General features: G+C 53.1%; 1 protein-coding gene across 1 annotated transcript; it reads right to left on the reverse strand.

The window, feature by feature from the left end:
• Positions 1-22,742: 22,742 nt before the first annotated feature.
• On the reverse strand, positions 22,743-24,162 carry LOC100354642 (histone H3.1-like). Its single transcript, XM_089333571.1, has 2 exons — positions 24,148-24,162; positions 22,743-23,186 (listed from the first exon to the last, which is right to left on the reverse strand). Exons 1-2 carry the CDS (start codon positions 24,160-24,162, stop codon positions 22,743-22,745), a joined length of 459 nt encoding a protein of 152 aa, XP_089189697.1.
• Between the last annotated feature and the right edge of the window lie 46,675 nt (positions 24,163-70,837).

A 70,837-nucleotide genomic window follows, 5' to 3' on the forward strand; every position in this document is an offset into this window, starting at 1 on the left:
ATGCCTTTCACAGAGGATACAGCCTCAGACCAGGGGGCTCCTCTGACATCCAACCTTCTGAGTCTTGACTTAAACACCATCATCTACCACCACCATCTCTGTAAACATGATCGGACTCTGACGTTACGGACATGAAACAGAAAACTGAAGTCATTCCTTATTAAACTCCTCGCATTTTTTTGTGATAAAACCCATTTATTTAGAACAAGCTCTCCAGCTACTTACCAGTCATTACGACTCATGAACAAGGTGGGCACTGAGGTTGGCATTGTGGTGCAGTTAAGCCGCTGCTTGTGATGCGGGCATTCTGGGTCACACCCTGGCTGCTCCACTTCAGATCCTGTCCCTGCTAGTGCGCCTTGGAAAGCAGCAGGACACGGCCCCATTGCTCTGTTCTGTGCTACCCCCGTGGGAGACCTGGATGGAGTAGTTCCCAGCTCCTGACTTTGGTCTGGCCCTGCACGGGCTGTTCTGGCTATTTGGGGAGTGAACCAATGGATGGAAGAGTTCTCTCTTTCTCTCTGTCTCACCCTCTAGCTCTCTCAGTAACTTTGCCTTCAAATAAATAAGTGAATCTTTTTAAAAAAGAAGAAAATAGGCCGGCGTCGTAGCTCACTAGGCTAATCCTCTGCCTTGCGGCGCCGGCACACCGGGTTCTAGTCCCGGTCGGGGCGCCAGATTCTGTCCCGGTTGCCCCTCTTCCAGGCCAGCTCTCTGCTGTGGCCAGGGAGTGCAGTGGAGGATGGTCCAAGTACTTGGACCCTGTACCCCATGGGAGACCAGGAGAAGTACCTGGCTCCTGCCATCGAATCAGCGCGGTGAACCGGCCACAGCGCGCCAGCCGTGGCGGCCATTGGAGGGTGAACCAACAGCAAAGGAAGACCTTCCTTTCTCTCTGTCTCTCTCTCTCTCACTGTCCACTCTGCCTGTAAAAAAAAAAAATAAAAAAAAAAGAAGAAGAAAATAAGCACACACACACAAAAACACCCTGTGGAGGAATAAGAAAAAATGTGTCACTTGAGAAAAATCCGATCACCCAAATAATTGCCCTTCACGGCCTAGTAGTTCACTATGCTTGCCAGCCAGGAACCCCAGGAGACAGGGACCAGCTGCCTGCCTCCCCTGCTCTGGTGGGAGTCGTGGGGAGCCTGGGGCTCGCTGTCATTCACCTTCTAATTCCCAGGACTCCCTCCAGGGCTGGTCCCTCCCTGGTTGTTAGTGTTTCTATCCAAATACAGCTTTTGGCTTTTCTTGCTTGTATTTGCTAGCCGTGAGTTTTGGTCCTGGTCATCAACCTGTTAAGACTTTCGGTGTTTTCCTAACAGTCACTGCATCGTCACCTGCGTCGTCACCGAGCTGGCCTGGCACAGGGGAGGGCTGCTGGGCTCGCCTCTGTTTCCAGCGGGTGCTGTGAGGTTTGAGTGGCCCGTGGCCCTCCCGTGTGAGAGCCCGTCCCGGTTGCTCATCTGTTTCTGATTGCTGCGGGTCTCACAAGGCCAGGCAGGGCCCATCTGTGCAAGTGGAGAGCCCTGTGAAAACGCCTCCAGGGCTGGCTTTTAAGGCGTCTCCAGGAGGTCTCAGCTACTGGGGATCCAAGCAAAGCTGCCCAGTCTTATTGGACATCTGTTTGTCCTCACGAGGGCTTATTGGGATTCCCCCAACTTGGGTCCTGGGAAACCCCGCGCTCCTCCTGCAGCCCACAGGAGACCGGAAGAGCACGGACGTGGGAGAGCTGCTTCCCTCTGGGCAGCAGCAACCTCACTGCGCTCACTCGCGGTCCGACGCTCCCCCCCGGGTTGGCCCCTCTGCATCGTGGGCGCCCAGGGTAGGACCCCGCTCTCAGAGTCACCAGTCTTAAGAACAAATCTGCTCTGCTCCTGGTTTAGAGTAAGGCACGCTCGTTGTTATGATATTGAAAAACAGGCGTAGAGAAGAAAATAGTCATGAACCTCACCACCTATCAACCTTCCTGTGTTAGCGTCTTGCTATTACAGCTACAGTGCGAAGCAACTTAGCAAAGAACAGGCTGTTTTTCCTCCTCTTCCTCCTCCTTCTTCTTCCTCTTCTTCTTTTAAAGATTTATTTACTTATTTGAAAGAGAGAGAGAGAGAGAGAGAATCTCCCATCCACTGGTCACTCCCCAAATGGTCGCAACAGCAGGGGCTGGGTCAGTGCAAAGCCAAGAGCCTGGCGCTCCATCCTGGTCTCACATGGGTGCAGGGCCCAAGCACTTGGCCACCTTCCGCTGCCTTCTCAGGCGCATTAGCAGGGAGCTGGATCGGAAGAGGAGCCTCCAGGACTCCCCTAGAGCCCAGCGTGGGAAGGCCGTGTCACAGGCGTCAGCTGAGCTCGCCCCGCCGCACAGCTGTCCCCAGCGTTTTCTTTCCGCTCACAGTCTGGAAGTCACGGTCCGAGTTCGGGCGTCTCCCCAGTCTGGAGCCTTGTGGAGTCTGCAGAGAGGCAGCGTCCCAGGGAGATCTTTACTCAGTCTCCGCATAAAGCCGTCATGATCCAGTCACGGACTCCACCCTAGCAACCTAATCCAATCCAATTATTCTCCAAGGTCTCACCTTTCGACATGGCAACTGGGTTAAATTCCATTCCCAATCCCTTACCCATTAACCCATTAATCATTAGCATAAGACTTTGATGTTCAAGTATCTGCCCGAGTTTGGGGAGCCAGATCCTGCTCAAACCCTAACAGGTACCTTTTTGGGCTTATTCCACATACATGTTTTATGTAGTTTGGTTCATGGTATGTTTTGATTTTTTCACTCCACTTTGCATCTTAATGAACATTTTCTCACACCAAAAGACTTTAACGACTGAATGATATTTTACTGTGTGATTATACTTTGCTTTCCTTAAGTTATCACACCTAAGCAATGTGTCCCATGGGTGGTATATAGGTTATTTGTAGCTAGCATCGAGATAAATGCCTTATTTTAATAACCACCTACGTCTGTTATGTCATGGCTGTGGCTGTCTAGAACAGCACTGAGTGAAAAGGTGGACAATTGGATGAACACAGATTTAAAGGAGCTGTCGGATACCCTATACCTTGTGTGGTTGTGTGAGTGCAGCCTGTTGAAATCCTTGCTTAGTATATACTAAGTTGATCTTCAGTATATGAAGGTAATTGAAAATGAAACTCGATGAAGGGCGGGATGGGAGAGGGAGTGGGAGAGGGGAGGGCCACAGGAGGGAGGGAGGTTGGGGGGGAGCCACAACAACACAAAAGTTGCACTTTGTAAATTCACATTTATTAAATAAAAAAAACTATATAACAAATAAAAAAAGAAAAAGAAAAAAAACTTAATACTTTACCATTTTAGTATTTTTTATGTTCTACTTAAAACTATTGGTTGAACTCTGTAATTAATACACAATTACTCTTAGGTGTTTAATTAATGCTATAACTAGTACTGAAACAGTATTTTACACTTTGTGTTTCTGTGTGGGTGCAAACTGTTGAAATCGTTACTTAATATATGCTAAATTGGTCTTCTGTATATAAAGATAATTGAAAATTAATCTTGATGTGAGTGGAAGGGGAAAGGGAGTGGGAGAGGGGAGTGTTGTGGGTGGGAGGGACGTTATGGGGGGGGGGAAGCTATTGTAATCCATAAGCTGTACTTTGGAAATTTATGTTCATTAAATAAAATAAAATAAGTAAATAAATAAATAAATAAAGGAGCTGTCGGCTGCATGGCAGAACAAGCCGAGTGTGCCTGTGAGCAGCCACGAATGAGCAGGGGCCGGGAAGAAGCATCCTCGTGGCGCTCCTCTTGTGGGACAGTTAGGTGATTTCCAGTGCTGGGACGAACAGCTCCAGGCAGAGCTGTTTGTGTTCATGGCTGATTATTTCCTTAAAACGGATTCCCCTTCATAGGAGTCGAAGGTTGAAAGTCAATGCTACGAATAATAGCCCTGCTTCAGGACCCACAGCTGTGAAATCTCAGAAAAATAATTTACTTCTTGGTTTCCTAATATTTTTAATCAATAAGAACCAAATCTTTAATTAGTAGAATCAATAAGTAATGCAGATCAATTGAATGTATCCCCCAAAGATCTGACTTTAAGATTTATTTATTTATTTGCAAGCAGAGTTACAGATCGAGAAAGGAGAGAGAGAGAGGAAGAGTTCTTCCGTCTGCTGGTTCACTCCCCACATGGCCACAACAACTGGAGCCAGGAGCTTCCTCAGGGTCTCCCATGTGGTACAGGGACCCAGTGACTTGGGCCGTCCTCCACTGCTTTCCCAGGTGCATTAGCAGGGAGCTGGATCAGAAGTGGAGCAGCCAGGACTTGAACCAGTGCCCACATGGGATGCTGGTGCTGCAGGCCACAGCTTAACCCACTGCACCACATCACCAACTCCAGATCTTATTAGTTTAAAATTTTATTTATTTATTTGCGAAACAGAGAGGTAGCGTCCCCATCTATTGGTTTACTCCCCGAACACCCTCAATGCAGAAGGAGGTGCGAGGAAGTCAAAGCCACACTCCCAGGCAAGCAGAGGGCACTTTCCTCACTTAGACAATCAGCTCTGTAACAGAAAGACTGTGCTTCTGTGGCTTCTCTGTTGCTGTTTGATTTCTTCCCTTACAAAGCCAGGGGCTCAGCTACTCAGAGGGCAGGTGGATCCGTGAGTCCGGGGTCAGTGAGTGAGCTGAGGGAGCTACACAGGGCAACAGTGCTGACCACTCCCCCTGCCTCCTTGCTCACAGGCGGTCACTACTCTCTGCCTCCCTGCGTCTCTCCTGCCTTCTCTGCAGGCTTGGACACAGCCTGCCATCTACACAGAGCCACATCCCTGGGGAGGAGTGGCAGCACACTGTCCCCTGCGGAGGTGCCCCAAGGTTTACCACGGAGGAAATAAAGGTTTCCTACTCTCGTTTGTAATTCTTGTTTTCAAAAAAAGATTTGTTTTATTTATTTGAAAGGAAGAGTTACAGAGAGAGAGGGAGAGACAGACAGAGAGAGAGAGATCTTCCATCTGCGGTTCACTCCCTAGATGGCCAGTGGCCAGGACTGGGCCAGACCAAAGCCGGGAGCCAGGAGCCAGGAGCTTCTTCCAAGTCTCCCACGTGGGTGCAGGAGCCCAAGTGCTTGGGCCATCTTCTACTGCTTTCTCAGGTGCATTAGCAGGAAGATAGATTGGAAGTGGAGCAACCAGGACTCAAACCCATGGGGTGCCAGCATCACAGGCTTTATGTGCTATGCCACAATGTTGATAATGTTTATAATTTTAATGACACTAATAATGAATCATTGTGATCATTGTAGTTCATTGTCCTCTATAGTCAGTTTTTCATCTTAGTAACCGTGTGACCAGGCTAAGGTAAATCTAAGCTGTATATACCACCACCTGGACACACATGCTGGGTGGTGTCAATCATTACTGTTGTTCTGGGGTTGGCCTCGCGCTGTCTTGCTGGCTCATGCTTCTACAGAATAGCTATTTTCAAACGTTGGGATAGGGCTATTATAATCAGGAAAAGTTTTGTCTCACTGCTTTTTGCTTTTTTTTTTTTTTTTGCTACAACATTTACCTGGAAAAAGTGCACACGATTTTTGCATTTCTCCAAAGCGGGCCAGGTTTGGAGAAAGGTTGCTCAGCTCTGCGCCAAGATAGAGCTCTGAGCATGGCCTCCTGTCTGTGACGTCACCCTAAAGTGCTTGCGCGACTGCACACTTGGGTGAAAGCTTTCCTGGAGAGAGCATCCCCAGCCTTACATCCTCAAAGGATTCCTGGGCTTCAGAAGATTTTTTTTAAGGATTTATTTTATTTATTTGAAAGACAGAGTTACAGAGAGATGTAGGCCAGAGAGAGAAAGAGAGGTCTTCCATTCGCTGATTCACTCCCCAGATGGCTGCAACGGCCGGAGCTGTGCCGATCCGAAGCCAGGAGCCAGGAGCTTCTTCCTGGTCTCCCATGCAGGTGCAGGGGCTCAAGGACTTGGGCCATCCTCTACTGCTCCCCCAGGCCATAGGAGAGAGCTGGATCAGTAGAGGAGCAGCTGGGACTAGAAGCGGCACCCACATGGGATGTCGGCACTTCAGGCCAGGGCATTAACCAGCTGCGCCACAGTGCTGGCCCTTTCAGAAGATTTTTATTCACTCGATTTTGAGTTTCTGCCAAGCCTTCTAAAGAATGATGAGAATTCACACGCTGGCCGATGCATGGATCTGAGCCCCTTGCTCTAATCTCCCACGCGACGGGAGCTAGTGCTCCACCTACACAACGCAGTCCATGGAGAGAGAGCTGTGTGGACCGTGATTCCTGACAGCCTGGCTCCACGGGCCCCACTGCCCACGGCGGCCACGCTCACAGCACTTCCCCTCTCTTTGGCCCTTTGCCTTCTGCCATCACCTTCACCGTCTCTTATTCTCCCCCTTCTTGCTGCAGATGCTCCCTTGATGCCAGGCACCCTCCTCTCCCAGCCCCTGCCCTGGACTTGGCGCGGGTTGGTCCCAGCACCAGCACAAGCCTGGGTTGTGGTCCAGGCTGACGACTTCACCTGAGAGCATCCGGGTCTGCAAACCAGCATCTTCGGGTGAACAGAGGCAGCCCCTTATCACCGTGCTGCTCCTTCTGGCCCAGCAGGCTCTGGGCAGAGCAGGAATCCCGTCTCTTGTGCCTTGTGAACCCTGGGAACCCGTGCACCCACAAGTAGAAGCTGCCTGCATAGTCACAGGATTCTCCTTTCCTGTGGATTTGGGCAACAATGACCCAAAGCCTGTGTTGGATTTGAAAGGCATGCTTTTTAAAACTTGAGCTGCCTGCCTGACTACACACATGGCATCTTAGAGTTAATATCCATCTGTTGGTTCACTCCTCAAAAGGCTACAATGGCTGGAGCTGGGAGGGGCCAAAGCCAGGAGTCTGGAACTCCACTGGGGTCTCCCATATGGGCGGCAGGGGCCCGAGCACTTGGGCTATCTTGGGCTGCTTTGCCAGGCGCATCAGCCAGAAGCTGGATCTGAAGTGGAGCAGCTGGGACTTGAACTGGCGCTCCTGTGGGATGCCGGCGTCGTGGGCGGCTGCTCATCCTGCTGCTCCACAGTGCAGACCGCTCTTCCTTGCCTCGCAAGCTCCAGTGCCATCATGGCGTCTCATGCTCTTGACCTCGTCAGTCCGAATTACTACCAAAGGCCCCACCTCCAGCCGCCAGCCACCTGTGGATCTGGGGATTCCGTCTCCAGCACACACACTTTGTGGGTACACAAAGCTCAGCCAGAGTGAATGCCAGAGTCGGGGAAAGGACTTCGCACAGCCCCCAGTCTATCTCGGCTCCTCTGGGCTCCGGTCCAAGGAAGAGAATGCGGGGGAAGGAAGGAGAGCAGAGGAAAGTGAGACCGAAGCCCAGCAACACAGCCTGCCAGGGCAAGGACACCTCCTCTCGGCCTGCAGCCTTTCTGAGCGGGGAAGCCTGGCTCTGCCGTCAGGATCCGCCGAATCCCACGGTCGTCCAGGGCGCTCCCTCTCCTATCCTCCTCTGTCCTCTGTAGTCAGTTTCTGCCCGAATCCTTAAGGCCGTTCTCAGCAAGTGATGCCAGGTCCCTCCAGCGATGGTGTGTGGATCTCGGCTCTCACTGACGTCCCTTCTCCGATGTTGTTAACGCACTCCCCGCCCCACCTTCCCCGCCCCACACCCGCGGTCACGTGTCCTTATCCTCTGCCCGAACTTGAAACTTCTTCCCGACCCTCTGGGCCACAGTGTACCAGGGATGTGCCTGTAGCTTTCTTTTCCTACGTGCAGTCTCTGGAACACTGAATGTATTACACATTCTCCAATAGCTGCAACACGTGCTATCCTCAGCTCTAAATCCGCCCAGCATGTGCACTGCGAGATCTCATTGGCGGCTCAGTGTGAACATGCCTGAAACCAAACTCAGGGTCTGCGCCCCCAAACCTGCAAGGCTGACCCATTCCCTGTCTCAGTGAAGGAGTTCCTCACGGTAGAGGCTCTGAGACATCTCCATTTCCTGAAACCCCACCAGCGGTCAGTCTCCACGTTCTGTCGCTTCCACCTTAAACGCAGGTCTTTAGTCCTGTGATTTCTCTGTAAGCCATCACCGTATGTCATTTGGAATTGTCCCTCGGGTCCTGTTCTTTTGTTTTCCAGACTTTAGCCAGCTCGCGCTTTTAGAAAATATAACCATAGCAAGATGCCTGCCCTTGGGATACAGTTGGAAACCCATCCTAGGGCTGGGGCCAGCCCGAGTCTCGCCACTGCCCTGTCTTCACGCTCTGTGCTCAGATCCCGGGCTGGCTCCCATTCATCCCGGGGACAGGAGCACCTGCAGAGGTGAACTCTCCAGACGAGAGGCTGGTGTTACCTACTTTGAAACAGGTTCTGCAAGCGAAGGCTACCAGAATTAGCCGTTGATGTCCAGAAAGATCATGGACTCCCTTCACTGGGAAGGCTTTGCACGTGTAAGGCAGACTCCTACCTCCCTCAGCTTCAACAACATGAAGGGGCGCAGGTGGGGCAGATGGACACTGCCCAGGGGGACCTCTGGGCCTCTGAGGACCATCACTGTGCATTTGCAGAGCGGTTTTCTGATGTAGATCTCCTCTTTGACTCACCGGATCATGCCCACTTCCCAAGTAACATTGGAGACCGAGCCATCACCATTGCGTTCTCAGCGTGTCTCTGAGAAAGACAGCAGCAGCGCCCTGGCAGGGCCATGATAGAAAGGCCGATGCGAAGTATAAAGTCACCAGGGCACAGCCTGAGTGACTTACATAAAGCCACTTGCTAATTGTTACTGGAAGCCGGCATGACTAATGCGGGAGCAGATGTTTTAAAAAATAAAAGGTCGCAAGCATTTCCAGACTCTTAAAGCATTTATTTACGTAGCAAATTTGCATCTGGATTTCTTTGCCCCTGCTTTGATCCCTGTCCTTACACACACGCAGGGAGAGGCTGTTAGAAACATCACCCCTCCAGGCACAATAGTTGTGATAGAAACAGTCGGAGTGGGGTGACGTCTGCGGAGTGTGAGGAGGGCTATTTCAAATCTGAGCAGAATGGATGCTTCCAGTCCCTGCACCATTAAAGGAAGGGGTGAGGTCACAATCTCTTCATTCCAGAAGGGGCCAATGAATCGCCAGGATTCATCATGAGTTGCCTCTTACTTTAGCACGTAAGAGTCTCCAGGTCCTTTCTAAAAGCAAACAGCTTTTTTTTATTTGACAGGTAGAGTTATAGACAGTGAGAGAGAGAGAGAGACAGAGGAAGGTCTTCCTTCCGTTGGTTCACCCCCCAAAATGGCCGCTACAGCCGGTGCTGCGCAGATCCGAAGCCAGGAGCCAGGTGCTTCCTACTGGTCTCCCATGGGGTGCAGGGCCCAAGTACTTGGGCCATCCTCCACTGCACTCCCGGGCCACAGCAGAGAGCTGGCCTGGAAGAGGGGCAACCGGGACTAGAACCCAGTGCCTGTATGGGATGCTGGCACCACAGGCGGAGGATTAACCAAGTGAGCCACAGCGCCGTCCCCGCAAATAGGTTTTGAATAACTTCAGGGGACCCTGCAGTGTTTGTTCTGTGTCTGGCTTTTATTGGTGAGCTAACGTCCTCTGGGCTCATCTGTGTTGTCCAAGTGGCCAGTTGCTTTGTTGTTTTGAGTGGTATTCCCCGGTTATGTCAATACGGCAGTCCTACCTTATCTGTCCTTTTGCTTTCTTCATTTATCTGTGCTCAGATGAGGTCTAAAATGGGAATTGGAATATTCCAGAAATAGACAATTCATGAGTTTTAAATAACTCATGGTAATATGTTGTTATAATTGTTCTATTTTATTGTTAGCTACTGTTTGTATTCTCTTAGTGTACCCAATTCATAAACTAATCTTTGTCATAGGTACATACAGGGGCTTCAAGAAGTTTGTGAAATGCACAATATCTTTTAATATTTGCCACAGATATTCTGAAATATCCTCACATGTGAGTATAAGATAACCTGCAGTATATATACAGCGTTTGGTACCAACCATGGTTTCAGGCATCCACCAGGAGTCCTGGAATGTGTCCCCTATGGAGAAGGAGGAGCTACGATACTGTTTTTTCTTTATCCATTCACCTATCTCTGGGCATTTAGGTTGCTTCCATCAGTTGTGAATAGAGCTGCATTAATGTGAACAATGCGGCCGGCGCCGCGGCTCACTAGGCTAATCCTCCGCCTTGCGGCACCGGCACACCGGGTTCTAGTCCCAATTGGGGCGCCGGATTCTGTCCTGGTTGCCCCTCTTCCAGGCCAGCTCTCTGCTGTGGCCCGGGAGTGCAGTGGAGGATGGCCCAGGTGCTTGTGCCCTGCACCCGCATGGGAGAGCAGGAGAAGCACCTGGCTCCTGGCTTCGGATCAGCGCGGTGCACAGGCCGCAGCATCCATTGGAGGGTGAACCAAAGGAAGGTAAAGGAAGACCTTTCTCTCTGTCTCTCTGTCCACTCTGCCTGTCAAAAAAAAAAAAAAATGTGAACAATGCTATACCGCACACAGAACCGCAGCTATCACTTCGACAGACTGATTTCATATCCTGAGTACACATACCAGACGTGGGGTTGCTAGATCCCACGGCAGTGCTATTCTTAATTTTTTGAGGAACCTCCATACTGTCTTCCACAGAGGCTGCGCCATCTTACCTGCCCACCAAAGGTGCCAGTGGGTACAAGAGTTCCTATTTCTCCATACCTTCTCTGCCTCCTCCTTCATCCCTGCCTCCCTCCTCTTCCTCACACCCTTTTCCTCCCCCTCCCTCTCTCCCTCTCCCCCTCCCTCCATCTCCCCCTCCCCCTCCCCTCCCTCTCCCCCCTCTCCCTCCCCTCCCCCTCCCCCTCTCTCTCCCCCTTCCTCTCTCTCTCCCTCTCCCTCTCCCTCTCCCCCCCTCTTTCCCCCCCTCTCTCCCTCCCTCTCCCCCTCCCCCTCCCCCTCCCTCCCCCTCCCCCTCCCTCTCTCTCATTGGATAACAGCCCTTCTAGGAGGTGTGAGGTAACAGCTCACTGTGACTTTGATTTGCATTTCCCTGACGACTAGTGATATTCAACACTTTTTCATATGCCTGTTGATCATTTGTGTATCTTTAGAGAAATGCATATTTAAGTCTTTCCCCTAATTTTGACTGCATTATTTGTGCTGTTAATTTGTAAGCATTCCTTATATATTTTTTTATTATTTATTTGACAAGTAGAGTTATAGACAGTGAGAGAGAGAGACAGAGAGAAAGGTCTTCCTTCCGTTGGTTCACCCCCAAATGGCTGCTACAGCCGGCGCTACGCTGATCCGAAGCCAGGAGCCAGGTGCTTCCTCTTGGTCTCCCATGGGGTACAGGGCCCAAGCACTTGGGCCATCCTCCACTGCCTTCCTGGGCCACAGCAGAGGGCTGGACTAGAAGAGGAGCAGCCAGGACTAGAACCTGGCGCCCATATGGGTTGCCAGCGCCACAGGTGGAGGATTAACCAAGTGAGCCACGGCGCCGTCCCCTATATATTTTAAATATTAATCCTCTACCAGATGTGCAATTTTCAAATATTTTCTCCCATTATTTGGATTTCTGTTACTATTCAGATTCTGTCCATTGGTGTGCAGACACAATGTCATTTGCTTATTTTTGTTTTGATATCATATCCAAGACACCACGGTCAATGCCAATTCCAGGAGACCTCCCTCTACTTATTCTTGTAGGAGTGTCACAGTTTCAGGTGTACCTGAGAAGCAGAGAACAGGGCCGTGGTCTCAGGGGGGAGCCCGTTTAGATGGGGGCGTACTGGACAGGGTGCACAGAGCTTCAGCACACAGGGTGAAGAGCCTTACTAGTGAAATCTGCCACCAGCAGAACGATGCCTCTAGTGACAGCTGTTGTGCGCCACACTTGACGTTTGCTGAAGGGTAGTATTATGTTCACTGCTTTATCAAACTAGAAAAATGGAGAGGAAGTTGGGGGTGATGGGTATGTGGCATGTATTGTAGTGATGGTCTCACGGGGTATACTTATCTAAGTTGTACACAGACAATATGTACAGCTTTGTACATACCAATGCTATCTCAGCAAAGACTTTAAAAAAAAAAAAACAAGTAGCAAGACTACATACTTTAAATGGTGCGGCCGACTTAGAGATATCTGACAGTGTCTGGAAATGGTCCTCACACATTTACGATACGACCCGCAGCTCTCCTCTTTGATGTCTATCTACATAAGAGAAATGGAAACCCATGAAAGGCTTCCAGGCACATGTTCCCAGCAGCACTATCCATCACAACCCGGGCCCTGGACGCACCTGAGTGTCCATCATCTGACAACCGGAGAAGCAGGCTGTGCTGCCTGTGTACTGTAGGACAGCGTTTGGCCATCGGCAGGACAGAGGGCTGGTGCAGCCTGCGGCAGGGACGCACCACGAGCGCACCGTGGGAAGGCGGGGAGAGCCCAGTTCCCAGAGACCACCTCGCACACACACAATGGCACTTTACAGAGCTTCCAGAAAAGGCAAAGGTACCCCCAGTGGGCCAGAAGTCGCGAGACGTGGGGCAGGCACAAGCTCCTTTGGGGGTGCTGGAAATGCCCCAGAGTTCCCTTGGTGATGGGTGCGACTCCACAGGTTTATCGTAAACCGTTCAGCTGTGCGTTTCAAATGGTGCATCCATCGCACTTCAAAAAAGTTTTCTCTTTTTTTTTCTTAAAGTGGCATGCTTGCCCTGCTGCTCCCTCCTGCCCTTCACAGCCTCGCGGGAAGAGCGCAAGCCCGGGGCTGGGTGGTGCGGACACGTTCAGACATCCTTGGCTCCGAAGGAACCCCCTGGAGCCAGATTGCCCAGATAATATCTCAGGCACCGCATGACCGGTTTGGCTTATTTTTAAATGCATTTCAGAAGCATTAAAACCAAAAGGAAAAAAAAAAACCCGCTGCAAGAGAACCTCTGGCAACAAGTCCCTCCCACTTAGCCCTCAGGAATTCGCCTTTTCATGAAATATTCAGGCGTCGGCAGGTGTGGCAGGGCTGGGACCTGAGGGGCAGAGCCCAACAAGCCATTAAAAATCGATGAACGAGTTCACTGCTTCTTCCGGGCAGAAGAACTTGATATCCTGCCGGACCGGTCAGACGTCACGGTGCACCCGGCACAGGCGCAGGAGCCTGGTGAGAAGGAGACGGTTCCACTCGTCCCATAGGATGGAGAACCCTGTGAAGTCACAAAAGCCAAAACAGGCCCCAGACACACAACACACCCCTGCAGGACGGAGGTGCCAAGCCGCCAGGAGCGATCTGGGTGGGGGGTGGGGGGAGAAGAGAAACAGACAAGGACAAGATGGGTCTTTTGCTTATGCAGCCCGTGCACCTCTGGATTGAGTCATGAAAATATGCATGTATTAATTTTGCAAAGCAAAGAACAAAGAAAAAGTCAGAGAATGTGACTGAATGGTCTCTGCAGCTGCGCCCAGAGGTCAACCGGCCAAGCCGTGGTGCCCCTGGTGGGTGTGCCAGTGGGAGGGGGAGGGCTTAATCAGGATGTGCCTCCGGGCTTAGCCCCTCCTGGGGTGTCTGCTGTGTGCAGCTGCTCACCGGGCATCGGGACGAGGCAGAGCTGACCGACTAATGAAACACTTCATCGAGTGTTGCTGCCCACTGCATTATGAGCATTTTCCAGCGCCGTGCAGGCTGGATTTGCACATCGTGAAACGCAGTGACGGTTTACCCTGGAAAGCCGTGCCACGCAGCATTCCCGAGACGGGCTGAGTTCACCTGATGGCTTTCAAAGCTGGATTCCCTTCTCTGTGCCCACGAGCGCGCGCAGAGCCACATTCCTGCCAGTCCTTCCTCGATAACCTCTCCCTCTTTCAACAAAGCTCCGCAGTCTTAAAAGTTCTTGCCCTAGGGGAGAAAGCTCTCGGAAAACATCTCTGCCTCTTCTCCACAGGGCCCTTGTGGTGTTGCAGCAAGAGAAAGCTGCCGAGAGAGCTTCCTCGGGTCGTCCGAGTTCCAGGCTTCTTCTGAGCTTGGGACTCTCAGGTTCTGCTGCAGAGAAAAAAAATAGAAACTGGTTTCCATTCCCAAAGGTCCAGAAGTCAGTAGGCTGTGATCTCTGAGCCAAGCCAGCTCCCAGACTGTTTCTGTGTGGGCTGTGAGCTAAGAATGGTTCGTGCATTCTTAAATCTTGAAAAATAAATCCAAAAGAAGAATAACATTTCATGATGTGTGCAAATGATATGAAATTCAAATTTCAGTGTCCGTGAATACAGCTCCCTGAGAGCACAGCCACGGCCACTCCTCGTGTATTTGCACCACAAGCATGGAATTGAGTTTTCACAGTGGACATTGTACAGCCTGCAAAGCCCAAACGTTTGCCGTCTAGCCCTTTCCAGAAAAACCTTGTCCGCGTGCCTGGGGTGGGATAGAAACGTTAGCAGCTGAGAGCTGAGCCATGTCCTGCAGGATCCCAGTGACCCCACGACTTGTACGGGAATCGCTCTCTCTCTCTCTCTCTGGGGGACACAATGACTTCGGTCACTGCCAGCTGGGGCGGCCGGTGCAGGGTGCCGAGCGGGCATCATCACCCTGGAGGCATGGTGGGTGCTGTCTTTCCTCACTTCGGGAACACTGTTCTCTGTCACTCGCATCATTGCTTTTGCAATGGCTTTGCTAGGGGAAAACTCACCTGCACAGTTGTTATTAATTTTGGAAATGCTAATGAGAAAATCATCTTTTTAATGAGATTGCCTTGCTGGCTTCCCACTCCCTCCCTCAACTGGGCTCTCTGGGGGTCAGGGGCTGCACCTTGTTCAGTTTTGCAAGCCCAGGCTCTCGTATGAGCACCAAAGTTGACACCATAGAGTAGGGTTCTGTGGTCATTGGTGGGTTGGGACATGAGTTTGGCTGCCATCCTCTGGTGTTTATAAATGAAACAGGACAGCCTGGGACTGGGTGGATGAGAACAGAAAGGCCGGAGCAGACTATTCAAGTGCTTCTGCTGTGCTTGGCTGTGATGGAGGCACCACACGCCCGCGTGCACCGCAGACGCAAGGGCAGTGAGTGCTGCGGGTGGCCTTGGGACAGTCCTAGTGCAGCCCCTCCTCCAGCCCCACTGCAAGCCGGTGCGGTGAGGGTCGCAAAGCCGCAGGAGAAGTGATCCCGGTTCTCCGAGAGCTGACAGCCATCGGGGAGCAGGGGTTCCCCCCTCAAAGCGGTGAGAAGGCAGCAGCTCCTCACTGAGAGGAGGCGGCAACCGTGAGGCTGCAGCAGTCCGCGGGAACCCAAGCGCCTGACCTCCAGCACCCACGGAGCCTTGCGCCAGTGTCCTCGGGCCGAGACTAGGGCACTGTGCCAGTTCCGAACGTGCAGGTCAGAATGGGCCGTGCAGTGCAGCAAAGCCCCTTCCCCAGAGTGGGAGGGCCAAGGTGGGGAACAAGGCTCAGAGCCCCCGGCCCCCACCTGGGAGCTCAGGCTCAGGCCCAGCACTTCCTAGGGGAGGAGTTGGAAAGCAGGAAGAGGCGATGGCGTCTCCCCGAGTGCTCGGGACCCATCTGGGCAGCCAGCTGAGTCTGAGCTGGAAAGAGAGACGCGAGGAGCGGGGAGGAGTGGACTGTGCAGGAGACACTGCGGCATTGCTGCCCCTGCGGGAGGGCCGGGGGTGAGCAGAGAGGGAGCCTTGACTTCCGATCCCTGGCAGAGGCTCGGGGCGCACTGCCTTCCGCAGAGTGAGAGAGCGTCCCCCCCCCCACCGTCCCGAGTAGGACAGGAAGTCCACCAGGGCACTGAAATTCTAACTTTGGGCCGGTGACTGCGTGTCTTAATTTACCCTCTTCCAAAGTTGACAGCGGCTTCCAGGAGCCAAGATTGGGGCTGCCAACAGTGACGACGACAGTGGCACCGCCCACGTAGTGCAGGGTTTTGCAGTCCTAAAGCACTCCTATACAAGTGCCTCCTTTTCAGATGTGGGCTGGACGACCATGACTATCAAGAGAAGAAAAAAACGGAATGTCAAAGAAGTTAGGAGAACAATTCGAGGTCATACAACTCGGCTTGGCTTGTTTTCCTAAAAAAGATTTATGTATTTGAAAGGCAGAGTTAGAGAGAGAGAGGAAGAGAGCCATGAAGAGGGCTCTTGCATCTGCTGGTTTGCTCCCCAAATGGCTGCACCACTGGGGCTGGGCCGGGTCCAAGCCAGGAGCCCGGAACTGCATCTGTGTCTCTCACGTGGGTGGCAGGGGCACAAGCACTTGGGCCATCTTCCGCTGCTTTCCCAGGCCCATTAGCAGGGAGCTGGATTAGACGTGGAGCAGCTGGACACGAACCGGCGCCCATGTGAGATGCTGGCGTCGCAGGCAGTGGCTTGAACCGCTGTGCCACAGTGCTGGCCCCAGGATTGCTTTGTTTTGTTTTCTGTGCAGAGATCGTGTGTCACTCACTGGCTCCACCATCCTTTCCATGCACTGCCTGCGATAGGCAGGCTCTCGTGCTGACGGACACAGGGGTTCCCTCAGAGCAGCTACAGGAGACAGGACTGCTCGGAAGGCTGGGCGTGGCGACGTGCAGGAAAGAATCCTTGCAAGTCAGAGATGCTGCATTGCAAAGTTGACCGTCGCAGAATTTGAACCCCGGGGGTCAGCTGGGTGCCAAGGCAGCCCTGGGGAGGGCTCGGTACCTCACCAAAGGCCACCACCATGGCCGTGCTCAGCCACTGCCTCGCCCTGTGCCACGTGCTCCTGTACCTGTCTGCTCTCAAAGATTCACTCAACATCTGCGTCTTTCCTGGTGATTCAACAGCGCTGTGATTTCAGAGTGTGTGCCCGGAGTCCCTGTGCTGGAATATTGACGCCCGATGCGGTGGTGCTGGTAGGGGGCGTTTGGGGGTGGCGCCCTCCCAATGGATCTGCCCGCCCTTCTCCTTTCTGCTGTGAATGGAAGCAGCTCAAGGCCCTCACCAGAAGCTAGCAGATGCTAGAGCCAGGCTCGTGGCCCTCCGCGGCTCCACCACCATGAGCCGACAGGCACGTCACTCCTTTGTGAGTGACCCAGGCTCAGGTGTTCTGCTGTGGCAGCAGCAAATGGTTTGAGACGCTCAGTGTGCTCAGAATTCATGGGCTCCTCGGTGTGTCGACCTGGTCCATGTCCGCTCCTCCTCCCAGGGTTTGTCACTTAATTATCTTCGTGTTTCCCGATTCAGGTTCTTGAGAACCGAATCTGCCGAGCCCCACTTGGGGAGAATAAGGCTCCTCTTGGTCCAGCGAGCCTGGCTCAGGGTCATGGGCATCCCCTGGGTGGGCGTGTGGGGATGGCCAGTGTCGCGAGGCAGCGGTGGGGCAGAGGGCAGAGAAGACACCCCCACCCGCTGGTGTCGCCCCTTACTGAGAGTCACTTTGCTCCTGACGTGAGGGTGCGCCCTTTCATGGCCCTGACCACGCTGAAACGACCCTTCTGTATGCTCCCCCGTATCCGTCCAGCTCATTTGCTGGCTCGCTCGCTTGCTCATTCATTCGTTCAACAAATACGTCACGAATGCCCACTGCGTCTCGGACGTCGGGCTAGCTCTGGGCATCAGGAGGGACCTGGTTTGCCATCAGGACTTTGCCCTGCCTGCAGCTTCTTCCCTCCATCAAGCGGGTCTGCTTGTGACTTGTGTGGCACGGGCCTTGATTTCTTGGATGTCCTGGTGACGCAGGTCTCCTGCATCCCACATCCCGACCTGAGTACACTCCACCCTTGGAAAGGGAGACAGGGGCCAGCGTCGTGGCGCTGCGGCGTGAGCTGCCCAGTGCGATGTCCACTTCGCACATTGGAGCTCCGGTCCCGGTCCTGGCTGCTCTACTCCAGTCCCGCTCCCGGCTGCTCTGCTCCAGTCCCGCTCCCTGTCAACGCCCCTGGGAAGGCAGCAGATCATGGCCCAAATATCTGTGCCCCTGCCACCCACCTGGGAGGCAGGATGGACTTCCAGGCTGCTGGCTTCAACTTGGCCAAGCCCCAGCTGCTGTGGGCATTTGGTGGGCAGCAGATGGACACACATCTATGGACACACGCCCTGCCTCCCGAGGAGGCTCACCCAGGGTCCCAGTCTTCTCACAAGCACATCCCGGAAACCATCGGCCTGGGTAAAGCCAGATTACATTGGGAGTACGGTGGTCTCAGGCTGAAATCAACCACCAAGGCTGCCTTTGGCGGGGGCAGCTCTCTCTGCTGAAGTTCGTGTTCACTCTCCTGCCCGGCCCTGCGTGGAGGCAGGAAGGCGGAAAGCGATTTCGCCGCGGGCAGGCGCCCTCCGCACCTTGCTCTTCCGGCCCTGAGTCCCAGCGCCTTTGATGCACCGTGGAGCCGGGCTGTGTTCGAAGTTTGTTTTTCAGGTTGCGGATGTTGTAATCACAAGAAGCGGTTTTGTTATGGCTACAGCAGGAGTCTCTGGGCTTGCACAGGTTTGGGGCGGGCCTAGGGGCTGCCAGAGCCATGTGGAGTTTGTTTATATTCAAACACAGGGACTCCCCTTCCCTGGACTCCACCCCTCTCTTCTAGGCTCCAGGGTTTCTCTCTTGGAAGGCGAAGGGAAGCCACGGAAGGGCTTGTTCCCTGCCTTCCTGCCCCTTCTAGAAAATTCGGCTCTGAACTAAGGAAACTCGTGTTGTTTTCAAATATCTAGTTTGTTCTGAAGTCAGCGTTGTTTTCAAGTTGCATTCACACCACAGAAGTTTCCTTTTTGAGCGGTGAATGGATTGTCTGGAGCCCCAGGAAATGAACTTGGCCAGAGTCACAACGGCTGAGGCTGACGGGGTCTCGCCTGGGACAAGCAAGGCTGCTCCCCAACCCCACCCTCTCACCTCCCTTTTCCTCCCTCCTCTGCTCCTTCCCTCCCGCGCCTCTCCCCTTGCTGTTTCTTTTGTTCTCTGCCTCCTTGCTGTCATGGAGAAAATGTAGGTCCCCTCTCTGACCTCACATTCTCACCTGCCAGTTCAGAACCCCCCCCCGGGGGGGCCCCCAAGTAAGTACCTGCAGGGGACATGTGCGCACGCAGACACACACTCTCCGAGATGCACGCACATTCAACTCCTGTGCCAAGGACCCCGGTAAAGCAGGTTAGCCCCCAGATAAGCAGAGTCGGAGCAGTGAGTTCTGCCCCAATTTTATGTCCCAGTGTCTGGAGAGGTAACAGATAACTCTGCAGTTAAAATGCTATTTTTCTCCCTGTGGGCAAAGTTAATATTAACATTGCTTAAAAAGAAGGAGCTCTATTTCTTGTTAAGCAGCCTCTTTCCCGTTCTGACTCCCCGAGCTATTCTCAGAGGGCCTTAGGTGGTATTGTGCACGGTCTTTTGTAGAATAATGCAGTGTTTATATTCCAGGGCTCCATTGTGAGATCAATCAGTCCCTGCAGGGCGGTTTATAAACACTGTTCGCAGGTGGTCTCTGTGTGTCACTCCCCACAAGACAAGCCCTCCTTCTCAGGAAGGGGCCTCCCCAGAGAGGAGCCAGCGCTGCAGCCAGGGCTTCCGGCAGGCTAGCCAGACGGTAACCGGGCCCTGGAGCCCCCGTGTTCCTCTCTAGAGCCCCCTCCCCTCCAGAGGAAAGCGGGGTCTGGAGCTGAGCTCAGAGCCCGGAGGCTGAGCCGCCCCTCTCTTCCCTCTGTTCTGTACTCAGCAGCGTCCTCTCAGAGGGTCACGCGGAGTCTGCCGGGGTCTCCCACGCCACGCCCTTTCTCAGCCCTCTGGCCGCACGGCAATCAAGTTTTCCAGAAAGCGTTTGAGAGCGTCTTGCTTCTCGCTTGGGCGATTTTCCTGTAGTCGACGTAGGTCTTCTAATTCCAGAACCACTTGGCTGAGTTTAAAATGCGCTTCTGGGTATCTACTTAAGGATGACGGCAGAGAAAAGGGTCCAGAGAAGGCGTGAGGTTGGCAGAGGGCGGTCGCGGGACCGCTTCTCCTCCTGCTTCCCCATCAGCTCAGCACCGTCAACGCCTGGCCTCTGCACAGTGCCGTGGATGTGCCTGCCAGACGAGAGCCCCAGAGGCTGGGGGTGGAGAGGGGCGGCTCCCAGCGCTGCCCTGGCCTGTCTCGGAGGGAACCCTGGCCCTCTGGGGGGTCGGGGGCCTCCTTGGCGGACCTGAATGGACTCCCGTGTGTCTTTCAGCGCCACCCCCATCTGTTCCCCTGAACCTCATCATAACCTGTGTGCCTTTGGTACAGGGTTGGCGTACACCCAAGCATGTGCGATTGGCCTAGGGAAAATAAACAATTCTGGGTCTGTGAGATCAGAGGCTTTGCTTAACAAAGTTCAGAGGCGTGGACGCTATCTTAGGTACAGCCCAAGAGATCCCACGGGCAGCACGCTCCTTTCAAAGAGCTGAGTTAAAAGTCCCGGAGTTACTCAGCAAGGGATAATCCGCTGCAGGCGATACGTTGTTTTCATTCTCCCTGTAATTTATCTTTCAGCAGACGGGCTACAGAAAAAGCAACAAACTGTGCGCTCACAAGTGTCTTGGCTCTGATTCTAGACGGGCGATTCGCAGGCCCTTGAGTGGGAGCTGTCGTCAAGCGGGACTGCTCTGGGACCGCGCAGACACTGCTGATCTCTGGACACTGGGCCCAGTTTTTCCCAGATCTGTGAGAAGCTAGAGGATACACGGTCTTCTCTGGGATTCTCTGGAACTACAAGTAGGGAGGAAGGGGTGGCTGAGGTCATGACAAACGAATTAGCTGGAGCAGCAATTAGCCCAATGGTTTGATGTTGGCCCATGCATGTTATACGGCCTTGTCCTCGGGCTGCCTGTTTCTGGGGTGGCTGTACGTGGTCCTGGAGCAAGCATCGTCTTTGGACTGTTTTCTCCATGCCTTGCATTTCCTCTGCACCAAGCATGGCAAGTCCAGAGACCTCTCTGGCCTGTGTGGTGGTGGCTGTTGGTGTCTGGGCGATCCTGTCGATGGTCTGAGACCAAGACTTGCTTCCTCCTGCCGGCAAGCGTGGCTGGGCCTCCTCCAGACTCCTGGATGTATTTCCAGAGTGTCTACAGGAGAGGGTGTGTGGGGGTCGCCATGACACCTGCTGTTCCTGGCTTCTCTCCATCACCCACTTGCTCCGGTTTACAGAGTTTGCCGGCCTGGTGCCCAACATGATCGGATTGAACGGTGGTGAGCCTAGGGTGCAGGAGTGGGAACGTCCAACCCTGGGCCATATAAGGCCCGTGAAATCATTAGGCCTGGCCTTGACAAGGCAACTGCAGGTGGGACTTGAAATCTCATAAATCTATAGGAGGCTAATTTTTAAGTTGACAATAATGTTTGCCCCATGAGTGATACTATCAATATCCAAGCGGCCCTTGACATGAAGACATTCCCTGGTGCCTGGCCCAGAGGAAAGTAACTAGTCACAGTGTCCCTGCGACTGAAGGCATTCATGCCTGTGTCTTGGGAGAGGGTTGGGTCATGAGGGGCGGGGCTAGCTACTCCAAGAGCATGTGTCACAGGGCGAGGCCAGCCCTCTGGCTTGCTCTGCTGGACTTAATCAGCTCCCCAGCCAGGCTGTGCTGCAACCGGGAGCCCCTTGCCAGCCACCAGCGCCACCAGGTTGGGACTTTCCAGCCATCACAATCTTTGCTTTGAAAGACTTTTTATTTATTTAAGAGACAGAGCGAGAGCGAGATCTTCCATCTGCTGGTGCATTCCCTAAATAACTGCAACAGCCAGATCTGGGCCAGACTGAGGCCCAGGGTCTCTCACACAGGGGCTGAAGCACTTGGGTCATCTTCTGTCTTCCTCGGCTCATTAGCAGGGAGCAGGATCAGAAGCAGAGCAGCCGGCACTCCGATAGGGGACGCTGGCATGGCCAGATGTGGCTTAACCTGCTGTGCCCCGGCCATCAGAATCTTGAGTGAAGTAGATTTCTCTTCCTAAAACTTAACCCAGTGTGTGGTGCTGTGTTATTAGCAACAGAAAATGAACTAAGACATTGTCTCGAAAAAAGATTCCTGTTTGTCAGAGAGAGGGAGATGAGATTATGTACCTGGCTGGATGACTCTTCCCCGTAGGAGAGAATTCATGATGTATTTTAGTGGGAACTCCCCTCTCCATTTCCTCCTGTCTCTGCTCCGCTCGGGCTTGACTGGCTCAGTACCCAGGCTGTCGGGGAACCTGGGGAACTCACCTGGTGGTTGCCCCGACCGATCGCTGGCTGACACGCTTGGGGCCCTGCTGGGTGCTTAAGGGACGTCAACCCTCACACGGCGAGGCGTCCACAGAGAAAGAGGGAAGCCAAGGAGAGCAAGGGGCAAGGTCAGGAGGCACACGGGACAGGCTCGGCTGAGACCGGGGAGCCTAGGCAGGAGACAAAGCTCTGCCCACAAGAGGCTGCCTCTGAGGACCTCTGGTTTCTTCACCTTTGAAATGAGAAGCATCGACTGAGTGGTTTCCAAGGCTACTCTTAGCACTCGTATATTATGGCTATTTATTGAGAGAGAGGATTTCGTGTACAGAGGGCAGATTTTTTTCATTCTCTTTTATTATTATAAAGAGAATGGATTGTGTAGTTCATAGATACAGTTCTTTCCTTCCTCCCTCCCTCTCTCCTTCCTTCCTTCCTTCCTTCCTTCCTTCCTTCCTTCCTTCCTTCCTTCCTTCCTTCCTTTCTCTCCTTCTCTCCCTCTCTCCCTCTCTCCCTCTCTCCCTCTCTCCCTCTCTCTTTCTCTTCTCTCTTTCTCTCTTTCTCTCTTTCTTTCTTTCTTCTCTGAAAAGAGCCTTTGGGCCAAGGATGGAAAACGGAGGCGCGCTGCCTAAGCCCGCTCCCCGCGGATGCGGCGCGCCAGCTGGATGTCCTTGGGCATGATGGTGACGCGCTTGGCGTGAATGGCGCACAGGTTGGTGTCCTCGAAGAGCCCCACGAGGTAGGCCTCGCAGGCCTCCTGCAGCGCCATGACGGCCGAGCTCTGGAAGCGCAGGTCCGTCTTGAAGTCCTGCGCGATCTCGCGCACCAGGCGCTGGAACGGCAGCTTGCGGATGAGCAGCTCGGTGGACTTCTGGTAGCGCCGGATCTCGCGCAGCGCCACCGTGCCGGGCCGGTAGCGGTGCGGCTTCTTGATGCCGCCCGTGGCCGGCGCGCTCTTGCGGGCCGCCTTGGTGGCCAGCTGCTTGCGCGGCGCCTTGCTGCCCGTCGACTTGCGCGCCGTCTGCTTCGTGCGGGCCTTGCTCCCCGACCTGCGACCTCGCTCCCCGGCGAGCTAATCTCCCACAGATACAGCTCCAAGAGCATAATGCTACTTCCTTCCCTCTTTCTTCCTTTCTTTTATTTATTTTTTCTTGTTTTCTTTTAATTGTTGGGATTAAGTATTTCTAGTTTACTTCATAATCGCAGGCTTAATCCTCTACCAAATAAAGAGTTCAACGAGTAAAAAGCAAAAAGACCACTGTTCCAAGGAGTATAGACAAGGGCTGAAACAGTAATCAAACCCCAAGACGTCAGTTTCACGCATACACATTAAGGGTTTTTTTGTACTTTATATATTAGCTACCACAAATCAGAGAAGATATGTGGTAATTGTCTTTTTGTGTCTGACTTACTTCACTAAACATAATGGTCTCCATTGGCAACCATTTTGTTGAGAAAGACGGGATTTCGCTCTTTATGACTGAGTAGTATCCATCACATGTATACCTTCTTTTCTTTGGTCATCGGCTGATGGACCTCTGGGATGACTGCATATCTTAGCTATTCAGAACTGCACTGCGAAACACGGGGCACAGGTATCAGAGGGCAGAACTGCAACAGGCAGCTACAGCTTACATCTTTGCACCATCGCCATCTGGAAATCCGTTAGCAAGCAAGACAGACAGCTCTGGAAATAGGATGCCAACTGAAGGGGGCTCTGCCTGACTGAGGTACGGGACATCTCCCGTCATTTCTCCCCTGACTTGCATGTGAGGTTTGTGAGAGCAGGGGCCGCGCCCGGCTCGTTGGCTGCTGGGTTCCAACCACCATTTGTGCACCCAGCATACAGGGTGCTCTCAGAAATAACTATCGGATGGGTGAACGAACCACAGTTCATTGCACCTGCTGTCAAACCCAGGCTCTGTGTCCCGTCCCCGAGGGACCCGTCAGTGTTGCCACCTGTCTGCCCTCCCTATTCATTCTCACTCTCACGGTCTGGCTAGTTCCATGCAGTTCTTCAAGGACACTCTGACTTTCGCCTCCTCCATGATTCCCTCTTTGCTTGCTAGATCCTGTTTCAGTAAGCCCAGGGTAAGTTCTGCTCGGTTCTTGCATCTAATTAAGGTGGACTTTTAACATCCACTCGCACGCCTGGGGAGATGAAGGTTTTCAGCCAAGGTGTGTGTGTAGAGCAGAACTGACACAGCTGGTTCACAGCGCAGCCACCGGAGCTGGACAGATGCGGGCTGCACTCCTTTCTACGATGTCACCTGGGGGAAACCGCGCGATTCTCTGTGCTTTTGCATCCTCACCTGGAGATGGGACTAAAACGAGCTCACCTGGAGCGTTGCTGTGGGGCTTGAATGAGGTCATTCTAAGAGGCATTTATGAAGTTCAGGGGCGCTGATCTTTCCACATGGAGGATTGGTGCTGTGGCATGGTGGGTAAAGCCGCTGCCTATAGTGCCAGCATCCCATATGGGATCCCATATGGCGGCTGCTTCACTTCTGATCCAGCTCCCTGTTAATGCGCCTGGGAAAGCAGCGGAGGATGGCCCAAGTGTTTGGTCCCCTGACCCACTTGGGAGACCTGGAAGGAGTTCCTGGCTCCTCGCTTTGGATCGGCCTGGCTCCAGCCATTGTGGCCATGTGGGGAGTGAACCAGTAGATGGAAAATCTCTCTCTCTCTCTCTCTCTCTCTCTCTCTCTTGCTTGCTCTCCTCCCCCGCCTCAAAATCCTCTCTCTCTCTCTCTCTCTCTCTCTCTGTAACTCTGCCTTTCAAATAAATACATACATATCTTTTTTTTTTTAAAGTAAACATAGCATCGGGTTGCCATCTCAGCAGGCTTCATGAAAATAACATCCTCCTGGGCAAAGAATGCGTCACTTTCTCATGTCAGAGAGCCACATTTGCAAGGTCTGATGATGGACCACAGGGTCTCAGGCTTGTAGATTTCTCAGTGGAGGAGAGGGAGGGGGAAGAAGAGCAAGGGGAGGGTGCGAACTGATTCTGCTTGCCTTAGTGTGATGTTTCCTTTCTGAACCTTCTCAAAAGGGCTTTCTCTGAGGTCCTGTAAAAATGTTGATGAAAGCCCCATACTTCCTGCCAATTGGTGGGAGCATGACACCTTTCTGGGGGCTGCTCTCTTAGCTCGGGACACAGTGCCCATGTGTTAGTGCCTGGAAGCCTTGAGGTGGTCTCAGGGCTACGCCCTAGGCTGCCCATGGGCTGTGCCACTTCCTCTCCAAAGATGTGCAATAGCTCTGGCTCCGTCCCAGGTGTGTGACGGGGCGGCAGAATTTGATTTGTTGAAACAGAAGGGGATGAAGGAGAGGAGAGGCGGGTCAGACACTGGGGCACTAGCACGAGCTACAAAGGTAGGAAGTGGGTCCTGCCGGAGGAGTGCCTGGGCCGATTCTCTTTCCTGTTGAAAACCAGCTCCAGAAGGGGCACAGAAGGCTCCCCTCTTCCCCTCGCTCCTGTCCTGCCTCCCTCTTAGTTGATGGGCTTTCATTTCGTCTTCTGGAGTGTTCTTTCCTAGCCTTCGTAATCCACACAGAAGAAGCAGAAATTAAAACAAAACGAATCTCTGTGTTCGCCTTGCTCACTGTCAGTGCAGAGTGGGGCCTTGGCCTTGGCCTTTTAGAGAGAACACCGCCAGCCCACTCCCGCCTTCCCAGGATTCCCAAGCACACGCCGGCTCCTTCTCCACAAAGAAAACCAAGGAGAAAACGGCTCTGACTTTAGGGTGGCAAAGCAGAGTTAATCATTAAGGGGTTTTCCAGAGCAACATGAAAACTGCCTCAACATAGGCTGCTGCCCGCAGAGAGAGAGAGAGAGAGAGAGAGAGAGAGAGAGAGGGAGGTAAGCCCTGATACCAATGGAGCAAGCAAGCGAGAAGTTTGTCTTCAGCGTCCTCTGCTTTGACCACAGGGAGCTGCTCCGGAGGAGGCAGGGGAAGCTCTGCCCAGCTCTGCAGCTCCCTAAGTAAACCATTTGACAAGCCCTCGGAGAGCGGCGAGCAGCCACACGAGAGCGGCGAGCCGCGACACGTCCGGGACGCGGCAGGTTGGCCCGGCTGGTGCTGTTCTGAGCAGTATTTGCTAAGTTCCAGCCACCAGCATGTTCTCAGAGAATGAGAGGCATGTCATCTTGATTTGACACGATAATCCCGAGTTGATGGAATTTCTTCACAGTGTGTGAAACTGGTTTTTCACCTCGCTGCTTACCTGGCTCCAGAGGCGGAGTCCGCTGAGAACTGAGCAGAGAAGTCCCCGTCCTCGCTCCCACTGCCGCCCTCCTAGCCCAGCCCCTGTGCCGCGCGCTGCACCGTCTCAGTCTCAGTGTGTGTCTGGGGTCTCTCAAACCACCGTCAGCTCTCTCGCTCTTTCTCGCTCCTGAAAAGGACAACTAATACATTGACAAAGTTTTCAGTCACGGCATTGCAGACCATTCTACGGCGCTGGGACAACTGAAATGCATCTTAACGTCCAGTATCTTCTACTTCTTAGCTTGACGGGACTCCGTAGGAAACAGCTGTAGAGCGAGGCCTGGCGGAGGAGGATGTGACTGTATCCGCCTACCTGTTAATATCAGGACACATAAGTGTTTCTCCCGCACTCACAGATAGCTGTGAACAAACTTGCTGTTCATTTGTTAACAATGTGGCACTCAAAAGAGATAATTGACATATGTGCATCATTCAACTTAAATATATATGTTAATTAATTATCATTCTTGAAAGTTGTGATCAACATCAAAGAGACATTCTTAATTGTCCAATTTAAATGACAAAATGTGATTTTTACACAGTTAAGAAGATCACTTAGGGTGTTGGTGGAAGTTTGATCCATGATTACTTAAAGCTTTTTTGTATGAATTAGGAAGTTCACAGACATTGTTCATAAATGAAAGTCTTAAAATGTTTGTTTATTTTCATGCACTTGAAAGGCAGAGCAGCAGAGGGACAGCGACAGAGGCAAACACACACACACACACACACACACAATCGTGCATCTACTGGTCACTCCCCAAAAGCCTGCAAGATCTAGGGCTGGGAGGTCAAAGCCAGGAGCCTGGAGCTCCACCTGGGTCTCTCACCTGGGAGGTGGTGGGGTCCCACTTGAGTCACGACCTTCTGATTCCCAGGGTACACTAGCAGGAGGATGTGCTGGACGCAGAGGTATTTCAAAAGTGGTGTTGCCGTCCCAAGAGGCTGTTTAACCTGCTGTGCTACAGCATCCACCCCTGAAAGATATTTTAAATAAATTTTAGAACAATTTTCATTTTATAATTCTTCATGGTATCTGTTTATTTAAATAAAAAGTAATTAGCAAATATTTATAAGCTACCTGGATGGTGCTACAGAGGAGTGCAAAACTCGTGAGTGATTTCTTTTATTACATAATGTGTGTGGTTTTATTTTAATATTTGTTTATTTATTTGAAAGGTAGAATTGCAGAGAGGCAGAGAGAGAGAGAGAGAGAAAGGTCTTCCATCTGCTGGTTCACTTCCCAGATGGCTGAAATGGCTGGAACTGCGCTGATTCAAAGCCAGGAGCCAGCAGCTTCCTCTGGGTCTCCCATGTGGGTGCAGGGGCCCAAGGACCTGGCCCATCTTCCACTGCTTTCCCAGGCCATAGCAGAGAGCTGGAAGGGAAGTGGAGCAGCCGGGACTCGAACCGGCGCCCATATGGGATGCCAGCCCTGCAGGTGATGGCTTTACTCATTACCCTCTTGAGTGATTTTTAAAGACATTCTAAAGGAACTAGTAGGTGATAATTTTAATTAATAATCAATTTTAAGTTAAGAAAATCAGGAAGGCTTCAACTACACTATAATTAAAATTATCAAGTTATATTCTCTGTGTTGCACAGAAATTAAAAAAAAATTGCAATCAGCTTACCTTGGAGTGTGGGCTGGAAAAGGCTAGGAGACGCCCCGGCTGCATTTAATAGTATCATTTTACCCTCAGAAACATTGGAAGCTGCTCATGCTTGGCCAGGAGAGATGGTGACCCATGGTGGTGCCAGTTGAACATGCACAACCTGAGAACCCACAATCTGAAACGCTCCCACAACTGACATGTTTTGAATCCACCAGGCCACAGTGGAGAGTTCCACATCTGACCTCATGTGATGGATTGCAGTGAGAACACAGGTGCACTAAAGACACTTACAAAATCATCTTCAGCTAACGCATGTGAGACAATCAAACACTGTTTTCAGACTTGAAGGTCTCTCATTATGCATATGCAAATATTCCAAAATCCAAAAACCTGCAAGACACGCTGGTCCCAAGTGTTTGGGGACCTGTGTGTCCTGGCCGTCAGTGACGACTCTACCGGCCTGCACGATGTTTTCCTGGATTCCCATTCCGGCCCCGTGTGGTCTGCGGATGATTAGACCCCTCCCCCACTCTTTGATTTGGTCTCTGCTGGAAGCACGGTGGCCCACATATGGCCAGGCCCTCACTTCCGACTGATGCCACAGTGTGGGCAGCTGGGGGCCCTGGCAGGTGGCAAGGGGCTGCCAGGGTTGGCATCACGTGAGGCCCATCGATGTGGCCACAGAACAGGAAAGGTGGAGAAATCCAGAGCCGAGTCGACAGCCATCCCTGGCTGTCTGCTGCGAGCCACGTCAGCCCCCAAGGCAAGCAGGTCATGGTGCCGGAGGTGGGGACACGGAGTTCCAGTCTCTGCTGTCCTCCCTGACAGCCAGATTGTGGGCACTTCCGCTTCCTCTGTCAAACCTGTTTTGTGGGCCTGGTAGAGCTCAGTCAGGTGTCTTCAAGCCATTCTTGCTAAGTCAAAATCTGCTTCTCCTTTCAACCTGGGAGTGGCTATCAGTCAGAGGGTGATGAACGTACTTCCCCCGCAGCAGCGACCAGGTGGAAAGCTGTCAGGACAATCCTTCGGGCAGTCTGACCGTTGGCCGAGCCCCTCCCAGCTCCGCCATGAAGCTGTTTGCCCTGGGCGGGCCAGGCAGTGCTGCAAGGGGGTCGCTTGATCCTGGGTGTGCGGGTGACAGCGGTGGTCTCCAAGGCAAGCAAGGGGCCGGTTCACTTGCTCTGTGCTTAATGTGGAATCAAAAAGGTGGAACAGCTACAGCGGCCTCAAAAGCTCTCCACGTGCCTGGGTTTGACCAGAGGCTACACACATGGGCAGAAGAGGTCAGGGTGGCCTTGAACTACCCACATGTGTGCCACAGGAGATCCCAAAAGGCATCAGCAGTGCGCTGGTTTTGAGGCACTCGCATCACTGATAAGCCCGGGGTGAGTGTTCCTGGCCACCCAGGGCCGGTTGTGGAACTGGCTTCCTACACAGCAGTGGGGATGATAGATCCCGAAACAAGGAAGGCAAACTGGTGGTGCTCGCTGTCCACAGCAAGGGGGACACAATTCCCAGAACAAGCAGCCTCCAGGGCGTCCTGAACACAAGCGAGATGGGCAGCCAGCAAAGGCAGTGTGCTTCTGTTCTGCAACCTCCAGTCCTGCTCCCTGGCCCCGTCCCTGGAGTGGAGCAAGTCCTCCGTGCTGGGCTCCACCGACTGCAGGACAGCCTCATGTCCTTGAGCAAGGACGTGGCAATCCCACTCCGTGTGCGTGCCGAGGACTCCCCGTGTCTCCGCAAATGCACCTCCGCCACCTGTGTGCATTTACTTGGGCCACGTCCTATGGGGAGAGGCACATACTCAAGTGGTTTAGGAGTGCTGAGTACAGGGCTGAGTGTTCGCAGATACGCAGCTGCTACCGTGTCATCCTGTTCACGGGGTCAGGGTGTGCAGGAAGCCCTGGCCTGGGGTCTCACTCTCAGTGGTCCCCTGTGTGCGGGGAATGTCACAGACATTTCTTCCATTTCCAAATGTAGAAGCATCGTACTTGACTGTTGAAACAACCCGCCATAATCCTTTGATGTGGTCTGAGAGCCAATAGGAGGCTAACTGGAAGTATCCACCCCATTCAAGAAAAGAAATCGCAAATAACAATGCTATCCCAGGGACTGAGATTAGTGCCACCTACCAAGATGTGAAGGGTGGCGGTGGTGGTTTCCACCCTATCTCCACCTAATTCGCACGCCTGGCATCTACAGAAGCCAGCGAGGTCTGGCAGATGTCAAACTGGATTACACAGCAGCTGCAGCTGTAATTGCTAGCCCAGATACGATGCCTTTGCCAGGCGAAATCAGCCTTAGGCCCATTGTGTGTGGCCATTGATCTGAAGACTCAACAGTCTGGTTTGCCCATGTCGACTCCCTCCCAGCCTCTGTCCCGATGCAGATGCCGCTCGCGGGGACTGAGACGGTGGGGTAACCTGCAGAACTCGCGCTGCCCGCCGTTGATAGCAGCATGTTGACCGCCCCATATTATCTGGAAGCCACAAGTCTGTCCAAGGCCCTGGTGAGACGTGTGTGCCCAGGAGACGGGACGTCACCCTTGCAAAGGTTTAGGGAGTATCTGTCAGCCCTGGGTCAGAGCGGCAGGACACCAAGCATGAAACAGCACCAGGATCTACTCTAAAAGTGAGGCCTGGCCCAAGTGCTGGAGCTGGGGTGGCAGTTTAGGCAAGGCTGCGGCTTCTGCATCCTGGGGAGGCCTCAAGCCAGCAGGAAGGAGGACAGGAAGGAGGCAGTGGAGCTGAGATGGCAAGCTGCAACGCTTGGGAGCAACCGGATCCACAGTGACCAACTGGAGCTCAAGTCGGGTCTGTCTGCTTCAGTCTCTGGGGTGATCTGCAAGATATCCTTCCCCAGGGAGCTCCCCACGCAGCAGCCCAGCATTCAGAGATGTCCAGGGAGGCGGCCTGTTGGGGCAGAAGTGGGGCTCGGGGCCTGGTGGCAGCCCCACTCCCGCAAGCTAAACCAGCCGATCAGCGATCATGTGCCCTTCCCCTGCAACAAACAAACAACAGGCTCCTGTTGTACTCCCGCCTTCCAAACCCCATGCTCATCCCTCTCCGGCCAGCTCGACTCTGGGCCATCCAGTGAAAGGGATGCTGGGAAATATAGCTCCAGCTTGGGTCGACAGAGTACCACGTCACACGTGATAGATGCACCACACGAGGGAGGCTTCAAGGACCCTGAGATCTGGGGCGCACTGGACACCCCCTCCAAAGGGAAAGGCACCCCGCATACTTCCCCCAGCAGGAAGGAGGCCCGACGCCGGCATGCCATCTTCGCATTCTGGAAGCAGGGCTTCTTCCCGCTGGGACTGCCCCAGCCCATTTGCCAAGTGACACGATGGCCGTCAGCTCTGCGGAGGACCCAAAGGAGGCACGCGTTTGGCCACAGGACCAGGCTGCTGGGCAACATAGCTCTGCCACTTGGGACTTGTGGCCTGATGGACCCCATGGGACAGGAAGGTAACTGTGGTGGCAGAAGGAGGTGAAGCAGGTGAACTCGGAAGATGCCCCCGAGGCCCGTCTGCAGCAGAGACCTCTGCGTCCCTAGACAAGGAGCTCCTGCCACGCCCTGGCCCTGGGGAAGCCAGAGTGCCTGACCCTGGGACAGCCATGGACTCGCAGTCAAAGCTTTTGATGAAAGCTACACTCTACCAGAACCTTGGGAGGCCTGCAGGCCCAGTAGCTTTTCATTGTAAGACAGAAGTGGTCTATTGTGCTCAGGCACAGACCAGAGAGCAACATCAGGCTACAAGACCAGGAGACACCCTCCCCCGTCATCCCCACCGTTGTGACACCTGATCCTCAGTTCAAACCTGTGTCTATATGGGGGAGTCTTAAACATGGAGTTACAATAATCGTGCACATTTATGGGAGGCAGTGTAACATTTTGATACAACCTGCAGTGATCAAATCATGGTCATTAATGTGCCCCATCTAAAATATCTGTTATTTCCTCGTGTTGAGCAGATTCAAAGTCTTGTATTCTAGCTAATTTGGAATATACAGGGGGCCAGCACTGTGGTGTAGCAGGTAAAGCCGCCGCCTGCAGTGCCAGCTCCCATATGGATGCTGGTTCGAGACCCGGCTGCTCCACTTCCCATCCAGCTCTCTGCTGTGGCCTGGGAAAGCAGTGGAGGATGGCCCAAGTCCTTGGGGCCCTGCACCCACATGGGAGACCCAGAGGAAGCTCCTGGCTCCTGGCTTCAGACTGGTGCAGCTCCGGCAGTTGCGGCCAATTGGGGAGTGAACCAACAGATGGAAGACCTCTCTCTCTCTCTCTGTGTGTGTGTGTGTGCCTCTCCTTGTCTCTCTGTGTAACTCTGACTTTCAAATAAAATAAATAAATCTTTAAAATAAAACACAGCAGGTTATTGCTAACTGTAGCATCCTCCTCCTATCCAGCTGTAACCTCTCTCTGTCCCCTCCTCTTTGTTTAACCCCTTCCCAAGGCCTCACTTTCAGACATTCTAACTGGATTAAGTGCCATCCTTCATCCACTAACGTCACCCCCTCAGGGTCAAGCTTTCAACACATGGGCCTTCTGGGGACACCCAACATCATGCAGACCATGACAGCCCCCGAGCTCATTCTGCTTGGCTGTGCTCATGTGCTCCGTCCTTGAATGCAGAGTTCAAGGTCAGAGTCCGCCAGGAGCTTCAGGATGCTCCAGGGCCTGGCGGGAGGCGCAGCGTTTCCCAGGCCTCCTCTGTCGGTGCAGCTGAACTGGACCTCGAGCCTCACATTCGCAAGATCCCACGTGCTCCAAACAGGGCTGGGGGAGGGGTGGGCAGGCTGCAGAGCGAGCTCCGTGCAGCCCCACTCACAGCACAAGGCTGGACCTGCACGTCCGGAGAGCCGCCCCTGTGCTGAGACGCTGCTGTCCCAGGGGCTCCCACACGCTCTCTTAAATCGCCATGGTCTTAGGAAAAATCACGAAATGGCTTCCGTCTGCTGGTGGTGTAATACGCCGGCTCTGTCCTCAAAAGGAGGAGGTGAGAGACAGTCCTACCGCGAGGCGCGGTAGAGGCAAGTGTGCTGGAATTCCTGGCACGTGGTCAGGAAGGCGCGGCCTCTGGGCTCTCTGGCTTCTGTGCCCCTCTGGCTTCTGTGCCCTCCCCTCTCTCTCCTGCACCCACGGTGATGGTGACACTCGGCCGCTCTGTGACGCCGCGGCTGGGGGCCCTCAGCAGAGCTCAGCAGAGCTCAGCAGAAGAGAGCACCAGGCCCTGGGGCTTCAGATCTGTGAGCTGCAGACACCACTCCTTCATCAAGCACCTGGCCTCGGGAGTTTCCTCACAGCAACAGAGAGCAGCTGAAGACACCTTCCCTGGCCAGAGATAAACCGCCTCTGGCAAAGGACACCAAACAGGGGCCGGTTAGACGGAGAGGGGACATGGAAGGATGTGAGAGCCAGGTCCTCCAGGACCTCATTTCAGGATTCAGAATGGTTAGGCCCCCTCTGGTGGGGGGAGGCGTGGTGGGTGCTGTGTGTGTGTGTGGAGTGTATCTCACTCTGTGAACAGAGTGGTTTGTCAATGCTGCGTGTGTAGTGTCTGTAGGTGTTGGGTTCTCTGTGAATTGGGTGTGGATGCATGCAGGTTGTGTGTGGGTATTTGGTGTATGGACGTGTGTTGGGTGAGTGTAGGGTTGCATGTATGTGTGTCTCTCTGTGTGTGAAAGGCTGCTCCCTTTACACTTAGACCTGAGGTGTTCCCGGTCCCCTGGGGCTGCGGGACAATAAGCAGAGAGAGCATCCTGTTAGGAGAAGCCCCACCAGGGGGTTTTCAGGATGTAATGTGAACTCCTCCCTTCTCTGCTGTGGGCTAAGCAGATGCGGCAAGAAAGAAGAGAAAAAAAGCGACCCAGATGTTCAGTCAGGGCCACACGAGCAGCCTCAGCTCTCGGGAGCTCTGAGTCACGAAGGGGCAGCAGCCCGGTCCCGGAGGAACCACAGCCACCCCAGAGGAGGCGTCCACTGAGCTTTTGGGGGGGGGGGGAGACGGTCCAGGCACCCTGGAGTTGTGACTTTCTGCAAGAGAATTGCAGGGGGAAAACACCTTGAGTAGAAGAATATTTCAGACCTGTATTCGGTATTTGCTGACTTGTGTCTAAGTGAACAGCTTTTCCATGACTCGTTCATTCACCCAGCAAGCCTCTGTCTCAGCCAGCATCTGCAGTGCGGAGCAGGGAGTTCGCTGAAAGAGGAGCTCAAGGCCAGGGCAGCGCTGCGGACCCCGTCCCTGACCCTCTGTGTGTGCCGCTGGGGTGCAGCAGCGCCAAGACGAGGTCTGTCTGCCCCACGGAGCTCACCTTCTGGCAGGGAATTTGGACAGCACACAGTTCTGTCAGCACTGCAAGGCAAGATCTGGGGGTGGTGACGGATTTTCAGCACTCTAAGATCGTGGGGTGTTTGACAACCAGAGCGAAGGCTGAGGGAGGAGAGAGGGAAGAGATAGCTCCAAACTCAGCCAGAACCCGAGATGCCCCAGAGGTGGTGGCCCGTGGGGAGAGGCATGTGTGTGTGTGTGTGTGTGCGTGCACAGCTGGAGGAGGCCCCATGGGGCTGGGGGGCAGACGTGTGGGGAGGAGTGGGAAGGCAGACAGGGCAAGGGCAGGTGGAGTCTTGGAGGGTGGAGTTTGCATCCCATCTACGGGAAGTTCAGAAGGGCACTGGCTTCTCTCCGATGGTGAGCTTTCACTTCTAAACCATCACTCCCATCCGCAGCAACATCTCTACACCACTACGAGCTTTTGGGACACAACTTGAGACAGGAGTCAGTCTCAAGTAAGATCAAATCATCTCCTAAAGGCGAAGCTTGCAAGTAGGGCATAAAGGGAAGCTTCAGGTGCCAGCAGCGTGGTGCAGTGGGTTAAGCTGCTGCCTGTAACACCGGCGTCCTGTAAGAGCCCTGACTTGAGTCCTGACTGCTCCACTTCCAGTCCAGCTCCTGCTAATGTTCTTGGGAAAACAGCTGAAGTGACCCGAGGGCTTGGGGCTCTGCCACCCTCATGGGAGACCTGGATGGAATTCCACGTTCCTGGCTTCAATGTGGCCAGTCCCACCTGTTGCAGACATTTGGGGAGTTACCAGCAGGTGGAAGATCTCTCTCTCTCTTTCTCTCCCCCGGCCCCACCCCCTGCCTTTCAAATAAATAATTTTTTTAAAAGGGAAAGAAAGCTATGAAACTGAAATGTAAAAAGGATTTACTATGTCTGGTTTCGCTTCTGTTTGGTCATGGTGAAATGCATCATTGGTAGACACCACCAGTGAATTTCTATGCCATCTTCAGAATTCTGAAGGTAGCTGGCTGATGTTCATTTTCTCATCACAGACAGCTTCCCCATCTAAAAGAGGATGAAGCTGGAAAACAATTTTGCTGAGCTCTGCAGGGGTGGAGTTTGCAGATTTTACCATAAGTGCACCTGCACAGGACGTATACAAACAGGACGTCCCTTTTGGGCTGGAGGTGTGTGCAAACAATGTCTTGACTCTCAAAAAACAAGAATTTTAATGACTTGAATTTATTCTCTAATACAGTAGAATTAAATGAGTGGGATTAATCTTTTTTTTAAAAAGTAAGCTTGAGCCTGTTCCACACTAACCAATAAACTCAAAAGACGGTAAATTCTAGATGCAAATAACAGAAATGCCGTACCATAGCTACGAACAGGGGAAACTTCTACTGAGATCAGGCTCTGGGCACCTTGCAGGCCCCTGCTATTGATCCACACATGGATCCTGTGCCTTCACGCTTTCTCCTACACACACGCCCTTGCCCCAGGAGCATTCAGTGCCTGTTACATCCTGCACAGAGCGGACGCTGAGCGCATCTTCTTCAGAGCTCTGCTTCCCCTCTCTAACCAAACAAGCACAGAGACAGCGTGCATCCTGACCCCGCTCTTCAGAGTCCTGGACCCTTCCTCTTCCTCTCCCCAGCTCAGGAAGCGGGAGAGAGGCCAGAAACGCAGTCTGGTATTGAAGACATCACGAGGTAGACGTTAGGAGTGCTGCCTTCCCCTCTGAGCGGTCACAGGCAGAGGTGACCTGGCGCCTCAAGCCTGAGAGTCGCAGCTATCAATGCTCAAATGGTTTGGGATGCAGCGGAAGAATGAAAATCATCAAAATGGCCATACTACCAAAAGCAGTTTACGGATCCACTGTGATCCCAATCAAAATGCCAAAGATGATCGATCGTCTCAGATCTGGAACAAAATGAGCCCCAAATTCATATGGAGCCACAAGAGACCCCAAACAGTGAAAGCAACCCTAAACAATAAAAAATAAAGCTGGGGGCATCACAGCACCTGATTTCAAGACATATTACAGAATCACAACAGCTTGGTACTGGTACGGAAACCGACAGGTCCTCGCTTCTGAGACGGTCAGTTCCTTGTCAGTGTGAGCTGTGTGAGCACTTTAGAAGGACAAGTGGCACACGCTGGAGGACCCAGACACGGGAAATCACCTGCACGCCCTCCAGGGGCTATGGCAGAAGAAAAGCTTTAATTTTCCTTCATTTCTTCTGGATCGAAAAGGTCATTTACCCTTCGAGTAGAAATGGAAGTAGATCAAACACTTGTCGTGAATGAAATGTTTAGAGTCTGAATAGACATCTCTGACTGACATTTTTACACTGTCATCTCTAAACATTGTATATGTTAAATATATAACATATAGACTACAGTTTGTAGAACATTTCCTATAAAGTACTTGATGGATCGAGCTTAATGTAAAAACTAATCAAGAAAATCTTTTGACTTTTGCCTAAGGCAATTCTTTTTTTATTTTTATCATTTTTATTACTATGTCTTCAGTTTTCATTGGTAGTTACTGTAGCAAAGTGGTTAGAAGAATAGCCCAGATTTCAATAAGAGAAACATGAACAAACCAACTCAAAAATGAATAAAGGGGTTGGGCATTTAGCCCAGTGTCCTAAATCAAAGTGCGTGAGTTCGATTCCCAGCTCAAGCTCCTGACTTCAACTCCCTGCTAATGCAGGCCCTGGGAGGCAGCTGTGATGGCTCACGTGGTTGAGTTCCTGCCAATCACATGGTGTGTGTGTGTGTGTGTGTGTGTGCCTTTCAGGTACGTCTTAAAAAGCTATCTTTAAAAATCAACAAAGAATATGACTAAGACAGCTCATGGAAAAGAAAATGTCATAAACAAGCCTTAAACATATGAAAATGTACTTCGCTTCATGATAAAAGGAATGTGAATTAATTTAGAGTGCGTTTTCATCTGCATAAAATGAGCAAAAATTCCAAGTCTGTTGATGAGAAAAATAAGCAGTAGCTCAAATTGCAGGAAGATGCGTGAATTGATTCCTGCAGAGGGGAATTCATTATTAGGAAAATCATAAAAGCATTTATCTTTTGAACTACAAATGCCGCTTCCAGAAATTCACCCAACACAAAAAAATCTACATATAAAAAAATAGATGGACCACGAGATCTTGGGAACATTGTACAAGCAGCAAAAAAAGGAAGCAACCTAAGTTTCCATCAGTGTGGAGCTGATTAAATAACAGCATGTTCATACGACAGAATGTGGATCAAAGAAGGAAACAGGCCAGGGGTTGTGGTGTGGCAGATTAAGCCCCCACGTGCGACACTGGCATCCCATATTGAAACATTGGTTGGAGTCTTGGCTGCTCCACTTCAGATCCAGCTTCCTGCTAACGCACCTGGGAAGCCAACAGATGATGACTTGATTGATTAGATCCCTGCCACCCACTTGAGAGACTCAGATGGAGCTACTGGCTTCTGCCTTTGGCATGGCCCAGCCCTGGCTCTTGAACCCATTTGGAGAGTGAACCAATGGATGGAAGATCTCTGTCTCTGTCTCCCTCTCCCCTCTCTGATGCTCTGCCTTTCAAGCAAATGAATAAATAAATCTTTAAAAAATAAAATAATGATAAAGATTTTTATGAAATGATATGGAAAGCGCTCTAAGATATATTAACATGGAAAAGCAAATGTGTATGGCACCATTTTTTTTTAATGGAAGAAAGTGAGAAATGTGAGGATACATTTGCATATGCTTGCATTTGAGGAAAAAAGGTTGGAAGAAAGTAATAAAAGTTGGGGCTGGCTCAGTGGCATTGTAGGTTGAGCCTCTCCCTGCAATGCCGGCATCTCAAATGGGTGCCAGTTCATGTCCTGGCCACTCCTCTTCTGATCCAGTTCTCTGCTTATGACCTGGGAGCACAGCTGAAGATGGCCCAAGCGCTTGGGCCCCTGCACCCACGTGGGAGACCCAGGAGAAGCTCCTGGCTCCTGGCTTCAGATTGACCCCGCTCCAGCTGTTGTGGCCGTTTGGGGAGTGAACCAGCAGATGGAAGACCTCTCTCTGGGTCCCTCCTTCTCTTTCTGTAACTCTGCCTCTCAAATAAATAAATAAATCTTTTAAAAAAAGTAATAAAAGTTGTCACCTGTGCATGTTCATCTATATGAAAAGGAAATTTGAAAGTAAAATGTAGGCTCCAAACTGCACTTTCCTGGATTCAAATCCAGGGTTGCCACGTGACAGCTGTGTGACCTCGGGCAAGGTAGGAGTCCTGTGATTCCCCCGCCCCCCGTCCCCCCCTCATAAAATGGGAGTGATAATGATAGAGCCCACATTACGGATTTAGGATTAAAAAAGGTCAGAACCTACAAAGCATGTATCAGTGCCCAGCACATATTGAAATACATGTTTAAAGTATTTCTTTTTAAAATTTATTTTTTATTTGTTTGAAAGGCAGAGTTACACAGAGAGGGAGAGAGTCAGAGACAGAGACAGAGAGAGAGATTGGTCTTCCATCTGTTGGTTCATTCCCCAAATGGCCACAAAGGCCAGAGCTTGGCCAGACTGAAATCAGGAGCCAGGAGCTTCTTTTGGGTCACCCACAGGGTGGCAGGGACCCAAGCACTGGGGCCATCCTCCACTGCTTTCCCACGTGCATCAGCAGGGAGCTGGATTGGGACTGGAGCAGCTGGGACTCGAACAGGTGCCCATATGGGACGCCATCGTCATGGGCAGGAGCTCAACCCACTCTACCTCAACGCAGGCCCCGCCTATAATTATTTCTCAGTCCCTGACTCCCAGGAGGAGACCATTGGCTTGGAGGAGAAACACACTCCAAGGCTGGGCGCAGAACATCTGTTGTTAAGGTTTGCTGAGATTTGAAATGTGTGTTTCATTAAGCAGAGTTAGTCTCCGTCTTGAGAACTAAACTTGAACTGTGATTTGTACAGAGGAGGTGTAGAGATAAACTTTGCATTCAGAGGAAAACTGTAGTGCTTAAGAGAAAGCAAACAGTTACCCGATGAAGCTTTGTTAGCCAAAAGGCCTAGAGCTTGCTGGAACAATGCCTCAGTACCGTGGGCAGCTTTTCTGTTACACTGTATCGTAGCCTATTGTGTATCCTTTTACATGTATACATTGTCCTGTTTACTTGGGTTAGGCTATTTATTCCACCCAGTTGCATGACTTGGCATTTTCAGCGCCTCTTGGCAGGTAGGAGTAAAATGAGAACAAGTCAGGGAAATAAGTTTCCAATCTCTGTTTGTATAAACTTGAGCCCTCTCCACTGCCTCTGATGGGCAACCTGCCTGCAGGTCCTGAGAGCTGAGTGAGCCTGTCTATGGATGGCATATTGGTTTAGTAATCCAATATCTGAACACTTGAATTTGATCTGTCACCATGCTGAGTGCCGGTGAACTCACGATGAATCAGGTAGGATCTGGATCTGAGCAACACAGAAGGTGACCTGTGTGTTCGCAGGTGACTGTAATGGGAAGCTCAGTGCTGTAGGCACACATGGCAAGAAAGTTTTCAGAGTGGGAGGCGGAGTCCAGGACTTAGCGCCACAGTCCTGCAGGGAGCGTCAGGTCCAGGCCAGCACCCAGCAGCAAGTCCGCAGGAAGTGAGGGATCTGAACTGCTCTGGGTCCTGCCAACAACACTACAGATGTTGGGATAAAGTCAGCCTAGTCAAGAGCAGAGAGAGCTGTGTTTACAGCAGTCCAGGAAGACGTAGATGTAAGCAACCTTGAAAAGGTACTCCAAGGTCAAAACCACCAGGTGGGCTGCTGGCTCCCTCACTCTCGTGTTTGGATTTGTGATTTGTGCCATCGAGAGGTAGTGAGAAAGGGATTGGGTGCTGTTCAGTCTTCTGGTACCTTCGGGGCATCAGGAGCCCTCACAGATAATTAGCAATACTAGCATTGCAGTCTGGCCCAGTGTAGAGATCAGTGTGCATCTGGGGACGGGGTCCTAGCTACAAAGTTCAGCTGCAGGCGTGTCTGGCACCCAACTTAACAATGACCTCTCAGCTCAATTTTAAAGACCCTACACCAATGCTACTCCATTTTTAAGTTTTCTTTCTTGAGGAGAGAGATAAAGCGGCGAGCTGCGTGTCCAGAAAGCACTCAGTAGGTGGTAGCAGGGGTCAGCATTGTGGCGCAGCACTTGCAGTCCCCATGTGCAATGCCAGCATCAGAATGAGGGTTTGCTCCACTTCTGATCCAGCTTCCTGCTAAGGCACCTGGGAGGCAGCAGATGATGTCTGAACACTCGGTTCCCTGTCGTCCATGTGCGAGATCCGGATTGAGCTCCTGGCTCTTGGCTTCAGCTTGGCCCAGCCCTGGCTATTGCAGACATTTGGAGAGGGAAAGAATTACATTAAACCATGTTCATATTTTGCATTTTTTTTAAAGTTTTTTTACTTATTTGAAAGTCATAGTTACACAGAGGGAGAAGGAGAGGCAGAGAGAGAGAGAGAGAGGTCTTCCATCTGCTGGTTCACTCCTCAACTGGCTGCAACGGCCGGAGCTGAGCCAATCTGAAGTCAGGAGCCAGGAGCTTCTTCCAGGTCTCCCATGCGGGTACAGGGGCCCAAGGACTTGGGCCATCTTCTGCTGCCTTCCCAGGCCATAGCAGAGAGCTGGATCAGAAGTGGAGCAGCCAGGACTCAAACAGGTGCCTATATGGGATGCCAGCTCTGCAGGCCAGGGCTTTACCTGCTATGCCACAATGCTGGCCCCCCTATTTTGCATTTTCAACGTTTAGCATTGCCTAGTAATCCAAAGTACATCAGGCTTCAACTTCCCAGAGGTAAAAAGTTCTGCCTGCCACAGCAACTGTGGCAATGGTGCGCTGAGCTCCTTTTTACGAATTCCTGCACGACCTAAAACTCAGGTCTGCGGCTTCCCAGTGAGGTGTGAAGTGCTCCCTAGCTGCCTCTGTATGGGAGGCGGATCCTGAGTCAATCTGTGAACAAACTTCAGAGGAAAGAGAGGCTGAAGGTGAGAGAAGTTAGGTCATTCCTGGCTCCCAAGCAAGATTCTCCGGAACGATCTCTGGTTGCACAAGTGCTGTGATAAATAACCTGAAACTCCTCCAACTGCAAATCTCTCCAAGGAAAATGTTAGCAAGCATCCTGTGAAGTGTGGAGCTGAGCTTGTACAACTGCGGCTGCTTCCAGAGCCCTGGATGGAGAGGGGCTGATGGCTGAGCCAGGCTGGGTGCAGGTGGCAACATCCCAGGGCCTTGGGCTTGGATTCAGCACATCTTGGAATAAATGAGGTGGGCACAGAGAACCCTCCTACTAACCAGGGTCACAAAGGATTGTCATCTCAGTGAGCTCACGGTCCACCAGCAAAGAGTTCTAGCACCTGGAGCGCTCCTCTTGTTCTGGACTTGGGTAGACATGTCTTCCCGGAATTCCTATGCAGGGCCCCGCATCACATTGGGATGGACTATGTAAGCAGAGGAGAGCCGCAGCAGCAGTTCTACTAAGAGGCTCAATATTAGGGGAAACATTGCATGGTAGGAATACAAATGCCACTAGCAGCAGGTGCTTAGCTCAGCGGTTAACATGCACCCTGCGACAGAATGCCCAAACAAGCAGCGGTGGGAAGCCCAGCCTCCCCGAGGAGTTCACTAGTGAAAGGGCTCTCAGGGGCTCTCTTGCCACCATTCCAAACCACGTGATGTACTGCACAAGGGCCAGGCTAAAAGCATTGGCTTTACTAACCAATTCCTTCCACAAATACTCATCAAACCCCTTCACAGGGTTGATTATATGCTGGGGTAACTGAGAGTTGGCAAGTTTTCCATCTTTCTCCTGTCAACCTTTGCTGGAAGTATGTTGAGATGATATTACTCAGGCTGTATAATCTCAGAATTGTGCATCTCTTCTCTCTCAGTGAATGTTTCGTTTTCGTTTTTGTTTTATTTCTTAGTTGGAGAGGCAGAGACAGAGTTCCCAGTTTCTGGTTCACTCCCCAAATGCACACAACAGCTGGGGCTGGGCCAAGTTGAAGTCAGAAGCCAGGAACTCAATCCCTCTTCTTAAGGATTTATTTGAAAGTGAGAACACCAGAGAGAGAGGGGGAGAGACAGAAATAGATTTCTATCCAGCAGTTCACTCCCCAGATAGCTGCAATAGCCAACAGGCAATGGCCAATAGGCAAGACTAAAGCCAGGAGCCTAGAGCTCGATTCAGGTCTCCCTTGTGGGTAGCTGAGCTCAAGTACTCAAGCCATCATCTCTGCCTTCACAGGAGCGTTAGCAGGAAGCTGGATTGGAAGTGGGGCAGCTGGGGTTCAGAGAGACTCTAGCACGGGCTGCTGGCATCACCAATGGCAGATTTACCTGATTCACCACACGTCAGCCCCTCAAATGTCCTTCTTCTTTTTTTTCGCACCAAAATAAACTTACCATTTATTTTAAAAATTTTATTTAAGGTATAAAATTTCATGTATTTCATATACAAATTTAGGAACATGGTGAGGTTTCCCACACTACCCTCCCTCCTGCCCACGCTGCCACCTTTCCTCCTTTTCCCTTCCTATTTCCATTCTTAATTTTTACAAAGATCTGTCTTCAGTTTACTTTATACTCCTAAGATTAACCCTACACTAAGTAAAAGGTTAAACAAACAGTATGAAGAAAAAGCACTGTTCCTCAACAGTAGAGACACAGGCTGTAAACAATCATCGAATCTCAAAGCGTCCATTTCACTCCAATTCATTACATTTTAGATACTTTCTTAGTTACCACAGATCAGGGAAAATGTGTGGTATCTGTCTTTTTGGGACTGGCTTATTTCACTAAGTATAATGGTTTCTAGTTGCATCCTTTTGTTGCAAAAGACATGATTTCATCTTTTATAGCTGAGTAGTGCTCCATAGTGTATAAAAATTATAATTTCTTTATCCAGTCATCAGTTTATGGATGTCTGGGTTGATTCATATCAATTGAGCTGCAATGGACATGGGGGACAGGTAGCTCTTTCATATGCTGACTTTATTTCCCTTGGCAAATTCCCAGGAGTGGGATGTCTGGGTCATATGGTGGGTCTGTATTCAGATTTCTGAGGTATCTCCATACTGTCTTTCCCAGTGGCTGGACCAGTTTACATTCCCACCAACAGTGGATTGGGGTACCTTATTCACCACATCCTCACCAGCATTTATTATTTGTTGATTTCTGTAGGAGAACCATTCTAGCTGGGGTGAGGTGAAAACTCACTGTGGTTTTGATTTGCATTGATCCCGAGCATTTTTTGATGTGTCTGTTGGCCATTTGGATTTCCTCTTTTGGAAAATGCCTGTTCAAGACCTTTGCCCACTTCTTAACTGGATTGTTTGTTTTGTTGTTGAGTTTCTTGAGCTCTTCATAGATTCTGGATATTAATCCTTTATCAGTTGCATAGTTTGCAAATATTTTCTCCTGTTCTGTCAGTTGTCTCTTAATTTTGCTGAGTGTTTCTTTTGCAGCACAGAAACTTCTCAACTTGATGCAATCCCATTTTGGCTTTGATTGCCTGTGCTCTGGGGTCTTTTCCAAGAAGGCTTTGCCTATGCCAATGTCTTGCAGTGTTTCCCCAATGTTCTTTAGTAATTTGATGGCACTGGGTCATAGAAGGTCCTTGATCTATTTTGAGTAGATTTTTGCGTAAGGTGTAAGGTAGTGGTCTCGTTTCATACTTGTGCACAGAGATCCAGTTTTCCCAGCACCGTTTGTTGAAGAGACTGTCCTTGCTCCAGGGATTGGTTTTAGCTCCTTTGTCAAAGATAAGTTGGTTGTAGATGTGTGCATTGATTCCTGGAGTTTCTATTCTGCTCCATTGGTCTACATATCTATTTTTTTTTTTGCCAGTACCAGGTTGTTTTGATTATAACTGCCCTGTATTATGTCTTGAAATCAGATATTGTGATGCCTCCGGCTTTGTTTTTGTTGTATAAGATTTCTTTGGCTATTCGGGATCTCTCGAATGTCATTCTTAACAACAGCAGCATGTGTGGGGCACCAACCTCCCGCAATACTTTTACACGATTTCTTTAAGAAATTTATTCAGGAAAAAGCTCAAATTTTATTAGACAGTGTTTTATAATATTGTAGATCATTTATTGTATAAAGTCTCTCCAAATTACTGCACATATTTCTTCTGGGAATTAGTTTGGGGTTGATATCATGCTCAACTGACTTACATTTGTATGAGTTTCACTTTGTTTATAATAAATTGAAGATTTATGAAAAAATGTTCAGAGATCTCTATTTTTAGAATATGCATACTACAGATAATCATTCATCCCCTCAAATGAAGTGATATTAAAGTAATTTATTAAAAACTTTACGAGGGTACCTCAGAAAATTTGTGTAAAAAAACAGAATTAAAATATGTTTATTTTGGTGCAAGAAAAATCAAAATCCACATGAAGTTTTATGTAATACACATTTTCCACAAACTTCTTGAAATCCCTCATTTGCATGGATTCAAAGTGCTTTGCACCAAATCTCTTGGACTTTAATTTCATTTCCCATCAGCTGGTTGAAGTTCACCTGTCCGTCCTTGGAGAACGGGCATTCCGAGTTTGGGCGACGGGTTTGGTCAGACTGCCGACCCCGCTGGCCGTGTGAGTGTGGATCTGGGGGCGCAGACAAGTGCCTCGCATGTGTGGCCTCTGTCATCACAGTCGCTAAGTAGGAGTGAGGCCAGCACCTGCTTTTACCACTGTCAAGGGGATCCTGAACCAACACAACTCACGGTCGATAGGACTTAACCCAGCACTGTACCACCACGCACCAGGTGCTGGGCCCCGTGTTGTGCTGGCTGCCTCCCCTACGTTATCTCCGTTTACCTTCAATATCATAAGATAGAGCCCATTATTATACCCATTTCGCAGATGAGGTAATTGAGGTTTGTGGTTGTTTAATCCTTGCCTTTATGACTGTTTGCTCCTCTGTGCTCTCTGTTTGATGCTTTGTTCCTGATTAGAAATAAACCTCTGATTTTATCATCATTCCCATGAGAAAAATATCGTCCACATTGCATTGATTTACTTGTGGTGATGTTTTGGGGGAGTGCACCAAGGCAAATCATGAAAGGAGACGAAACATTCATGAGATGCCGTGAAGGAGCAGGGACCCCCAAGCCGGATGGCGCCATGGACAGCACACGGCCGGTTCTGTCGGGGATTCTGCCTCGCGGCCGTGTGTAGAATCACAGGGCTGACGCACACCCTCAGCAGGTCCCCTTCCTTCTGCGTGACCAGCAGCTCGTGCTGGAGGACAGCGGCCTGGAGCCTCCTCGTGCCCATCTCTCCGGCTTCAGATCTCCTTCTGGTCACCTTGTGGACCAGGAAAGAACCGCAAGGCTCGCTATGCTAACGGTGCCCTGAGTAGACAACCCGATCTCTTCAGCCCTCGGGACAGATCTCAAAGATTTAGAGACAACCAGTGTCAGCACTGAAGAAGTAGCCAGGTGTAAAAATGTGCACGGATTTGTTTTCAGGGCTCACTGGCTAGGTCGGCTCCACGGCTGCTAATTTGGGGCAGCTGAAGCCTTCTGAGCTGGCTCTGCCGTGCCATCACCGCATGCCGTGCCACAGGACCAGCGGAGCAGGATGCACTCCCTTTAGGAACAAGGAGTGCTCACGGCTTACGTTGGAGGCGTGGTACCCCTGTTCTCTGAAACCCTGTGTGTGCGCCACCGCCCGACTTGGAAAGCGTTTGGTAACAGATGGTGTAAGCGGGTCCAGATGCGACGGATTAACCTCTTTCCTCCACTGATGACACGAACTTTCCAGCTTTCCAGTTTGTGACAACTTGAATCCGCTTGGACCGCCCTGGTTGGAAAGTATCTATGTCAGAAACAGTCACAATGGAGGAAGAAGATGTGGCATCTCTCCAGGCGCCAGCGTGAAACTTAGTTCACCGAGCTCGGGGAGGAAGGAAAACTGGCAGAACAGTGGTGGTGCAGGGACCACGGGACACTCATAAAGGGCTGCTGTCTGCCCACATCGGGGGCCCCGGGCAGACTGGGACGACGTGCGCGTCTCCTTTCTCCCAACTGTAGAGTGAGGATAATAGCTATTTATATACCTGGAAGGGCAAGTGGTGCCGAATTAGTTAATGTATTCAGCGCGCTTTGAAGTGCTATATTAAGCTTCATTTAGATCGGCCTCATAATTTCATGAACTCAGAGCTCTCTGCACCAGCTGAGGACTTGAACCGTCTTGATCAGATTTTTCCAAATGGCACAGCAGTTTTCATGCAAACGCCTTCTTGAAACTGGTTTGTACTGGTATTTGCAATTAAAAAAAAAAAAGAGCTGAACAGTTGTGCAATCCCGTGTCCAAGCGTATCAGAGGGCAGGATAATCTCTGCGCGATAATGGAGGCAAATATTAGTCCCTTTCTCCCTTTGCCACTGATGCCCCCTCCCCTCGACTCGGCAATCATAGTGCTGAGTCAATCAAGGCAATCAAGTGCTGAGCCCATCATCCACTGCCTTCCCAGGTGCATTATCAGGGAGCTGGATCGGAAGTGGAGCAGCCAGCGCTCGACTTGGTGCTCCGATAGCAGATGATGCCATGGTAAGCAACACCTGAGCCCTCTGTGCCAGCACCCTCCCCCCACCCAAATAAAACTGTTTTCATATGAGAGCTTGAGGTGGCACGTGTCAGGGCCCATGCTCACCTGGTGCTTCCTGGAAGTCAGGTGAAAGTTCTCAGGGGGGTGGCCTCAGTGGGGTGTCCAGCCGAGGACTGGGGCCGAGCCAGGGCATGCGGCCACACTTCCTGCTGACTCACAGGCAGGCATGCCCCATGTGCGCTGCCTGGCTCCAACCCGCTCCCGCCCCCAATGTAAACGTCCCAAGGGTGTGGGCCAGCAGGGTCGGGGAAAGTCCGTCAGAACCATGGCAGTGTGGCCCAGTGGGGTGGAGGAAATGTGTCCTTGCCACATGCGGTGGTGGGATTAGAGGTCACTCCTGATCCACCTCCCTCGTGATGAGAGGGGAGCGCCCCTGGGGCACCCATCCCCACCACCCCCGCCGCCTTGCAGGAAGCCCCTGGGGTAACAGCCCTGCCTTTGCTTGTCCAGGCTCAGAGCTGTGCACGTGTCCTGGGCAGCGATGCCAGGAAACCCCCAGGGGCAGCAGCACAGGGGTCAGTGTTTGGAGCTCTGCCTGACAGCGTGAGTCTCCTGAAAACCCCAGTCCCTTCTTCCACTTCCCTTCGCCGCTAACTTGACGGAGTCCCCTCTGGGTGTCCGCCGTGCTGGGCGCTCGTGTTGGGAATTGCGTGACAGGCTCTGCTCCTCTTCATTGTTTTTTCCTGATTGTATTCAGTCAATCAGGATACAGGAAAATCAGGATGCAGGAAAAAATATTTTCTATTTTTCAGGTTAGCAGGCCAGCGTGATTTAGCTGTAAGATAAGACACCCTTGATTGGTCTTGCGTTCCCAGTTGGATACGCATTTCTGGTGCATGTAATGTATGTATCGTGGAAGTGACACAGCGAGGAGGACTGTGGAAGACGCTGGAATTTTTCCAACGAGTGGGCTGGGCTGACTTAGTCCAGGCACGTCCAGTGGAGCGTGACCCACAGGGTTCACACCGTCCGGGTGGCAGGCCTGCTCCCAGGAGGCTCCCCGTGTTTGCAGAACAGGGTGGATCCTGGCTGGGACAGAGCTCAGCACGGGGTAACTGGAGACCAGGGGAGCCAGGGAGGAGGCCTCCTCTTGCACACTTTCTCCCTAGCGATGCCGCACGTGCTTTCCTGCTCTGCGGCGCTCAGTATTACGGCACCTGCTCGACTGTGTCCATGAAGAAGCAGTAGCCCCAGCCCCTTCGATGGGCTGCTTCCTGCGAGTTACTCACCCAGCAGGAGTCAAGGCTGCAATCCTCCCCTCCGCCCGGGGCCCTGGCTTTAACTCGCAAAGATGCTTTCAAGGTAACCAAACGGAGGCAGAGAGGAAAGACTCATGGGAAAACCACACCTGGATCAGAAGGGAGACCGCGCACCGCGGGAGTGGGGCCGAGCCTTGCACCCTGGAACCTGTGGTGCTGTCACACCCACGTGGTGGAGCCTGAGGAAGTGCTAGGATCACCTGCCACTCAGGAGCCGGGGGATGACGGCAGCTCCCACCCGTGCAATGACGGGCTTCCTCCGTTTGGGGTTTCACAGACGCCCATGTCTGTCACCAGAAAGAGCACAGCCGGCCTCCTCCCGTTGGGATTAGATCACTGGGGCAGGCAAGCACGCAGCCAGTCCTCAGGAAGAGGGAAGACAAACCGGGCCAGGCTGTGGAGGGCTCTCGCCTGCCGCTGTGCTGCGTGCGGCTGTGGGAGAGAGCGGCCACGGCAGGGAAGCAACCTGGGAGCGCGCGGACAGACGGAAATCCCGCAGTCCGGGGCTGGGGAGCCGTGGAAAGCCCACAAAGCCACTCGGTCTGGCCCTGCCAACGCAACACTCGAAATTCATTGCATTCATTAAATCTACGGCAGGCAGGCTAAACTGTAAGTTGGTGATTTTGTTCTAAGTACCCACATGGCCCTTGGCAGATAACGGTTCCCCCTCCCTGCAGAGGGCGGTGAGAAAGGAGGTGGGGCCAGGTCATGGCGCAGCAGGTTAAGCCTCCGCCTTCTCTGCGAGCGTCCTGTGTGAGCACCAGTTCAAGTCCTGGCTGCTCTGCTTCTGATCCAGCTTCCTCGGGAAGAAGCAGATGAGAGCCCAAGTACTCGGGCCCCTGCCAGGCGAGTGGCCGGTCCCGATGGAGCTCTTGGCTCCTGGCTTTGGCCTGGACCAGCCCAGACTGTTACAACCATTTGGGGGAGTGAACCAGCAGATGGAAGATCTCTTTGCCTATATTTGTCTTTCTGTCACTCTACCTTTCAAATAAATAAATAAATCTTTTTTTAAAATAAAATAGAAAATGGAGACGAGCCTCTCGTTCGTGGCAAGGTGGAGGAATCTGGAGAATGTCATTGTAACTGAAATAAGCTGGCGAGAGACCAGGCTGCGTGGTCTCCCTTACATGTGGGCTCCAAACGGGTCCCTTGCTCAGGAACAGGCAGTCACTGGCAGTGATGGCCGAGTCGGGGAAAGAGCGAGACGTTGGCTGCAGGGTGCAGACCTGCAGCTGGAAGAAGGGTAGGTTCCGGACCTGAAGCAGGCACGGTGACTATACCGAATTGCATACCTGGAATGTGCTCAAATGTTCTTGTCCCAAAAAACACAAAACAAGAAGGGTCCCAGGTGAACTAGCAGGTGCCGGCTGTGGTCACAGCTCTCATGCTCAGCGTCCACCAGGTCACCACGTGGCCGTTTCACTGGTCAGCTGCACTGCAGTAAAGCTGGGGAGGGTTTGAAAATCCAAGCCGGGTTTTGGGTCCCGTCCCCCCTGGGTCTGTGATGGCTGCTCCTGTTCCGCGCTTTCTGCCTTGCTGTCCAGGCTAACCTGCCTCCTGTTGCTCATCCAGGCTGCGTGCGGGTGATGAGTCTGTCTCGCCCACACACCACCAGCAGCATCAGCCGGTTACCATCAGGACCCAAAGGGCTAACTGTCTGCCCTCGAAGCACGGCGCAGAGGATCGCAGCGGTGAGCACTGAGCCTAGTGGGTGAGAAGCTGGTTAGGGCGTCCGTGTCCCACAGGGCAGTGCCTGGGTTGGATGCACAGCCCCAGATCCAGAGCCTGCCTTCCTGCTAACGTGGATTCTGGGAGGCAGTGGTCAAGGACCAAGTAGCTGGGTTCCTGCCACCCACGTGGGAGACCTGGATTGAGTATCCAGGCTCCTGGCTCTGGCCCAGCACTGGCTGTTGTGGGCATGTGCAGAGTGCAAGTTGAAGCAGTAGCCCTTGTGAGTTGAGAGCAAAAGATGTTGTCTTCACTGACCGCCTCAATATTCCTCCTGTGTCGTCAGAGAAGCATGTAACCCAATTTTTCTTTTGGTTCCTGCCCTTTGGAAGTGGAATTGGAGTTGTTTTCTGCACGTGGAGTTGCTAGAAACAGCGAGAGGTTGCTCCGTTCTGAGGGCGGCAACCCTGTGTGACATTCCTGTCTCACCCTCTACACAGAACTTCACACAGAAGGGACGAAGTGAGCACCCGACAGCGTGACGTCAGAACCTTGGCAGAGGTGAGGGAGAGCCACGCCTGCCCCAGGGGAGCAGGAGAAGGCTCTGTAGCTTATCGACAAAAGCGTCAGTGTTGATCAAGGGCACGGCTTCCGATAACTCTTTCACTTGCGCTCCGCACGGCATGACTGACAGCGCCACGCCCGTGAACCGAAGTCTAAAACGGGCTTCACCTCGGAGAAAGTGCTGGGACTGCCTCAGGAGTGTTATTGCTGTTGTTGGTTTTGATGCTCCGGTAGGTCTCGCGCAGCGGCTGGACCGCGTTTCCTGTGAAGGAACTGCTCGTAAATCCTGGAGGGTTTCTGGGCCCTCGGCGTCTGCACCGCAGACACTGAACAAACATGGGTGGGGCCGGTTTCCAAGAAAGCGTGTTCACAAAAGCAGCTGGTGCCGCGGGCGGGTTTGGTCTGTGGGCTGCACTTTGCTGACCCTGGTCTGGAAAGCTAAGGGGACAAGGTGCTCCACTCTCCCTGGTGAGGTCTTGGCTCAGTGGCCAAGCTTGAGCCTGTGACGGCCACCTGCTATAGAATGATCCCCCAACACACACACACACCCCGGCCTCTGCCCTTGACCCACAAGTTCTCAGCACAGATGGACTCTCCATCCAGGGGGGGCTTGTGTGCAGCAGGAGCTCCAAGCCTTTCTGGCTCACCTACGCGAGGGAACCACTCATGGAGACCCCTCCCGTGGTTCACCCAGCCTAGATTTTCCTTCACACAGCATGCGCGCTGCCATCTGAACCTCAGAGCTTCCAGCTGAAGGGCAGCAGCAAGTTGAGGGCCGTCTTGTTCATGGGGAATCACTCCAGTTCACATGGAGGTACTTGATTCTTCTGCAAAACTTTAAACAGGCTAAAACGACCCGAGTCAGAGACAGGCGGAGAAGGTACAGAATTACCAAATGATTCTACACTCTAGGCTCAGTTATCTGAATAGATGTTTCCTTTGGAAGATCGCGTGTTGGGTAGTTACCATGTCTCTGTCATTCAAGGTTTGCGGAGACCAGGAGGCTGTGAAAACGCCGATCCTGACTTTTTTTCGCATGCTCTGCTCAAACTCCTCTTCCTCGCTCTTGTGAACGGAGTACAACAGGAAACGGCTTCCTGTTAGATAGCGATCTTGGGAAAGCTACTGAAGAAGAAACGCTCTGAGCGCACTTTGGGGACACAGAGTGCATTTACACAAATTAACCAACACTCGAGCTCCTTATCTGTGAGGTTTTGCCAAAATAAATTCAGTGCTTGCCTTGGCCAGCATTCGTTTGATTTCAGGGGTTAAGACCCCAGCAGAGAACAGCAAAAGGAAACAGCACTAGAGATGCACAGGGAACCTCCTGGACCAAGGCAGGTGCAGGCCAGGAACAGGAGCTGGAAGCCGCTCCCTGGGCCCTCTCCTGCCGCCTGGAAGCCTCTCACTGGGCCCTCTCCTGTCCGCCCTGTTCCTCTCCCAGCTCCCGCATCCCTGGGTTGAAAGTCGGAAGTGGATAGTTCCCGGCATTTCTTTGCAAATCAGCCATCTCTCTGTGTGTTCTGTAGCTGTAACAGCACCAGAGACTGGATCACTTACAACACTGGGTGCCGGGCAGCGCAAGAGCAAGGCCCAGGCTTGCCTGGCTCTTGCTGAGGGCCTCGTGCTGGGCCATCGCACAGGGAAGGAGGAACGGAAGGGCAAGGAGGGAGCCTGCAGGCCACGAGGCTGGCCTTGTGTCTCCAGGTCCCTAAGCCGGGCCCACAGGGCAAGAACACCTGGGAGAAAGGCATCGCCCCTTCTTAGTGACCCGCTCGCTTCTCAGAAGCCTTGCCTCACCTCCCAGCACCACCACATGGCAACCAAACGTCAACCTGAGTTTTAGGGGTGACAAGACCATCCTCAAGCCACGGCACCAGCCTTCTCTGCCACTTACGGGTGTGCTTGGTTCCAAAGGGCATCCCCCAAAAGCACCTTGTTCCAAGAACCGCCACTCCTAAGAGAGTCAGACACACAGGAGGCCCTTCCTGAATGTTTATCCACGGACGCTTGACGGGATTCGGTGAGTGTGGTGTCCTCAGCGCCTAGAGAATCTTTGGCCAAACATCACCTGTCCTGAGCCAGTGTCTACTGCTCGTCTGGATCCCTGGACTGGAGGGACCACACCTGATCTCCTCAGGGTAGTGTCCAGAAGAGGTGTGAACACCCCAGAAAGTATCTACTCCTGTGGTTCCACTTAGTCTTAGCAATCTGGTTGCTGACATTCACCAGATAACAATTGAGCAAAGGATTTTAGTCAACTTAGTGCAGCCCCAAGTTCTCTCTGACCCAGAAACCACCTCTGGATGTTGCCCCTGTGCTACCCTGGTGGGAAGGGCAGCAGCTGACAGGTTATAATTTGCCTCTTAGTATCACATAAATGGGAGTGTTACCATACATTGCATTCTTGACTGTAACGCCCCACTAGAAAGAAACGCCTTGGCCCCAAGATCTACCCCGGGGGTGGCCACCTGTCCAGGTTTGCCTGGAACCATCCCAGTGTGGGCACTAAAAGCCCCATGTTGTGGGATCCTCAGTCCTGAGCAAGCTTGAATGCCGGTGGTTCACTCCCACTGAGAACCAAGCTAAGCCGTGACGCTGTGGCCTGGAGGGGCCAGCCTGTCCTCAGCAGGCAGTGAGGAGCAGTGAGGAGCTTCTGTCGGATTCCGGAAGCAGCCTCAGGGCTGAGGGTGCCCGGGAGCAGGGGGCGCCCTCTGCCTGCTTCCTCAGCTCCAGCCAGCAGCCCCTCTACTTCCCAGGGCTGTGCTTGCGAGGATTTCACTCTGGGAGCCAGGTCTGAAGTCTGGGTTGGCTCTCTGGCCACCGGGCAGGCGACTGGCCATCCCCTTCCCCATTCCAGGGCACGGAAGGCTGCCTGTCTTGGTGTACTCGGGTGTCTGTAACAAAACTGCTCTAGACGGGCTGGCAGGACACGTACTGTCGGGGTCCTGGGGCTGGAGGTCCGAGGTCGGTCCTGCATCAGCCTGCATGCTTGGTTCTGGTAAGGGCTGGCTGCCAGGCTGCAGACTGCTGGCGTCTGCACAAGGCAGGGAGAGGCTGCAGGAGCTCTCCGGGCTCTCTTTGAGGAGGGCACGAATCCCCTTCCTGAGGGCCCTGCCCTGCACAAGCTGATCACTTCCCAGTGCCCTCACCTCCATCACTCTGGAGGCTACGGTGTCAACCCATGAATCGGAGGGGAGGGGCACAGACGTTCCCCTTGCACCGCCCGTGAGCTCTCCGCAGCGGTAACACTGGCCCGCCCACAAAAGCATCTCCAGTCTTGGGGGGGGGGTGGATGCAGGCAAAGGGAGACAGAGTTTCCCCCACTGGTATCACCATATGGTAACTCCACACCAGAGCGCGAATGTCAGAGGAGTGCTCTGTGTACGCTTCCCTGTGAAGTGCGTGTACCCTGAAGACAGATTCCGCCATCTATCTAGCTAGCTATCTGTTTAATTGGCTGCATCCCAGGGCCCAGAACCATGACGGCACATCCTAGTCTCTTAGAAAATGCTTGTGGAGAGGACGAGAGCAAAAGAGCACGAGGCCTGGACACAGAAAGCCCAGCTGGGCAGCACATAAAGCAGTCTGATTCCTTCCTCCACTGTCCTTGTTCTTTTGACAAACAAGTAAGCAATCACCAGTTTTGATGCAAGAGGCGGGTGGGCAAGGGTGCAGGTGACGGGAGTTGCGAGATGAGGTAAGGGGGAAGCAGAGGCTGCCAGGCGGGATTTCTATTCTTCAACACTAATTCTCCTGTGTGCATTTCAGGCTTTCAGTGTGATGTCATGCGGGTACCTGCAGACAGTTACAAAGTTAATACAGTGAAGCCAACGGACACATCCATCATCTCAGTTACCCAATTTTTGGTTTTGTGGTAAGAGCAGCTAACATGTACTCATTCGTCGCAGACCCCATACACATACGGTGTGGTCTTTCTAGAAGAACATGGTAGACTTGGGACGGTGGCTCTAGGACATTATTTCTGCAGGAGTGGCCCCTGAGTCAGCCCCATCACACTCATCTGCAGAATTCTTTAAATACGCCTGGGTCCCCGATGCACTGAGTTGGACGTCTCAGGGCAGTGGGCGGACCGGGCCCTCTGATGGCTTGCAGGTGGTCCTTAGGGACCACACTCAAGCTGGAAGTTATCAGGAAGGTGAGCTCTCCAGTCTAGGGTCGGGTGGAGAGGAAGATGTTTGCGACATGGTTGTGTGCTCAGATAGGCGGTAGTAGAGACACCAAGGAGCCGGGAAGAGGGAATGGTGGTGGATAACAGACAGAGGAGAGGAAGAGGAGGACTCAAGATGAGGAGTGGGGACAGCTCAGCTGTGGGCCCGAGATACATCCTCAGCTGGTGCTCACAGGTCCCAGGGAAGAGGGGCTTTCACCAGGCCAGGCGTAGCCAGAGCAGAAGCCACAGGGGCTGTGGCAGAGACCTTCCCGACAGAGTGGGGTGTGAGGGAGGTCAGACCGCAGGAGGAAGGCCGGGGCACAGAGGCGCCGGGGAGGTGAGCTGCCTGGCGTCAGAGGGGCGCTCTGGACATGGACTTGCACAGGTGCACAGGAGTCAGGCGTGCGAACCTGAGCTCAGGGGAGCGGAACTCCCCATGGAAGTGCGTGAGCACCGCGCAGAGGCCGCCTTTCTGACACGCAGTGGAGGGACACGGGACTGCCACTCACAGGGATTCCATTACTCATCCTTGGCCCCACTAGCCTTTCCCAGGTTACTCTAGAAAGAACCCCGTGGGAACCCCACTGCCTGGTATTTCTTTTACCTGGGTTTTTCTCTTTATTTTCCCTTTGAGGGGAGAAGCTATGAAATAAGAGCTGTCGATGGCAGAGGGAGAGACTCAGTCTGGAAATATTACATGGAAGAATCCAGAAATAAACATGAGATATTTTGAGTGACAGTGCCCCCATTTGCATAACTTTTACTACAGCGTGTTGTTTTGTGCTGTTACTTGTCATGAATTTCTTGCTGTGTTTAATTTATAAATGGGGCTTGGTCACAGATCATGTGCATGGGAAGATGCACGGTGCACACAGGGTTGGGTGCCATCTGTGGTTTCAGGCATCCACTGGGGGTGTGGGCTGTACCCCTTTGGATTGGGGGAACAGCTGCACTATGGTCACTGTTATTAGATTAAGCCAAGCTGAAAGGGCCGTGGGTGGCTCTGGTGGGGGCAGGAGCATAGACGAGGTATCCTCAGGTGACTCCCACCCTCCCCCACTGCCCTCCCACCCAGTGCGTCTCACACCTGGCTGCATGTTACAGTCCAAGTTGAAAAGACCTCGTTGGCCAGGTTCTGTTCTACTCCAGCTGGACCAGGAATCCCGGGGCGGGGGTGGGATCCAATGAATGCACCTTTCCAAGGCTCCCAGGTAATTTTCATTTGAACATTGTCATGCTGCCTGGATGCTTTGCACAGGTGGTTAGTGGGGACACTCAGGATGCACACACAGGCAGGCATTGAGAGCCTCAGAGTTTCAGCGACAAAGGGAAAGTGCTGGGGCCGGCGCCGTGGCTCACTTGCTTAATCCTCCACCTGCGCCGCCAGCATCCCATATGGGCACCGGTTCTAGTCCCAGTTGCTCCTCTTCTGGTCCAGCTCTCTGCTGTGGCCCAGGAAGGCAGTGGAGAATGGCCCAAGTGCTTGGGCCCCTGCACCCGCATGGGAGACCAGGAGGAGGTACCTGGCTCCTGGCTTCAGATTGGTGCAGCGGACCAGCCATAGCGGCCATTTTGGGGGTGAACCAACAGAGGGAAGACCTTTCTCTCTGTCTCTCTCTCTCACTGTCTGTAACTCCACCTCTCAAATAAAAAAATTTTAAGAAACAAAGGGAAAGTGCTTGGACCCCCACCCCCACCTCCAGCTCCAGGCCCCCCAAGGATGTATGTCGGCTGGGATTTGGCAATGTACTTTCTCCTTCAGGACTGAGTTCTGTCTGGGTGGTGGATATTTTGACTGCACAAGGTACCTGTCGGAACAAGGGTGCCTGTGACACACCCGGGTGCTCTTTCGGGGTCTCATCTTCCCGGGACCGGTGTCCTGGGAGGCCCCAGGCTGTGCTGCTCTCCTGCTCCTGCTGGGTGGCAGGTGGGACGTGGGGGTGAGCGGTGAAGTCTGCTTTTAGCCCACAGGGACTTTCTCTTCCCCTTCCCAGGGGCATCTCTTCACATGTGGGGTGGGCGAGGGGGTTCTGCCCTCTTCAACCTCCAGTGCCTTTCCTTAAGCACCGCCCATGGAGGACAACGCCAGCGACCTCGGGCGGGATTACCAGGCAGTGAAGCCACGTTGGGTGGACGGGGGTCTCCCAGGACAGGGCTGCCTGTACTGACAGACCTTGCACTCTATTTTCAGTATGTGAAGTCCAGGTGTCCCTGTGTGTGGGGTAAGGGCAGAGTAGGAGGCTGTGCAGAGAAACGGTTCTGTGAAGAGGAAAGAACAGGGCTCAGGAAACACAGATGCCGGGCCGGGTCCCCCACTGGCCAGCGTCAGGACACACACTGGCTCTCCGAGCTCAGTCTCTGCTGTGACAAAGCAAGGTTGGAGCCCCTCAGTGGTTCCCAGGAGCTTCCCGGATGCACCGGGCGCCTGGGGGTCTCCCAACCATGCAGAGACCCGCAGAGACATACCCAAGAGCTGCAGCATACTAGCTGGGACTACCGCCGCTACGACTTTGATGGTCTCTTCTGCTTTTTCTCATCCTCTGCTCTCCGGCCAGACGCCGAGACCTGTTGGGCTGGGAGCACCCAAGCCACGGGGGTGGCGGCCCCTGCATGCGCTAGAGTCATCCGCAGTCACGGATCTGGCGAGGGACGTCACTCTGGTGGGCTCCTCTCTGAGCCACATCCTCCAGCTGCAGACAGGCTGTGGTCTCACACGGCCATGCCGTGCCCTGTGCGGCTTGTGGACGTAATTAACGAGGGCTGAGGACGCTGGAACCACGTCCCTCGGCCATCCTCGTACCTGGATGGTGAGGTGCCAGCTGCAGGGTTCTCAGTGTTTGCAACAACCGGCTGCTTTGCCACCTCTGCTGCCACATGGCCTAGGGTGACTCTGGAACATTCTCCTGCCTGAAGACCAGAAGTGCCTTCCCATCGGCAACACCACAGCTCTGCTCAGAAACACGGAGGGACAAGGCCACGGGGCAGCCTGGAGTCTGTGGGTTCCCACTGAGTCCCTGCTCCCCTCTGGAGACAGCTGGGCAAGGCATCCTGGGATCCGGCCCACCGGACACCGTGCGATGGCTTCTTCCCCGGCCAGACTGAACCGGAAGCTCCGACGAACGGACGCGTGGCGTTGCTAATCTGCAGGTATCCACCTCCCCACTCAACAGCGCCGCAGTCCCGGGTGCCTGCCGTCTCCCGGGCTAAGTGCTGCTTGCAGCATGCATCTTGTGGTTGACAAAGCTCCTCTGACTTCAAATGCGGTCTCCCCGTCTGTGTGGCTCATTAAGAACCCTAATTACCAAGACTCAGCTCTAACAGCGCTTGCTCAGGGCAGGGATGGGGGCTTGGCCTCCTCTGACCTCCTGTGGCAGCTCTCGACTGTCAGCAGCCAGCCTGCCCCAGCCTCCTGCGCAGCCATCGGCAGCTCGGAGCGCACGCTCCCTACCTGCAGCAGCTGGGCTGGCTGGGGATTCCTTTGCCTTGCTCAGAGGAGGAACTGGACGGGTGCAGCAAGAAGGGCTTCTTGAGCCCTTCAAGGGCGCCGAGTCACTGAAAAATCCTGGGCATTAGACCCTGACTCAGCAGAATTGAGACCGTTTGATCCATGGGACATGGGCGGCGGGAGCATCAGCTGCTTTTTTAGATTCCTGATTTTTTTCCCTGCCTCCAGTCTCAGGTCTCTCCTCGCTAGCTTGGTGCTTCCCGGAGTCCAGGGCCCGAGTCCACTGCCCACTGATGGTGCTGTTTGGAGTGCTTCGATTTTCTGGATGTCCACCTGCTGCACAGTGCAGCAGCCAGAGGTGTCCAAGAATCCTCTGTGCCTGGCACTGAAGACGGTCCCAACCAACCCCGCTGGCCTGAGACTTCTGGTGCAGAGCTGGCACTGGCCTGGCTGCCGTCTAGGCAAGTGTGGAGCCTGGAGCAGGTGAGGGAGACACGGCCGCACGAGGGCCTGCTGACCGTCTCCCCTGGGCGTGGAGGCTCTGCAGGGGGCTGCAGCAGAACGAGAGAGAGAGTGGTCACCGGCAGGCAGTGCTCCCTGGATGTCCACGCTAGACGTCCGGCCGCGAGAAACGCAAGTCTTGCAAACACCTGCTGGCCCTGCCTTATCTCTCACGCACATGCATACACACGGTTTATAAGCCAAGCCCTGGAGGGCACAGCGAGCCCACCTCAGGGAAATGTAAACAGAGAACAAATAAGAAGCGCTCTGGCCTCCTCTGTAGGAAGCTGGGAGACGGGGCGGTGCCTCCGTCAAACAGCTCCCAGCTGAGTTCGCTGTAGTGTCGGGGCCCTGGAAAGCCTGCTCGGGTGGAAACAGTGTTAGGGAGCGCACTGCAGCCCTATGAGGGGTCAGCGGGCGGAGCAGGCATGCTGAGGTCCCTGCCTGCAGGCCACCACCGGCCCCTCCACGCGATCTGGGGCTGGGCCAAGGGCTCGTGAGCGATCTTAGCTTCTGAAAAATGGGAACCAGCGTAAAACTGCGGTCTCGCCCTGCTCTGTGCCCCGACACCGCAGCCTGTTCCTGTTCCTCTCTGGCTTATTCCTGAGTGATGGGTCCTCTGGGGATCCGTCCACGTCAGTGTCTGGCTGCTGGGGCCACAGGCTTCGGGCGTTGATCGTCTCGGGAGCACCAGTTCTTTTGATCTCCCAGGGAGCTTGGTTCTTTTGTGGGTGCCCACTATTGCTCTCCAGGGCACTGGGCAGATAAACAAGAAGAGGTTACTCACAACCCTAGCAGGACAAAGAGAACATTTTTTTTAAAAAAATCCCCTGCAGTGTGCTAAATACATTTTCAGAAGTAAATGGAATCCAGTTCCTCTCCTGGATGTTGGGCAATGCAAAATCTCTTCATCTTTGAAGAGATTCTGTCCCCAAGCCAGGCAAAAACTAGTGTCTGGGGTCCAGCACTGGGCGTAGCAGGTAAAGCCACCCCCTGCAGCGCTGGCATCCCATATGGGTGCTGGTTGGGGTCTCAGCTGCTCCTCTTCCGATCCAGCTCTCTGCCGTGGCCGGGGAAAGCAGTAGAAGATGGCCCAAGTCCTTGGGCCCCTGAACCCACGTGGGAGAAGCTCCTGGCTCCTGGCTTCAGATCTGCACAGTTCCAGCTGTTGCAGCCAATTAGGGAGTGAACCATCTGTTGGAAGACCTCTCTTTCTCTCTGCCTCTGCCTCTCTGTAATTCCACCTTTCAAAATAATGGATAAATCTAAAAAAAAAAACAACACTGTAAACTCGTGTCTGGTCTGAGAGGCGCAGAGACAGAGGAGCAAGTTAGCGATGATAACGAGGAGGACCACGGAGAGAGCAGGAGAGAGGAGCTGCGGCTACCACTCCTGACAGCTGCCTCGTTCCACCCCCCCCGGCACGGGCGGCCGCAGCAGGAGCCCATTCTTGTGCTGGTGCGAGGGTTGCTACCATCTGCATCTGGCAAGCTGAGCTCCAAACCACAACCACGTCTGTGCAGGACACAGGACGTCAGGGCCTCGGCTCAGCAGGGGTCGGGCTTGGTAGGACCTTCCCTACCCGCAAAGGAAACCTCTCCCGAGGAGGAGCGTGGCCGAGAGAGTGGGTGCTAGGTGAGCAGCCGGGCCTTCTCGGTGGCCGGTAAAGCACGTTCCAGAACTGTGGGTGCGCCGACCGTCACTAGAATTTAACAAACAGAACTCAGGGCATCGCAGTCGATCCCAGAAAGCCTGCGCAGGTCTTCCTGGTGCTCTCATGTCCCCGAGCAAGCCGCGTTCTCGCGATGTCATCTGGGAGAGCGTCCGTCAGCGCGCCAGCCTCTGCCTGCTGCATTGGTTTCACCTTTCACTCTCCTCCCACCCATCTTCAGCCTGAACAATTGATTGACACTGACTGAAGAGGGGTGTGTGTTCACTGACAAGCTGACAACTTATAAGTCTCCCTACACACGCCTCTCACACATACCCTACATACATCACACACGTGTGCACATACCCCACACACTACACACACGTGCAAGCACACTGCACATCACACACATATCACACACACAAGCACACACCACACATGTGTGAAGACACACTGCAGGTCACACACATCACACGCATATGCACACAGCCTGCATATCACACACATGAGCAGACACACTGCATGTCATGCACATCACATGCATGCACACACATCAAACACATATGCACAACCCTGCACACACGTGCAGGCACACTGCATATCACACACACACCACGCATGTGTGAAGACACACTGCAGGTCACACACATCATGTGCGTGTACACACGTCACACACATATGCACACAGCCTGCATATTACACACATGAGCAGACACACTGCAGGTCATGTACATCACATGCATGCACACACATCAAACACATGTGCACAACCCTGCATACACGTGCAGGCACAGTGCATATCACACACACACCACACATGTGTGAAGACACACTGCAGGTCACACACATCATGTGCATGTACACACGTCACACACATATGCACACAGCCTGCATATTACACACATGTGCAGACACATTGCAGGTCACACATAGCACATGCATGCACACACCCTGCATATCACATGCACACACCACACGCTTATCACATACATGTGAATGCACACCACACACTCAAGCTCATACCAACCAGCGCACGCGTGACCTCGTCAGCCCTGGTGTAGGTTTTCTCCAACACTGACTGCTCAGTACGCGCTGCATTGCCGAGGCTCTGCTCGTGTTTATTCCCAGGGCTGTAACCACGGTGGGTGGGCTTTCGTGTGGGCTGCACAGGGCAGATCCCCTTGGCTTCACAGACTCCGCTCCAGTGTGCCCGGCCCCTCCTGAGGACGGGAACGCCCTGGGGCCCGGCCCACCCCGGGCGCCCGCCCTAGCTGCTGGCCCAAGGTGGAGGGTCGCGTGTGTCCTCACGGGGAAGCTGGGGCCGCTGGTCAAGGCTGGGCCAATGCTAGGGGCGTGGTTATTTAAATGTGGCTGTGGGGCCATGGTTGAATTCTAGCTGATGTCTTCCTTTTTGTGGCACTCACGGGTCCTCTGCCAGCTGTCCCAGCGGCTGTTCTCACTGAATTCCCGGAGGAAGCAGGCGCTCTGAGAGTGGAGTCGCTGTCCACGGTCACAGCGCCTGCAGGACTCGCTAGGCCGCCACTCGGGAGCCGCCATGTTTCTCCTTCTCTTTTACAGAGACCATTTAGTCATTCATTTGAAAAGCACAGTGACAGAGAGAGGGAGAGACGGAGATATCTTCCATTCCCCGGGTCAGTCCGCCAGAGGGCCAGCCGGGACAGGGCCAGGCAGAAGCCTGCGGCCTGGAGCTCCCTCTGGGTCTCCCATGTGGGTGAGGGGCCCAGCCCACGCACTTGGGCCGTCCTCTGCTGATTTCCGGGGCACTGGCGGGGATGCTGGATCAGAAGCAGGGCAGCACTCACGCCAGCGTCTGGTAGGGATGCTGGGGTCGCGGGCAGCGGCTTACTCTGCTGCACGCTTCGCCAGCGCCAGCCTCCTCCTTTTTCATGGACGTCTTTCACTATAATTTGTGTGTGATTTCATTGTAGCTGGCATGTACTTAGGTTTCTGAGTGTAGGGGTGTAAATTAAACGAGATAACGCTTTATAAATCATCACGGAACAGCGACAGAATCGAGGTGGGCCGGCTCCTGGTGGTGGTCCAGGCCTCTCTCTCTGTGAAGCAGCCACCCAGCTGTGGAAAATCAGGTGAGCTTTCCGTGTGTTTCCCTTCACTTTAGTTATGAAATTTGAAGCTGTGACTTTTTGGGAAGTTTTTTTTTTCCCCCTCTTCCTCTCTAGTTTCCTGTCTCGTCTGAAATGAGAACCATGATACTGGTAAGAAAGTAGAATGTGTGAGTCCCATGACCCCAGGACGTCACTGCGTCATCAGCCACCTGGGGAAGATCAGAAAACTGCAGGCACTAGGGCCCTCGCCTGCCTGTCCGCAGAGCGGGGCAGAGGGACCTACGCACTCGTTCCTCCTCGGGGCTGTGGCACGCCCGTGTCCTCCCAGCCGCTGACAGCGCAGGAGAGGTGTTCGTCTGGAATCGACTCCCAGGACCTTGCAAAGCCCAGGGAGAGAGTAACCCCCTGAAGCCCCGTTATAAGCAACCCACGGAACCTGCCTTGTGTCCTGAGGCTGACACGCCACTTCTTCGCCCACACGCACGGGCCTGGAAGAGGCGCTAGCTGTTGTCTCTTTAATGGAAATCTTATCTCCGCGGTTTCCTTGAGAGTTAGAGCGAGACTTTTACGTGCCGACAACTTAGCACGTCTTCTGAAATCGCTGGCTGGCAAACAGATGGGTGATTAGACCTTGATAAAAATCCAGGTCACTGTGTCTCTGGCCCAGACTTTGTCTAGCAGATTAGATGAAGGGTCGGACCCGGACGTTCCTGGCGATCAAGGCTGTGGTGAATCCGTGGGAGGCCGCCTCGTCGTCTCCCTTCAGATTCTGATCAGGTCTCGGTGGGGAATGGCACAGTGGCTCAGCTCATGCATTTGGAGCCACACTGGCAGGTGCCACAACCCTGGCGTGAACCGATGGTAACTGTATCCTCACCCCTAACAGGCGTGTGTTCCTGGGAAGACCCTGTAGAAAGGCGACAGTGGGCGGCTTGATCGCCTCCGGGCTTGAGAACAATGCTCCACGTATGGCAGCCTTGCGTGGACGCTTGGGCTTTCTGTTTGCTTTTGGTTATTATTCCGCCTCTCCACCTTCTCTCTGTTTTTGTTTTGCTTTGTTTTCATTGGCACCTTGAAACGTGAAAATCCTTGAGGCTGTTTTCCCAGTCGGACCCAGCCATGTCGTCTCAATGTCGTCTCCTTCAGTCTTTCACAGCTTCCTCGCGTTAGCAGAGCTGAAGGGCAGCCTCTTTCCCGGCTCCTCTGCTGGCACAGGCGCAGGCACAGGCCGGCTGGAGCCCCTCCCAGAGCCGACTTTTTCCAGGGGAGAAGCCCATGCCTTTCCACGTCCTTTGGGGCCCCCGTCCCTGTTTTTGCCTCCATTCGTCCCTGGTCTGACTCCCTAAGTCCAGAGAGACCACAACCTGGGAGTCAAGTTCACTCACAGGTGTGTGATCTAGAAAACAGCTCAGAGCAGTGGCCAGCACAAACACAGGTAGAAAGGCGTCAGCAGTGTGAGCTTCTGGCTTCTGCAGCCTGGAGGACCCAGCGACCCGGGGCTTAGGTTGCGCAGGGCAGGAATCTGCAGGAGCTGGGCAGATGCGGGCACCTGGGGCTGTTTCCAGCTCGCTCCAGTCCTGCCCTGGCCTCTCTTCTCTGCCTCCCTGCCTGGGTCCTGCAGGCAGTTGATTTTGTCACTTGTGTTGCCTTGGAGCAACGCAGAGCCCCAGGATGGCCTCTTGCAGTGGGAAGACCCGGCTGTGCGTCCCGGCTTCCGCGAGGTGTCTGAGCAAGGGCCAGGGCCTTCTTTCCTCTTTGCTTCTTATCTGGCAGTGAGGAAGGGCCCAGGGAGCGGAACCTGCAAGAGAGAGGCCGGACCGGACTGGGCTCTGGGAAGGACATGGCCGTCTCCTTCGTTCTCCTCGCGGGACTTCCCCAGGGGCAGACTGTGTGCGCTTGGCCCCTCGGCTCAACGGCAGAGTTTTGCTCGCGGGGGCCGGAGGCCATGACGCTGCCCGTCCACCCCGCTGTGTCATTCTTTCTCCTCCTGGGAAGAGGCGGCAGTGCAGAGACGCACAGGCAAGGACTCCCTCGCGGGCCTCTGCCTTACTTGGTCACAGGAAGAGGATCCTTCCTCCACACGCACCCTCCATGCTGACTCTCCCACACCCACACCCACACCCTGCCATGAGCTGGCACGGCCCCAGCGTAAATAAAGACTGTGTTTTTCTGATTAGTCACCAATATCAAAACACATGGCCTCGCTCTATTGTTCCGTACCTGGCTCACCCCCTCTGTGGTCTGATGCGGCCCCGACGGCCCTGACATGCCCTCAGCTACACCTGACATTGATGCACTGACGTAGGAGACGTGTGTCATCTGTCCTGGGTCTACACAGTTCTCTGAGCGCTGCCCTGGTGGTGACTCAGGCCTGCAGGGAATGGGGGCATGGAGAGGTCACCCACCACGTGGGCAGAAGTCTGTGGCTCGCAAGGCTTCTGATTGGAAGACACAGCTGGGCTTCATCTGCTCATTGAGCTCTGGGATGCCAAATGCGTGCCAGTTCCCAGCGAAGCCCCTGCCTCTGCTTCTTAAAGCGACTGAAATTCCATTAGAACTGCATTCTACACCCGCTTTAAAGCCCTTGGGCCTCCTCCGCTGCTTTCCCAGGCCATCAGCAGGGAGCTGGATCAGAAGTGGAGCAGCAGGGACTCAAAGCAGGATCCATGTAGCAGGCGGGTGCTTAGCATACTACACCGCAGTGCCGGCCCCGGAAGGCAAACTCTTTGGAAGCATGCTTGCAGAAAGCGCACCTGCTCGCAGAGGACAGTCCGGACATAGTTCTGAATGCCTGCGAGAAGCAGCATTTTGCTCGTGAAAATACAGGGATTTCATTGAGCGTGACTCACTACAAACACTGGATCACTGAGGAACAAATCCAGCTTCCTGGACATGATTTGATCAACTCAGCAGCCCGGGGGGCCATGGGAGAAAATAAAGGAACGTCAGTTCTGTCCATAAGAAGGGCTGGCGCCGCGGCTCACTGGGCTAATCCTCCACCTGCAGCGCCAGCACCCCGGGTTCTAGTCCCGGTCAGGGCGCCGGATTCTGTCCCGGTTGCTCCTCTTCCAGGCCAGCTCTCTGCTGTGGCCCGGGAATGCAGTGGAGGATGGCCCAAGTGCTTGGGCCCTGCACCCCATGGGAGACCAGGAGAAGCACCTGGCTCCTGCCATCAGATCAGCACAGCCCTGAGGGAGGGTGCCTGGCCCTCCTGCAGCTGTGGCCTTAAGAGGCGTCTACACTAACAGGTGCATTTCCCCCCAGAAAAGCTAACGGTAAGCCTGTAACAAATTTGATAGTTGCTGCCATGGAATAAAAATAAAATCAAGTTCTTTTGACTTTGGTTTCAGTGGTAGACAAGAAAGTCCCGAGAAGCAGTAACAGTGTCAAGAGAGGTGGCTCAGAGTTGGATGTGGAGTGGAGGGGGTGGGAGTGGATACAGACAATCCCTGGGGAACCCCCACGCCCACCCACCTAACCCCCTTACTCTTCAGAGTCGGATACAACTTTCTTCTGTGTGCTTGTGAGAACCACAACTTCGAAAAGCAGCGTTATTAGGGCTCAGGTGAAAATTTATACACTTCCTCTTGTTATTATGTTTTTGGAAAATTAGCTTTAAAATGTAGATATTGCAAGAGGCCCAGGAGCAGGCAGTGCAGGGCCCACAGAGCGGGGCAGGGTGAGGGTCCAGCAGGCAACTTCAGGGACAGCCAAGCGGGCAGGGGCAGGGCCCAGGAGAGACCTCAAGAGTAGACCTGCTGGACTGGGGTTGAAGACCAGGGCACCAGCATGGGAGGGGCCGTGAAGGTGACGGACGGGCCGACTGGTTACGGAGACGGGGTTGAGAAGACACGTGAACGTGCAGAGAACAGTGGGAGCCGGGTTTTCCCGTTTCAGAAAGATGGCAGCTAAGGGTGGCAAGTGAAAAGGCTGAATAAACACCATACTGGAGTATCAGCATTGCGTGTGTCCCTGTGAACTTGGCTTTCAACATGAACATCATATGTTACAGTAGAGATAGACAATGAGAAGCCTACCCAGCCCCGGAACATCAGTTTCTGAATAATGCTCTCCACTCAGAAGACCCAGGGCTCCTTGGAGAACTGGCTTATTTCAGGCTGGGGCAGGGTAGGTCCAAGAAGAGTCTGGAATACCTCCCACCAGGAATGGGCGTTTGTCCCAGAGCGACAGGGATGTGTGGGAAGCAGACAGGAGTCAGACAGAAGGGCTCCCGCCAGCCCAGCGGTGGATACTTTGAGCGTCAAAATGAATGACGATGACCCATGACAACCCGGTGACTAAAGTAAGAACCCACGAGGACGCTGTGACCCAAATAAATCCGTGAATGAATGCTGAGAAGATGGGTGACAGCTCCTCACAGCAGAAGGCCAGCTCGTAGATGCGGAAGTGAGGGGCCAGCGCTGTGGCACAGAAGGTAAAAATCTCCGTCTGCAGCGCCGGTTCGAGTCCCGGCTGCTTCTCTTCCACACACCTCCCGCAAGCTCCACCTCCCAGTGTGCAGGACCATTAAGGTTCCAACTCCTGAGCTTTTGGGTGGACACACTCGGACCACAGTAGTTAAAATGCAAAACGTAAAACGTGCCAACTTAATTATTCCCCAGTGTCCAGCTCAGTAGTGTTAAGTGTGCGTTGTTCTTGTTAACTTCTTGGTTGGGGCAGTGATTCTGCCCCACACAGAGAAACACCCATCATGAGTGGACAGTGGGCTCCAAATGAGAAAAATGGGGGGAGGGAGAGAGACAGAGTACCCCAGCATCTCTCCAGTTGTGGTCTCCCAGTTGTTGGCCTATTTTATGAAGCATCTGGGAGTTTTGTGGAAACTCCATAAAATTCCACTTGAAGCTTATCACATATCTCCTGGTCTTGCCTCCCCGCCCCCACCCCCCTCCATCGCTCACACGCAGGTCCCAGGTGGAGCAGACGGACCCCAGGCAGGGAGGAAAGGAGCATTTTGACTGACAGGTAGAACAGAGCGACGGCGTGGGGCGGGGGTGGGGGGTAGTGGCTCTCAGCTCGGCAGGTCCTACACTAGTCACCTGCCTATCCCGCATCGTGGCATATGTCGGGGTTCCCTTCCTCTGCGAGGCTGAAGCAAACTGCACCGTGCGCAGACACATTCCCTTGGTCCGTCCATCTGTGCACGTTGTGTTGCTCCATCCTTCGGCTCCTGTGACGGATGCCACTGCTACGCAGGTTTGCAGACATGAGCTGAAAACCCTACTTTCGTTTCTTTCGAGTGTAACTCCCAGATTACATGGTGATTCTGCGTCCAGGAACTGCCATGTCGGTTTCCACAGGAGCTGAGCTGTTTCCATTCCCAGCAGCAGTGTTCCAGGGCGCCAAGGTCTGGTTGTAGCAGCCTTGTGTCCGCCGGTCAAGAGGCTCCCGCTGGAAACCACTGGACCTCGTGTTATTTAACCCCCAGGCCTTGCGCGGCTGCGGGGCCAGCACCAGGGGTGAGTCCACGCGAGGCCCGACATGCCTGGGAGCTCCTCCAGGGCGTCTTCTGCCTTGATTTGGAATCCCACATGTAAGAGTTTGAAGAAAATCCAGTATAGATTATGATGGGCAAATAGGACTTTTCCTCAACTCTGTCCTGGTTGTGTCATTCAGACCTGTGTGTACGGGGAGGGCAGGACACATGGAAGGGTCTAAACACACCGCAGAGCGCACTTTCGGGCTGCACAAACCCCAAGTGGAGTGTATGATCTCCGGGAAGGCATCCACACATCTGCCACAGGCAGGGAAGACAGAGACAGGCTTAACTTCACCTCCAAGGCTGCCGGTGTGGCGCAGTCGACAACACTGGGAAACTCCGCTGAGCATCGGCGTGGGCGCTGGCTGCTCCACCTTCACTCCAGCTCCCTGCACCTGGGGAAGCAGTGGAGGTTGGCCCCAGGCCTTGGGCCCCTGCTCCCGTGTGGGAGACCCCAATGGAGTCCCCGGTTCCTGGCTTCCACCTGGCCCAGCGGCAGCCATTGCAGCCTACTCTGGGTCTGTCTAAGGAGTCACTTCTCTCCCGATCTCATCCTCTCCTTCTTTACTTGGTCAGTTCCCGCCCTTGGCATCTGGAAGAGAAGATGGGAAGAAAGACGGAGGCCAAAGGGAAAGACGAGGCGTCTGCCAGGGCCCCGTTTGCACACTTCAAAGGGCTCGCTAATGAGGCTGCCTATTGTCTAAGCACCTTGTCTACACCTGGGTTTTGTAATCTATACACCTAGGGAGATCACAGAGAACCAAAAGCAGTCTTTCAGGACAGGACAGGGCAGCCCCCCCAACACCCAAGGTGGAATCAAAGAGGTGATTGTCAAGGGCAAATGAATTTGATCTGGAAGCCTCCACGGCTATTGGAACAAGTTCAGTGAAAGGGAAAAGAATGCGCCTGGTCGAGGGGAGGCCCAAGATGGGAAAGTGGAGCTGCCGAGAGCCAGGTTCAAACAATCTCGTGTTAAGATAGCCTCTCGTGTTTCTTACTCTCCTTCCGTGTGGTGAGGTTGAGAACAGCATAAATGAGTATCTGCTCCCTGCTCCCTCTCTCTCCTGGGGCCAGTGGCTGTCAGCTGGAGATAGTGGGATGGCCATTGACCTTCAGCAATGTCCAAAGACGTTTTTGATTGCCACAACCAGTGTGTATGTAGGCAGTGGGAATTACTGGTTTCTACTGGGCAGTGGCTAGAAATATTGTTCTACATGAGGGGCTTCAGTTTGTGGAAAATGTAATTAAAAGATAAGCTAAGTGTTGTTGGCACAGACAGCTTAAGTGGTTGCCTGAGACACTGGATCCTATATCGTAGTGCCTGTTGGAGTCCTGGCTGCTCCACTTCTGAACCAGGTCCCTGCTAATGCACCTGGGAAAGCAGCAGAGGATGGCCCATGTCTTTGGATTCCTGCCTTCCACATGGGTGACACAGTTGGAGATCCTGGCTCCTGGCTTCAGCCAGGCTTAGTCCCAACCATCACAGCCATTTGGGCAGTGAGCCAGTGAATCGAAAATCTTTCTCCATTTCTCTCTTTCTCTGTGTTACTCTACTTTGAATTAAGTAAATTAAACCTTTATTTGAGTGATAAGCTTATTTTAGTGCAAAAAATGTTGAAATCCATGCTTTTTTCATAATATTGCATTCACATTTGGAAGACCCATCATACCCTACAATGCACGGGACAATGCCCTGCAGCACAGAGTTTTCTGGCTCCAAACGTCCGAAGTGCTCAGGTTGAGAATCCCTGGCACAGTCATTCATCCCTGTTTGCCTCATTTGCTTTATTTCCCTCTTCCTTCAAAACACCCATGAAATTCTGTTCCAGGTTACGACAGAGGCTGCGACCACAAACAAGAACGGCAGCGCGGAAGGACGCCCTGGGAAGCACGTCCTGTCTGTGTGCACCTTAAACGTTCTCAGCACAGAAATCTCTGCAGAGCTTTGCTGTGATGTCCAGAAGCAGGAGCCATAACCTGCGCTTCAGCAGAGCCCACTGCCAGGCTCGTCAAATGCATCGGAGGACGTGGGCGGCGTGTGGAGCCCTGCGGGAGTGAGACTGGGCTCCGGGCCGACGAGCGGGCATTTCAGTAGCCACGCGAAGCTCGTGGTTCTGAACACACGCTCAGGTGGGCAGGAGCCCTCAGCCCACCCCAGCCACACCCTGGGGGTGCCTCAGCCTTGCGAGTAGAAGAGCGGAGACCAAAGGGGAGGACCCTGGTTTCCCGTCAACATGGGGGCTCAGCACTCAGATCCAAGTGTTCGGGGGAGGTCAGGTGCCTCGGGCAAAGGCGGAGCAGGGAGCAGACGGCTTGCTTCTGCAACGTGACAGTGGGCAGCTGTGGAAACACTGGAGCTTTGTTCACCCCAGGGCCTAGGGCAGAGCATGTGGTAGGTGTTCAATAAAAATAGATGGCTGAGAGGTGGGTGTTCGGCCCGGTAGTTAAGGTCCTGCTTGGGATGCCCGCGTCCCACATGGGCAGAGTGCCTGGGTTTGAGTCCCGGCTCTGTTCTCGAGTCCAGCTTCCTGCTTCCGCACACCCTGGAAGACAGCAGGTGGCGGCTCAAGTATTTGGGTCCCTGCACTGCTGTGGGAGACCTGGATTGAGTTTGTGGCTCTAGGCTTTGGCCTGCGACTTTGTTCAAGTTTTTCACTAGTCTTCTTTGTAGCAAGTTTGAATGATACCTTATTGCTCAACTCTGAGGCCTGAAGATTGAAATGTTTACCAAGTACCCTAGGCAAATAAGTGATGCTTTTCCAAGCACCAAAAGGAGAAATCAACATTCACTTTCTCTGTCTCTCAGTCTCAGTAACAACATCGAGGTCTATTTCCCAAGCATATTCAGGATTCTGAAAACAACTAACAGGTTGTCCTTGTCTACCATCCTCCAGCTGTCTCACATTTCCATTGTGATCTAAGGCACGTAAAGTTTCAAAGAATGTAGACGACATCATCCTTTAACAATAATAACAGGAGGAGAGTGCCGGTGACTGACTTTGTAGCAGTCCCAGCAGGAAGGACTTTGGACGGATTGGTTTTAATGAAAAGGTGAA

This window comes from Oryctolagus cuniculus, chromosome 5, assembly GCF_051225735.1.
Source record: "Oryctolagus cuniculus isolate XC-2025 breed Fujian yellow rabbit chromosome 5, ASM5122573v1, whole genome shotgun sequence".
Taxonomy (NCBI): Eukaryota; Metazoa; Chordata; class Mammalia; order Lagomorpha; family Leporidae; genus Oryctolagus; species Oryctolagus cuniculus.